General features: G+C 46.8%; 1 pseudogene; it reads left to right on the top strand.

The window, feature by feature from the left end:
* The first annotated feature begins 28,450 nt into the window (after positions 1-28,450).
* On the top strand, positions 28,451-34,894 carry LOC144760218 (presenilin-associated rhomboid-like protein, mitochondrial pseudogene; annotated as a pseudogene).
* Positions 34,895-72,089: the final 37,195 nt, after the last annotated feature.

The following is a 72,089-nucleotide window of genomic DNA, read 5'->3' as shown; positions in this document are numbered from 1 at the left end:
TTTATGCGCACTGTAAATTTAGGTCTCTCCGAGCTGCCTACAAATTTGCAACCTCCTGCACATAAAAAACCAAGGCCCAAGTGACTTAAACCACAAAACTGCACTGCTGATAGTACGTCTGAAACCACAAGGGCACAGCGCGTCCTGCTAGCAACCTGCTGCCAGGGAAGGAAGCAGGATTTCAATGGTGCCGCCACCAGCTTATTGTTCTGGACTTCAAAAATCAGGTAGACATTGTTAAAGAATTCACAAACCTTTTATTGTATACCGTGACTATTTCTGTAAGGAATCAAATGGAGGACGTAAGCCTTAAATTATGTCAGAACCGTGTTACTATGTGTCTTTATTTATGAATAAACCATTTCTACAACAATCGCTTACACGGGAACATGGCTTTATGCCAGAATGATTGCATAGGAAAAAAAAAGGATTCATCTGCAACATTTGAAAATGACTCCTAGAACGATCGGCGTGCTGCATAAAAGGTAAAGAAATACCAATACCCAGTTAAAGAAGCAAGGTTAAAGGGGTCTCTTCCGTGCTCGCCCTCCGGCTCCTCCCTGGGAACCCTCACGTCGGCCCCCCCAGGCCTCCTCTCTGCAGCCCGAGGGAGCCCTGGCTCCCTTGGAAGCCCATGGTGAATTCCTGGAAGGTGATGGCCCCGTCGTGGTCGGTGTCCAGCCGTTGGAAGACGGCCTCTGCCTCCTCCGGGCTGACGCCAAACTCTGCGCACAGCGACTGAAAGTCCTCTCGCTCCAGGCGCCCAGAGTGGTTTGCGTCACAGGGAAGAAAGAGAGCACGGAGCCGGGACACCTTGCTCTGGGTGGCCTATGCCATTGGCCAGGCTCAAAAAACAAAAAGTAAACGAATGAATCAGAAGAAAGCATTTACAAAGGACAAACACACAAGGCAATGAAAAATAAGGGTGGGGTAGTGGGTAAAGCTTCTCTCTCTACTGAACTACCACAGGTCTTCGCAGAGCAGCGCTTGGGCACTGGCTCACGCTTGACCTAAAAAAAGAGGAGAAATAAAAATGAAAAAATCTCCTTGTTATACCTGTTCTGGGGACGCATAAGGGTGTGGCGCTGTCCCATGTTTGCGTGATGAAGGAAATCTAGGGCAGAGTCTAAATCTATTGATGCTGCGTGGGAAAAGTCACTTCAGCGCCCATGGAACGTGTCCTTGATGCAGAATAAGGCAAGGCAGCGCTGCTTTCTCTTACTGCATATGTCTGAGGGCATGCAAAGCCACCTAAAGGGGCCTCATATATAGCTGAGAGATTTGCCTCTCAAGAGCCTCCGAAAATTGGCCCCCTGTCAGCACAAACGCAGCGTTGCATTTCCTATAATTTTGTTTTATACTGTGTGAAACATAATTGCTAGTAAAAACAATATTTAGTCTTTTATACATTAAAGTCTAATAAAAAGAAAGTGTCATTAATAATCCTTTCAGTAGAATAAGGAGTGGCTTCGGAGCGACCAAGATGGCCGCATCCGAATAGAGCTCAGCCGGTCGGGCGATTCCAGCTGCCCTGATCCGCATTGCTAGAGCCCTCACAGCCGCCAATATCCTCCCCCGATGATCTCAGGGCCCTGAGCCCCTGTCTGATGCTGCTGCCGAGGTGAAAGTACACCCGGGGGCGCGTCAGAGCCGGATGCCGCCGGGCCCCGCATTGGGCCTTCCTGTCTGATCCCCGTTCGCTCCGGAGTTTAGGTGAGCCCTCGCCCTATTTACCCCCCCCCGCCCGGCTGCCCCGAAGCCTGCTCCCGCATCCCTCTACAAAGTCTCCTCTTCCCTGCCGGGCCCCCATAGTCAGCGCTGCCCTGCGGGCCTTAGGGCCTACTGCGCTGCAGAAGCCGGGACCTGGATTTGGTGAGCAGGCCGGACTTGGGTGCGGGCGGCGGGCAAGGAGTCCTGGGGCTGGGGTGGGGTCGGGGTTTGGCGGTGGGCCCGGGATGATGGGCGTTTGAGTTCCCCCCCCCTCAGCGCCCGAGGGGACGCTTTATAACCGGATGGACTGGGGGCTCTATTGATCTCCCTTTTCTCCCGGTGCTGGAGCCCCCCCTTGTTTGCGCCAGAGGGGCTCAAATGCACGGTTGGGCCCGGAATGACTGAGCCTGCAGTACAGACGGCAGCCCCTGCTATTTTGCCCACTCTGAGCCTCGGATCCTGCTAGTGAAACAGCTGCATGACGGCCCTTCCTACAGGTGGGTGAGATTTGGGCTGCCATAGAGGACTGTCACGCGACCTTCACTTCGCTGCTATACACCGCGGTGACGGCCCCTCCTGGTGCTGTGCTGACTCTGCCTGCTGCTTTTTCCGGTGGGGCATCTGCCACCGTTGACATGTTGTTGATCCCCTCAGCGGGTCCTGCTCTCCTGTCCGCGTGCGTGTTTTTGCTCCGGACCTAGGGACCAGAGGTTCGCCGCCAATCCTGCCACCTGGCCTGGTGGTAGGCCTTTAGGTCGTTTCCTTTCAACGCAACTTGGCTGTAGAGGACTCGCCACGATGGTCAAGAAGGACCCCAGGCTGTCCAAACTCCAGTTAGACAAACCTCCAGATCCCACCTCGGACTCGGCGGCGGGCGCGACCGCGGAGGCCTCCCTTCAGCAGGCGGAGACGGACTCGTCCCCCCTGGCTGCTGCCATGATAGCGGAAATGAGGGCTGGATTCAAGGCCCTTGACGCTCGCTTTGACGACCTGGCTAAGTAGCTGGCTGATATGAACGCGAAGATCCAAGGCCATGATCGCAGGTTAGACGTGGTGGAGTCCAGAGTTTCGGACATTGAAGACGGGGCCTCCTCTTCCCTGATGCGACTGGAGAGAGTTGAGAAGATCCTAAAGGAAGTGGCTATTAAGAACAAGGACTTGGAGGCCCGGGGGCGTCGCAACAACATACGTATTTTGGGTGTGCCGGAGACGACAGCCATGGGCCGACTAGACACATTCGTAGAGCAGCTTCTATCCAACTTGTTCGGATGAGAATCCTTCACCCTAGGCTTTGTTGTTGAGCGAGCTCATTGATCCTTGGGCCCTCGCCCCAAACCCGGCCTGCCTCCCAGACCAATTGTTGCAAGACTCATGAACTTCTGTGATCGAGACACTGCCCTCCGCGTGGCCCGCGAAAAGGGCGAGATCTAGTGGCATGGATCCAATCTCTCATTCTTCCCGGACTTCACGTTAATGGTGCAGGAGGCCAGGCGAAAGTTCCACAGTGTCAAGTCAATGCTTCGCAACCTGGGGCTCCGATATGGCATGTTGTATCCGGCTCGTCTCAGAGTTGACATCGATGGCAGGCCAAGGATCTTTGACACCCCACATGCTGCACAGGAATTTTTCTGAGACTATAAGAACAATAAAAATGGGGCGTCTGGCTGTCCTCGGTCCCGCTCTCCTCCGTTGCAGTCCTCACAAACCAGCGTGGACCTCTTCTCCCAGACGGGGGACGGCTGAGCTCAGTCTTGCTTTGTTCATCGGCTCGAATAGTACTTTGTATACTTTGGCTCGTTTGCATATTTATCCACTATTGATAGTTCGATAGATCTGATGCTCGGTTGCTGGGTTGCCCGACTGGCGTGGCGTTGCCATGCCCTATGGTGAATGCCTCCATGGTTTGCTTTTTGGGATGTAATGTTAGGGTGTTCCTCTTTCTGGGTAGTGAGAGGGTGAGTGGGGGGTGGTGGGGGTGTTGTGTTTTGTTTTTGATTGAACATTTTAGTTGATTGATTAGGAGGATTGTTTTTCATGATGTGGTACGTTATTGCACTGACGCCTCTTCTTTGGTACTGCATACATGGTACAGTTAGGTAATGTTCCCGGTCCTTCCGGGCTTATGTTATTCACGTGGAATGTTCGTGGTCTAAATAATAATAGGAAATGTCGTCAAGTTTTGAATTATGTAGCTAGACATAAGGCTAATATCCTCTTTATGCAAGAAACCCACTTGGCCGACACCGGCACCAACTCTGCGGCCTCCGGTTGGGGTCCACACAGGTATTTCTCTGCTTTTAGTTCATATTCACGTGTCGTCGCTATTTTTGTACATAAAAGAATTCAGTTTGCACACTATGCCACACAGCGAGACCCCGAGGGCCGTTTTCTGGTTGTCACCGGTCAACTGATGGGTCATAGGGTTTCACTTGTGTGTGTGTATGGCCCGAACACTGATTCTCCCTTGTTCTATCATTCCTTGTTGACCCAACTCCTCGCTGACGACACAGGGCTACTGATAATGGGAGGGGACTTTACCCTTCTCCTGGACTCTTCTAGGTACAGCACTGCCTCCACTCCCGACTCCAAGCCCCATTCTCGCCTGGCCCTTCGTGAGATCTGCACGCAATATTCCTTAGTGGACATTGAATCCCACCTGCATACACAACATCCTGCTTACACTCACTACTAAGGGTTCCACAACACCTGGACCAAGATCGATTACTGGCTGGTCTCCCCTGTAGTTGCTGGCTGGTTGGGATCGTTACAGACTCTCTCCCGTACTCTTTGCGATCACTGCCCGGTTCTTCTTCAACTATTTATTCCCCAGATAGGGGGTTATGAGAGACAGTGGCGCTTCCCCGGGAGGGCTTTGCTGGACCCCGTTTTCAACGAAGAGGTAAGTCGGGCCATAGAAGATTATTTTGAACTTAACACGAGCACTGTCGACACGTGGGCGGTCTTGTGGGAGGGATTTAAGGCGTACATGAGGGGAGTCTACATCTATAAACATACCGGAGTCCTTCGCGATCTGCGCACCACTTTGGATCAGATCAAAAAGAAAATTGGCGCGGCTGACCGTGAGCTACTCGTTTCCCCCTCTGACTCGCTCTCTGCTCTCTGCCTGGAGCTGTGCGTTGAGTTCCGCGATGCGGCTGATAGGGAGCTGTCGTTCCTTAATAAACATTGCGTGGCTCGGCGGTATGGGGAGGGCGAGCGACCCGGTCGCATCTTGGCCAATACGCTACGCCCCCCCAGAGGCCCCAGGTGCATCGTCTCGATGACGGGACTTGACGACTCACCGGTTTATTCTACCCCCACGATCTGCGACTCCCATTATCTCCGACAGTATCGTTGAGGCGATCGATGCCCTTCGTGCGTCTTCTGCCCCCAGTCTGGACGGCTTTTCAGACGATTTTTATAAAACGTACAAGGACCTTCTGGTACCGCGCTTGGTCGAGGTTTATGCAGAGTCCCTAGAGACTGGCATCCTCCCCCTGACATTTCGTGAAGCTGTAATCATTTTATTGCCAAAACCTGGGAAAGACCCCATGCAATGTGGATCGTACAGACCACTGTCACTGTCAAATCTTGATTACAAGATCTTAGCCAAAGTCATTGCCATTAGACTGTCGCTCCTGATGCAATCCATCATCTCCCCGGTGCAATCTGGTTTGTCCCACATAGGTCCACTTCCCTTAATCTCCGTACTTTATTCACGGTGTTGCACCGTATTGATCCTTCTACCCTGGCCGCCTCGATCCTTTTGGATGCGGAAAAAGCCTTCGACTCCCTCGAATGGCCATTTTTTCTTTCAGTCATGCGCCGAATGGGAATGCCGAGTGTTTTGTAGCCACGGTCACTCTGTTATACACTAAGCCCACTGCCCGGTTGCGTCTTAATGGTACGTTATCTGACCCTTTCCCCCTATCAAGAGGCATTAGGCAGGGATTTTTTTTTTTTTGTAAAACAATTTTTATTGCAGAGTTACACACGTCATAAATCAGACCACTTAGAACCAGTTTGTCCAGAGACTTTTCAGGTTCGTTCCCAACTATAGTATTGTACACAGCCAATGAGCCCACATCCCGGAGGTCGGGCGGCGGTACTTGTGGTCATGTTTTTGCTTCTAGGTGTTCCGGCTCGTGTGGGGAGTGATCGGTACTTCCGCCCTCTGCTTTACATCATTTTCTCCCCCCCACCCCAAATATCGAACATCTAGCGATCTTAATGCTCCTGCTGTTCTACCGTCCCCCCTCCACCTCCCCCCCCATGTGTCTACGCCTATTCTTGGTGCTGGAACGTGTAGCTGCGGTGTTGGACTAAGGAGTATTATGTACTTCTGTGTGTGTGTGTGTCCGGTGCTAGTGCTGGGACAACAGTGGGTGTCATTGGGGTTAGTGAGTCCTCATTCTCCTCTCCCTCTAGTTCCTCCATGGCGCTGTCCCTCAGGGCCTGGACCAATATTTCCCATGCCATAGCAGCTTCCTGCGCTTTCTCATCCGCACTTCGGCGAGCTAGTTGGTATCTAATCGTGCTCTCAGCCTTTGCCCACTTCAAAAATTCGTTCAGCCATCTCTTGTGCGTGGGCCCCGATTTCGATTTCCACCCCTTGGTCAGTTCCCGTTTGGCTATGAGCAGGCCCATATCTATGAATCGGCTTGTAAGCTTGTTTTTGCGTGTGTGTGGGAACCAGTGTAGAATCGTGACCGCACTGTCGTACTGTAGGTCCCTGTCCGCCACTGTATTCAACGTGTCTCCTATCTCCCTCCAATATTCCTGTAAGTGGGGGCAATCCCTCAGCATATGGAGTAGGTCCGCCTCTATTAAGTTGCATCTGGGGCATGCTGCGTCTGTCACTCCGAAATATGTTGTTATTTTGCTCGGGGTGAGGTAGGCTCTGTGGAGGATGTACAGGTGGATGAGCTGGAATCGCGCACTCCTGGTGCACTTCCTAGGTCGTCGCACCAATCGGGACCACACTGTGTCAGGGATTTCCTTCTGCAGGTCCGCTTCCCACTTCGGCTTAAGTGATGTGAGGGGTGGTATGTTTTCGGACGACATTCTGGAGTAGAGGCACGTGACCGCCTTGAACGTCCCCGCCGCCATCATCGTATATTGGCAAGCCAGAGACGTCCGAGGTTCGACCAGCCCCTCCCCCCAGTGCGCTTGTATGGCTCTCACCACTGCCGCATGTAGTAAGTAACCGCCCCTTGGGAGGCCGTAGCGTTCCTGAAGGGTCTGGTACGGTACTAGCACTCCGTCCTCGTAGAGGTCTCCTACCATTTGCAGTCCTGCTTCCTCCCAACTCTGTAGCCCCGACCAGTCCCCACCATGTGGTAGAGCTGTCACCATACCCAATGGGATTTCAGGCGTATACGGGTGCGTGGGCCCAGCTCGCTTTTGTGCTCGGTTCCAGCACAATCTAAGCGTCCTTTCTTCCAGTGTTAGCCCTCTGAGTACCAGTTTTTGCTGCAGAGTAATGTATGCCAGGACATGGCGAGGAATGCCACTCTCCCTCTCCTGGTCCGGGCCTCGGTAGGCTCTCGCAACCTCCTGCGTGAAGTACTGTAGCTGGGCAGCCAAGTAGTACAATTCAAAGTCCGGAACCGCTAGTCCCCCCTCGTCTTTCGAGCGGGTTAGCGTCGCCAATGCAATTCTACGCCTGCCCGTTCCCCACAAGAAGGACACCACTAATGACTTCAGCCGTTTAAAGATTGTTACGGGTATCCATACCGGGAGGGTCCGGAAGAAGTACAACAGCCGTGGTAGGGCTATCATTTTCAGCAGCGATACTCGGCCCGTCATGGACAGGGGCAGGGTCGCCCAGAAGGTCATACTGCCCTGCAAGGCGCGGATGCAGCGTCCGACGGCGCCGTCTAGCAGGTCAGCAGGCTCGTGGTATATGTGTACTCCCAGGTAACTTAGGCAGTCAGGTTCCCATCTCATCGTCGAGCGGGTTGGGGGGCGCGCCTCATTCCTCCCCAGAGGGAAGAGACAGGTCTTGGTCCAGTTCACCCGTAAGCCAGAGATGTCGCCAAAGCGTGCCAGCAGTCTCTCAGCTCCTTCTACTGCCTCCTCAGCATTCTCCAGGAAGAGGAGTAGGTTGTCTGCGTACAAGGAGATAAAGTGGCGGGTCCCTCCGGAATCCAGTCCGCTGCAGTGTTCACCCTGCCTAGCCTTTGCAGCTAGGAGTTCCACCGCGAGTGCAAATAGTAGGGGAGAAAGTGCACATCCCTGTCTGGTTCCCCGGGCCACATCATATCGGTCTGACACTAAGGGTCCGACCCGCACTCTGGCCGTCGCTGACGCGTACAGCACCTTTGTCCATCCGATATACCCCTCTCCTAAACCAAAAGTCCTCATTACTCTATAGAGATAATCCCATTCCAGGCTATCGAATGCTTTCTCTATATCAACCGCCAGGACCAGGGGAGTACGTGCCTCAGGCGGAGGGTCGTCTATCAGTCTGAGTAGCCTGCGGATGTTGTGCGTTGTGTTTCTAGTGGGGATAAATCCTGATTGGTCTTTATGGACCAAGCCTGTCATGTGGGTCAACAATCTGGTGGCTAGTATTGTACTCAGGATCTTATAATCCGTTGTCAACATAGACAGCGGCCGGTAGGACGCTGGGTCTGTGCTTTCTCTTCGTGGTTTTAAGAGGGGAATCATTATGGCTTCGCGCATGGAGCAGGAAAGTCTGCCCGTTTCCTTAGCGTCGTTATATATTAGTCGAAGTCGTGGGGCCAGCTGATCAAGGTATTTTATATAGAATTCGATGGGCAGTCCATCCATTCCCGGCGTTTTATTATGCGCCATGCGTTTTATCGCTCCCTTTATTTCAGACAGGTCTATCGGGCTGCCCAGCGAATCCGCGTCTTCCTGTTCCAGTTGGGGCAAATTTAGGTCAGCTAAAAAGGCCTCCGTCGCCGCGCCCCGATCCACTAGCCCGCTCTGATATAGTTTCCCATAATAGGACCTGAAACAGTCCAGTATATCCGGCTGTGTCTGATACATGGCGCCTCCACTGCCCTTGAGGGACATAATCGGCTGACTGTTTCGGCTGGGATTCGCCAGCCAGGCCAGTAGTGTGCCGGTCTTGTCCCCCTCCGCCAGAGTTCTTGCTAGGTATGTTTTATAATCAAAGCTGCGGAGGCGCTCCATTTCCACTGCCATCGCCTCTCGTGCCTCGCAGACCTTGCCCTGAAGCTCTGGGTGGTTGGGGCGCTTTCGCTCCGCTTCTCTTAGACTCTGCTCGGCTTTATCTAAATCATCTAGTAGCGTCTTACGCGCCCCCGCAAATTTTCCTATACAGTGTCCCCTCACCACTACCTTAAACGTATCCCACTCCACAGCTCTAGATGAGGCAGTACCCTCGTTTTCGCCAAAGTACTGTGTGATCCTCTCTCCCAATGCCTCGCGAAATGGTGGGTCGTCTAACGTATCCGGCCGTAGTCGCCATGTCGGGATACGTGCGATTTCGTTCATCCAGTCTAGCGTTAGGAGTAGGGGGTTGTGATCAGAGATCGTTCGCACTAGGTATTCTGTCTGGGCTATCATCGGGAGTACCGTCTGAGAGCATAGGAAGGCGTCGAGGCGAACATGGAGGTCATGGATGCCGGAGTAGAACGAGTAGTCCCGCTCCCTTGGATGTTGTATCCTCCAGACATCCGACAAGTCCCATTTCGCCTGCCAGTCCGCTCTGTGCCTTGCTAGCCTATGCACTGGGGATGCTTGCAGTGGTGGGTGTGATCTGTCTAGGACTGTGTCTACGATTGAGTTGAAATCCCCCCCGATCAGCACGGGACTAGTGAAGTAACTGGCGAGTGTTCTAGAGAGTTTCGCAAAATACGCTGCCTGGTCTACATTCGGCGCATAAATACTGGTGAGCGCTATGTGTCGGCCGCTCAGCAGGCCCTCAACCGCTACATATCTCCCCTCTGGGTCTACAGTGTGCCGCGTGACCGGGAAAGGGATGCCCGCTCTTATCCAGATCAGTACCCCCCTAGCGAAGGCAGAGTATGTGGTGTAATATAGGTGGCCCCTCCACCTACGCTGCAGCGCCACCCCCTCCTTCCGTGTTAAGTGAGTTTCCTGAAGGAATGCTATGTGCACTCCCCTGCGGACTAAATAGGAGTGAATTTTGTGTCTCCTAGTCATCGTATTTAGGCCCCGCACATTCCAGGACACACGTTTCAATGATCCCACATTAGCCATTGTTCCATTGCGTGCGATCCAGTCCAAACATGAGGAGCATCCAAACAGTAGGTTCGACAACATTCCCACCCCCCCAACATTCCCTCCATTCCCTCCCCCTGAACAGTACCCTGGGTTCCCCCAACTACGCCAGGCTCCCACCCCCCCCAGAACAGGACCTAACTGCGGTAGAGTTGTTCCCATCCAAACAAGTGAGCAACCGTGCTCTAACCGTCTACGTAATCCGTGGCTAGTACCACGGAAGCCTTATGGGCTCTGGGAAGCGTGAGCAAGCTACTGGTGCTTTCCAATTCCGTCCCCCTAGTCCCATCCCGCCAAATACAGTGCAACTTACGACATTTCAGTCTGTTAGTGTTCTGCTCAGGTGTTCATGGTTTTAACTTCCAATTATCACGTCCGATGTCTGCGGCGTGATTCTCGGGCCCCCTGCTTTCCCCATTTCCGACAATTCAGTCTCCGATCCAGACCCCCGCTCCTCCGAACCCGAGTCTTTCTCCGATCGGAGCAGTGCTGACCCCGAGACCTCCTTCACTGCTCGCAGTGCTGCTTTCCGCTCGCCATCCGTTTGAGATTGCGTTGGTTTCGCGGTTCTCCGTCTACGCCTTCGGAGCCTTCTCGATTTCCTCACCGGTTGGTTCTGGCGCTCCTCCTCGGCCCTATATCGCGCACCATCCGTGCCTGCCTTGTAGGTGTCCCACCAGGTCCATGCCTCCGCCGCCGTCGTGAAGAATTGAGCTTTGTCATCCACTACTATGCGGAGCTTGGCCGGGAACAGCAGAGAGTATTGTATGCCCTCCGCGCGTAGTTCTTTTTTGATGGAAAGGAAAGAGGCGCGCATTTTGTGTGTTTCAAACGTATAGTCCGGAAACAGGGTCACAGTGCTGTTGTCCACTTGGAAGGGACCCGCATCCCTGGCCCGCTGCAACAACCAGTCTCTGTCTTTGTAGTGCAGCAGCTTGATAACCACCGGGCGAGGCGGGAGTCCCGGTTTCGGGGGTCTGGATGGGACCCGGTGCGCCCTCTCCAGTGTGAAGAAGGGGGAAAGGTCCTCAGGGGCTACTACAGTCCTCAGCCAGTTATCCAGGTAATTCACCATGTCCGTACCTTCTTTTTTCTCCGGAAGGCCTACGAGGCGTACGTTGTTCCTGCGGCTGCGGTTTTCAGCGTCCTCCGCCCGCCTTTCCAAGGCCTGTATGCGGTCCAGTGCGTCCGTGAGTCGACCCTCCATCGATTTCTGCGCCGGCACCATGATCGTTATGGCATCCTCCGTCTCCTTGACTCTATCTGTTAGTTTTGCGTGATCTGCTCGGAGGAGTCCCAGTCCCATTGACACTTGCGCAATGTCGTGGTGCAAGGCATCTTTCGTGGCTGCAATCGCTTGAAGGATCCTATCCTGCATTTGCAGTAGATCTGTTGCTGGTGGAGGGGCATCCTCCGGTGTTTCTGTAGTGGGGCTGGCATCTCCTCGTACTCCTTTTGTTTTCCCCATTGCAGTGACTTCGGTGGATCGAGGTATCGGTGAAGGAACGGGGTGCGAGGTGTTCTCTACTCGGCCGGCTTCACTAGGATATATCAGGCCGGGTCGGGGGTCTCCACGAGGGGTACAACCAAGTCGGGAGTCGTGGGGGCCGGCTGCCCCGCAGGGAACACCTCCCACAGGACGTTTGCGTGCACGAGGTCCAGCACGGGCCACCAGGCCTCCGATCGGGTGTTCCGAGCCACCCCTCAGGGCCCCCAGCAGATGTTGGCCCCAGCGAGGTCGGAGCGTCGGACCCCCAGGCGCAGCCCCCTTAAGTACGTAGGGCCGGAGTCCATCCGCACCCTCTCGGGCTTCGGGACGCCGGACCTAAGGCCTCTCCCCGTCGCCTTGTCTCTTCGGCCCTGCGAGGATGTTCTTCGGGCCCTGCCCACCACTTGGCCGCAGTGGGGGGTTTCAGTACAGTTGGGGCCCCAAGTCCCGTCCCCTAGGTAGGGTAGAGCTGCCCCGGAATGCAGGGCTCGTCGCACAACTCACAGTGGCGCTCCCCCGGGTTAGATCTGGGCCGGGCGGTCTCTCCCTGGGCCACTCACCGGCAAGCGTCGTCACTGCGTGGCCGCAGCGGGTGGAGCGCCGCAGTCCGGCTCCAGGGACGGGGCCGCGGCCGGTCGCCTCAACGGGCAGTAGGGGCACCACCAGCACGTCTCTCCAATTGCTGGGCGTCCGCCCCACAGCGTTGTTCAGCGGGCGCCGTTCCCCCCGTGGATCTGGGGGCCAAGTCCTGCAGCAGGCACACATCCACCGGTCCGATCGCTCCGGAGGCACCCGGTGTAGGATACCAGGCTCGGATGGGCATCCTGGGCCCGCTCTTCCTCACCCTCCGGAGGCAGTAGGCCCCGCCGAAGCCGGGGCCTCGATTTTCACTTCCCGGGAGGGAGGAGTCACACCGGAGCTGGTGGGGCGCCGAGCGCGGCCCTCCCGCGCGACCACAGGAAGTCCGGGGGGTCTCAGGGTTCCGCCGCCGGGGCCGCCACTCCACAGGGCTCTCGGGCAGCGCACTGGCCGTTGCAGGCGGGTCTCGGGGTCCGCGCCGCGGGTCTCAGCGCTGCAGCGTCCCGGCAGCTAATGGGACGCCGCCATCTTGTGCCCCGGGACCGCCAGCCGTCTCCGGCTCAGGACGCCTCACCCGATGCAGGCAACGGCCCCCTCGTGGCACCGGAGCAGAGGCAGTGTGTCGCTTGGGTGCACTCCGGTTTACACGGGGCTCCCAAGCCGTTTAGAGGATGAGTTTTGACGGATTAAGGGCGGTGGGGTCGGGAGCCTCGTTAGGCTGCTACCATCTCCGCTGGCAGCTAGCCACGCCTCCCCAGAGGCATTAGGCAGGGATGCCCCCTCTCCCCTCTATTATTCATTTTGGCCATGGACCCCATGGCTAGGCAGTTTCAAGAGAACCACCTCCAGCGCGGGTTGCAATTTAGCACCGGTCCGCTGTTGATGTCCATGTACGCGGATGACATGGTATTATACGTCCGACAGCCCCAAGATAATTTGGCATCATTGATTCGTGAAATTATACGATTTGGCACGTTTTCTGGGCTCCATATCAATTGGCACAAACCAGTCATTTTCCCGATCACGGCCTGCACTACGCCTTGGTCATTTGAATTTCCGTTAGAATGGTGTGCTGATTCCTCTAAGTACCTGGGTATCCACATCCATTTAGACACTGCATCATTGATCCGTCTCAACTATGGCTCCGCTATTGACACATTGGAATCACAGATCTCCCGATGGCTTTGCTTGCCCATGTCAATGGCGGGTAGAATCGCTATTATTAAGATGATAGTGCTGCCCCGCTTCTTATATTATTTTAATAATATTCCCGTTCCTTTAACCAAAGCATTTTTCACGCAACTTCGCGCTCTGCTGCTTCGCCTGGTATGGGGAGATATGACACCCCGGGTCGGCTGGAAGGTATTGACTCTGCCACCAGACAGAAGAGGGCTAGGTGTGCCAGATTTTTATTTGTATCATTTGGTTGCGCAATGCGCCTACGCTTATGCCTGGTTCCACCCGGATGTACGCATTCCATATTTACGGCCAGAGGCGGATCTGGTCCTCCCGAGAAACCTCCTTACATTGCTCCCCACTGGTTTTCCCTGTGATCCCCGTGACATCCAAACTGTCTCCACTACATGCTGGGCCTGGATTAGTCTGCGTAAATATTTGGGGCTTGATCTGCTATATTCACCGGCCCTCCCCCTTCCCAATGCATCTCTTTTCCCCATTACGGGGGAAGTTTTGGTTGATCGCACCCTGGTGAAATTTAGCATGCACACTCTTGGGGACTTATTCCCAGATGGACATGCATTCTCCGCGTTGGAGAAGGCACGGTTTGGCGGCCACTCCTTCATGGACACATTCATTCTCTCCCGGATCCGCTCTGATTTGAGAGCGGGCTATCCCTCTTTTCCTTTGGCACCTGATGAGATACCTCCCCTCACTTTGGTGATTCAGAGCCCCTCCAACACACACCTGATCTCTAAATTGTACAAACAATCTGGGGCACTCATACCAATCAATGGGGCCGATTCACAGAACTAACTTAAGACAAAATCCTAAACTTACTACTTTTGTTATTCACAGAAGTTAGGATTTTGTCTTAAGACCGACTTAAGACAAATTCCTAACTTAAGTTTGTCTTAAGTCTGCCTTAAGTTTGTCTTAAGAGAAACTTAAGAAAATCCTAACTTCTACCAAAAGTAGTAAGTTTAGGATTTTGTCTTAAGTTAGTTCTGTGAATCGGCCCCTACGACACTAGGCTTAGGGCGGCTTGGGAGGAGGATTTGGGTGTGCCTATCTCTGATGATCAATGGCATATTGCTGTAAAACCACAACAGACGTTTCATTGAATAGCCGCCACAAACTGCTTCAGTTCAAATTCCTTCGCAGGATGTATTTCACCCCAGCCCGAGCCCACAGAATTGACAAAACCCGCCCTCACCATTGCCTGAAATGTCTTGCCCCTTTTGCTGATTTCGCACATTTGTCATGGACCTGCCCCAAAATACACTAATACTGGTTGAACATCCAGTCCACTCTTGGGGATATACTGTCCATGCCACTCCTTCCCACACCTGAGATAGCGCTGTTGGGGTATGTTGAACACTTCCCAAAGTAGGTTCGTAAATTAGCGGCTCTAGGCTTCCTATTAGCCAAAAGGGAGATAGCAATGCTGTGGGGTTCCAAGCGCGCACCTACCCTTTGCGCCTGGCTGAATAGCTTAGCATTCTGCAACGTGAACTGTGAGGAATTCAGCACCTTACTCCCCACTTCCTCCAGGCCTATTGACATCTGGGGCCCATATAGGGACTACGTCTCCCGACTCTGGCTGACCCCGGAATCTCAGTTACAGTCCGGCATTACCCCTTCCAGTGCAGGGTAGCACCCCTTGGAGTTGGGGGTGGTTACAACGGGGTAGAGGTTGCCCCTATTTGATTTTTTGTCTTCGTGTTTAATAGTGCTTATTGTCTGCAGTATGGTATTGTTATTGCTTTTTTCTTTGAGTATTGTATATTTGGTGTGGTCAGTGTTCACGTATCGCATAATATTTTTTTTCATTAATCTCCGGTCCTCAAGATTTGTAATTATGTTTTATGAATATGGTTGTCAGACTTTGGGTAAATGTCATTTAATGTTTTAATATTGCAATTACATTGTATGTTTTCCTTTTTTTATTTTTTTTGTTTCGAAAGTGGAAAATAAAGTTTAAAAAAATAAAATTAATCCTTTCAGTACATCACATAAAAGGGCAGCTTTTAAAAAATTGTGCAAACCGCTACCTGACCTCTAGCGACGAAGAGGAGCCTTACAACTCCCACCGATTTACCTTGAATTACGGGATATGTGGTAAAAAAAATTATCTTCCAAATTGGTGGGTGACTTTTCAAGGAAATAGACTTTAAAATATTAGATACATTTGAGTAATGTAAATTATTCTCGATTTGCACGATTAATCTTTTACCATTTCACACACGGTACCAACACGACAGACTTATTTTTTCCTTACTCATTCAGAGATCCCTACATCAATTCGAGATCTTACAAAAATTACTAGGTTCTACACACATCATCGCCACACGAAGTGCACATTTTTTTTTGTTGTTGTAAAAATATATCTTTATTTATAAAGTTTTTGGAGCATGATACATTTTAACCAATCCCTTGGAGGGTGGTGTACATTTTACCAATCCAAAGAGTGGTGCTCGCAGGCATACACTTTGGTGGTTTCCATCTAGATATTTTACTATATTAAGACATACCCCATATTGGGGTGTCTTTTATGATGCTTTTATTAGCCATTTGGCCCAGTTTTTATGTTTCCATATTTGGCTGGCTTCTTCTTGGCCTAACCTTTTAATGTCATACATTACATATATCATTGCTTTACACAGTTTTAGGCAATCATTCGTGGTCAGCTGTTTGTGTGAAAAGAGGAGGAGGTTCCTGGAGATCCACAGAGTTTCTTTTCCTGCATTGATTATTTTCCATGCAATCTCCTTGTCTGCAGGAGGCAGATCTAGGCCGTAGAGAATGTTCTCATGTTGTATGTTTGTCATGGATGTGATGTGCTTCAGTAGTTTGCCCAATTTTTTCCAAAGTTTTTGGGCATATGGGCAGTTCCACATTAGGTGAGTTGTTGTTTCCTCGTGTAGGCAGCCTTCTCTGGGGCATTTTGGTGTTCTCGCCATCCCTCTGCGGTGTTGAAATTTTCTGGTGGGGAGGCATTCATGAACCACCATCCAGGCTAAGTCTTTTTGCTCGTTGGTCAGGTGCTTCCAGCTTGCTTGTTTCCATGTTTCAGCAGTCTTTTTTTCCGACCAGTTGGAGATAGTGTTCATGGTTGTCTGATTTTCCAAGTTGTTGGTCAGTTGTCTTGCCGTGGTTTTCTCCCCGATGTCTTGCAGCAGTGCTTTGTTTCTCACCATGAAGGGTTCCAGGCAAATGTACATTGGGGGGGTGATGAGGTCAAAGGCTTTATTTATCACCGAGTAGAGTTTGAAGCGGTGGAAAAGGAAGCCTGCATGGAATTTGACATATGCTGCGCTTTTGGTGTTCTTGTTGTGCAGGCTTCTATAGCATAGCATGAGGTATTTTGTGAGTAGGAAGTCACCCACATTTGGCATCTTCTTTCCCCCTTTGTCATGGGGTTTGCAGATAAGTTCTCTTTTCAGTTTTTCTGCTGTAGAGTTCCATAGAAATGTGAAAGGCAACCTGTTCAGTTTCTGTAGCATGGCCTTTGTGGGGGGAAAGACCACGGCTATGTATAGGAGAATTGGTAGGATCACCGCCTTTGTGACCAAGATTTTCCCCTCTAGGGTTAGCTTTCTTGTGCGCCAGAGGTCTAGTTTGTTTGTCACTTTTTTGGTGGCATCATGCCAGTTTCTGTCTCCCTTTGTGTCTTGGGAGAAGTAGATGCCCAGAATTTTCGTGGGTTCTGTGGTGGTCTTGACTGGTAATTTAGTCAGGTTGTCCCATTGGCCCATGAAGTGCACATAAACCAGCGAAGAAGCCCACATAAACTTCGAAAGGTACTTTTCAAGAGGCCTGCCTATTTCACTTATATAATATTACACGCATATGGTAGGGCAACTTTATAATACGATACGTTGCCTCTGTTTTATCAACATTGTGTACACACAACCTTACTTATTCTTTCTAGTGCTAGATACATTATTGTAATTACCTCGTATCGCGGACAACTTTTTTATTGAATTGCAGTGGCTTCTGGGTATTCAGATTGCCAGACACTATGGGCCCGATTCACAGAATGAATTTAAGACTCAATCCTAAACTTACTACTATTTTGGTATTCACAGAATGCACTTACTACTTTTGGCATTCACAGAATGAATTTACTACGTTTGGTATTCACAGAATTTAGGATTTTGTCTTAAGTCTGTCTTAAGTCAAAATCCTAACTTCTGTAAATACCAAAAGTAGTAAGTTCATGCTGTGAATGCCAAAAGTAGTAAATGCATTCTGTGAATACCTAAATAGTAGTAAGTTTAGGATTGAGTCTTAGGGGCACATGCATCATTGATAGCATTTGCGATTCTTAATTTGCGAAAATTACCAAATCGCAAATTAAGAATTGCAAAATGCTATGCATCAATTTTTGCACTATTTATTTGGGAATCGGTAAAAATCGCAATTTTTACTGATTCGCAAATAAATAGCGAATTCCAAAGTGCATTTTCGCAATTCCCATTGATTCCTATGGGCCGAAAGGCCCATAGGAGTCAATGGGAAGGCAGTTAAGAATTTGCAATTTGTTGATGCATTCCACGGGTGCAGGGGGGGTCCAAAGAACCCCCCCTGCACCCCTGAAATGTATTTTTAAGTGGATGTTTCACACACACATGTCCTATGGACATGTGTGTCTGTAACATGCAAGTTTTAAAAATGCATTTTTTTTCTTTTTTATCAATTTTCGCAAATTAACACGAGGGTCAACCTCGTGTTAATTTGCACTTCCAATTTTTGAATTCGCAATTTTAGAAAAAATGATGCATTGCATTTAAGGAATCGCACAAATGCGATTCCTTAAATGCATTCGCATTTTTTAGAAATTCTAAAAAATGCGAATTGTGCACAAAAGTTTGATGCATCCCAATAACGGTTTTTGCATTCGCAAACGGCCGATTTTTCCGATTCGCACCGTTTGCGAATGCAAAAAACATTGATGCATGTGCCCCTTAAATTCATTCTGTGAATCGGGCCCGAACTGTTTGTATCCAGACAGCCTGCCCTTTAGTGACAAGCACCGGTAATGCATCGGGCTCCCCGAGAGGTGAATATTAAGCTGTTTAGGTCGAGCCTAGAGCAGCGCGCGGAGGCCCCGTGTATCCAGGTTATGAGATTCAACACGCCCATCGCTTTTTTTGTTGTTGAAAACAATCTTTATTGCGTCATCAATCATCAAATATTATGCAGGGCCCTGTAACCCAGAGACCAACTGCTACATTTTTACAGTGCAGAAGGTGAGTCGACGTTTTCCAAGCAACGATATATGACTTACAAAGGAGCATAGGAAAATAAAACAACCCCTCCCCATTCACCGTCCTTGCTCTACATCTTATGCTACCCTCCATTCCCACAGCATCTTCAACAATCCCTGGGCACCAGTGAGTTCCTACCCCGGGTTCCAGCACCCCGATCTCCCGAGCGCCTCATCGTCGGTTGTGGGGGGTTCCAGAGGGAGACCTCTATAGTCCGCCCACCTTTTCCATATCTTTGCATGCTTTTGTGGACATCACCGTGCCTTAAAGATAGGGGGCCTCATTTATGAGGCGTGCGTCACTTTTCATAAATGAGGCCCAGGGAGCTCTAAACCCATATTAAAATACAGTTGGTCTTCCATGCTGTTAAAGAAAGCGACGCCTCCGCCTTCCAATGCCGTGCAATGTCACGCTTGGCTATAATAATTTATTTATTTATTAAAGTTTTAAATAGCGCTAGTTTAACCCGTAGGTATCAGAGTGCTTTTCATACATACAGTAAAAAACAGAAAGACTTTACATTACATAGTAGGCCGGCAGTAAGGAAGCAAACCACAGAGCAAAAAATACAGCAGGGGAAATACATGTGCAGTGCAGCCGAGGGGGAGAGAACAATAAAAAGAGAAAGGTGAGAATGACATAGTCCTGTCACCCATTGTCCTTGAATGTCCAAGAGAGAGAAGGCAACTCAAATATAGAAGACTTGGGGCTATATTATCAAGCCTGGGCGATAAAATTGCCGCTTTATCGGCAGGAATCTGCCGCTACAGTTGCATTAATGGGCTTGATAATAGGCTCTATGGAATTCCAGTTGAAGCTCATGTTAGATGTCCTTCACATCTAACATGGGCTTCGATTGGAAATCCATAGAGCCTATTATCAAGCCCATTATCGTCACTTTATGTATATTTTTATTGATTATAACACAAGAGTAAAAATTTACATAACGGGTGTCACTTGGTGGGACATATTACAGCGGTGGACGGGCGAAGGAATTGTGGAAATACATTACAATTATAGGCATTTGAAGAATATCAATACCAGCTTAGAGCTGAGGCAAAACAATACGATACAGATAACCATAAGCAAACCTTATCAGAACCCGCCCACCAGGAATACAGGATATGCAAATTGAACACTCGACACCCAGATATGAGGGACAAAAAGATCAGGAGCATATGCCACATCTCTTGTGAAGAAGGGAAAAGGGAATAGAAAGGTCATAGAACAAAATAAAGGAAAAAAAAAAAAAACCTCATCCCCCACCCTGCACCCCTGCAGATGGCTACGACCTAACCCCACTAGCAGCGTGCCTGTCGCCCCCTAAACTACACCCCAAGGAAGGGAAAAGATGGAGGAGGAGATGTATTACTAGACGATACGGGCTCCCGGACTCCCCTCCCCCCCGCCAAAAGCAGACATCCCCTAACGTGGTATTAAGCAAGTTGTAACAGACTAGTAAGCAAACCAATAGGGGAGCCACCGACAGAGAAAAGACCATCCCGCCCAGCCCCCGGTACCACTGAGGCAACAAATCCCTTTTCGATCGCAGCAGTCACTCCAACCCCAGACAATAAGAATTCCATCTGGCCCGCACTCCCACAGATACAACCCAGCAGAGTCAAAAGAAAGTCACTGTACCAAATTCAAGTCAAATTCAGCCCTGGTCCTTACGATCAATTGCACAAACCCCATCCAGGAGAACCAATATAGTAGCAAAAGAGTCAAAGCGTTGCTGAAAAAGGAGATCAATATAGCCTGAAAGAGTCACAAAGGTTAAGTCTCGAAGTCTATCGGACACACGAAAGTCAATCCAAAAAATATTAGTGGAGGTCTCCAGAAGAGAAGGAAGAAGTGAGTCCTGTGCGGGCGATGACTTCGCAGATCTTGCTAGGTGTTCGGGGGCTCCAGTAACATATCCCTGTAATCGGGCGGTTACAACTGGCACCAGTTTCAGAACATAGTCGGGGTTCTCCTCTCGAGGTAGATCAAGCTTCGCGGGGGTAACCGTATGTTGCAGGTCTGACACAAGGCTGGAGTCCGGTCTCAAGCTAACAGTCTCGAGGCGCGCAGTCAAATTGTGGAGAGCAGCCTCCATTTGCAGGTGAAGAGCCCCTAAGGCGGCCAGCACGGTCCCCAGGGTCGGTCCACACACCGTCCGACCCATCTCCGCGTGAACGACAACAAAGCAGATCTTCAACCCTGGAGGCCGGCTACTCCGGGGGAACCAACAGGCGCGGAGTGGAAGGAGGCGACTGGCGACTCACAGGCTTGGCAACCGTTACACAACTGCCGAGAGCGGGGGCCCCACCCGCGGACCCCGAGGGCTGCAGCAGGGTCCCGGGACCTGGCCCCCCACCCACCATGGCAACCACGTCTCGTCGCCGTTCGTCCAGTATTCGCAGGGACCAAGGATGGAGAATATGTTCCACTCCGATGAGACCGGACTCTGCCGGGCACCCGCGGCCGATGTTGTTCAACTGAAACCCGGCTGGGTCAGTACTCGAGGCCCCGGCTTACCCACTGGAGGAGGCCCAAAAATGAAAGACGGTGTAACTTCGTCAATAAAGGCGAGAAAAACTCCGGGATTGCCCCCCTGGGATCAGCAACGATTCAGACACACGGGAGTCTGGCGGGAGGTTAGAATGAAGTTCAGGATAAGTCCGCCAGCGACGGAGGTCGACGGAGCCGGGAGCTTATGCAGCCATCTTGGTTAGATGTCCTTCACATCTAACATAGGCTTCGATTAGAAATCCATAGAGCCTATTATCAAGCCCATTATTGTCACTTTAGCGGCAGTTTCCTGCCGATAAAGCGGCGATAAGTTTATTGCCCAGGCTTGATAATATGGCCCCAGCTTAGTTCATGTTGGTCGGGAAATTATTTGTTTAGGAGATGGAGTTTCAGGTCCCTTTTGAAACAGGAGAAGGAGGGGTTGCATCTGAGGACTCCCGGGATAGTGTTCCATATCCGGGGAGCGTTGCCAGAAAACGATCGGTGTTGGGTGGCTTTCTTTTTTAGTTTCGGGGGAATAACAAGGAGTGAGCTGGAGCTTCTCAGCATTCTAGATTGACCTGCCTGTTCTGCTCTTTAGTACCGCTGGGGCCACCAGGAACCACCCAAAGTAATGACACAGGGGACCCACGGGGAAGCGTGCAGTGTGTGAAAACAGCCGCGAAACACCATTAACTTCTATGGGGAAAGTTGTGGTTGGAATTTTAAAAATAAAGGAAACTTAGAAGAGGACTTGGAACAAACCCCTTTAGATCTAGGAGTTTCTAGTGTCAACACCCACAGCAGCACCGGAGCACTAGAGTTACCTCACCCAGGGAAGCCGGGTGCATAGGTGTCTTTTTGTGTCGGGTTTCGTCGTCGTTTTCAATGGCGATCTGCTGCAAAGTGCTGCTGGCGTCCATGTGGAAAGTGTCCAGAGTGATCCAAGCCTGGATCAGAGATGTGAGGACCCTGAAAGCAGAGGGGACAGAGGGTGGGTCACTTGCCAGTGACCAGTAGCACGATAGGCGGATGCCCACCAATGTCGGGTGATTTCTAAGTATGGGCGAAAAATCCGTTCCACTTGCGAAACTTGTGGATTTTTGGCAATTTTGCGGATTTTTTCCCCTTGTTCGCGCTTCTAAAATACAATCTCTCGCACGCGACTTTGACTTACCATGGTTCTGCGTTCGCTGATGAGTTTTCCACCCTGTTCGCGTGCGCTGCGAGATTTTGGTAGCAGGGCGAGCGACGCCATGATCGGGAACACGTTAATTGTGAACGCGAACACGTCATTGCGACCCGAAACAGGAAAAAGGCATCGCGAGCAGGCTGATTAAGTGGAAACAACATGTTTGCAACTGTTGCGACCGCATGCGCAAGTTCACGTTCCCAAACAAGTAAAAAAATCACGTGAACTCGCAAAAAAACAAAAAATACGCAAGCTCGTGGATTTTGCAAATTGCGATTACGAAGTCGCACGAATTCACGAATTCCCAAAATTCGCTCATACTTAGTGATTTCAGGTGAAGAATGCGAAGCTTGACTCTTCAGCCACGAGGACCAGGAGGTGTTGACGACAACCAAGATCTGGATTCGAGCTGTCCCTTATAGGATGTCGAGTGCTGCAGTGTCGGTTTTCAGATTAGACCCAACAAGCCTTGGTAACAGCAACCCATGCAGAAAGAGATAGGCTTCGGAGCAGACCAGCAAGATCTGAGGGACTCACCACGTGGTGGAGAGTCAGGGCACGTCTGGAAAAACCTTGGATGCCCAAGGAAAAGTAGAGTTACCTTCGAGGGGGCCCACCAGTCAACGAACCAGGGATCGCAATGGAGCCTCAAGCAGAAATACAAGAAGCAGGCTCACGGAACACTCGTGGAGCGTCAGCCCACAATCTTCAGTGCAGATAATGCTCGGGGTTTGGGCTACAAGTAACCCAAAGCACAACTTCGGAACACATCGGGAAGTCAATGCACATGCAAATGTGCACGGTTACCAGGAGTTCCGGTTCCACGTCACTCATGAGGGCTGCGGGTCTCAACTTTGCTGGGGACTCAGGTCGGCCCTTGAGAAGGCCGGAAATTCTCTTCCTGCACTGCAAGTACTTTGGAGTCTGGCAGGAGCTTTGGAGATGCAGACCGGCAAATGCTTTGTTGGTGCCTGTTTGAACAGGGGAGTCACTCCTTGACCCCAAGGGAGATTCTTCTGTCCTCTAATCGTTAGTAGAGCATCGAAGTTCCAGGATTCAATTTCAGAGTTTCGTCCAGGTGTAATCTAAAGTCCTGTTGCCAAGGGTCCCTTACTCATACCAAGAAAATGGGTTGGACATACTCTGGGGAGCCACCTATGGGAGGGTTTGGAAAGAGGGGTAGCTGCACCCATTTCCTTTGTCCAGTTTTGCACCAGTGCAGGGGCTAGTAGCCCTTGCAACCGGTTTGAACCGGGCTATGCACAGGGCCACCAAAAATGTACCAGTGCTTACTTCAAAGCACTCTCAGAGTGCACCCACCCAGCCCCAATACACAAAAGCCTGTGATAGGAAACCTATTGTCCAGGCCTCCCCTGCCGGAGTTTTATCCAGCAGCAGGAGGCCAGACTCACGTTTGTGGCTGCAGCATCCATTTTGTGATGCCAGGGCTCTTTTAAACTATTACTGGTTAGACCAGTGTGTACATGTCTCTCCCTCTAGAAGGGTGGAATTCTACCCCCACCGCCAGGACTGGCGTGGCGGGGGGTGGGGTAGGGTAGGATTCCAAAGTGTTTGACACCAAACACGACTTGTTTCCATGCATCCATTCCAAAGTTAGCATTTACCGCAAGGTTATAATGCACTTAAGAGTATATGGTCTGGCTGCATCACAGAACAGCCTCAGTGAATAGGCTCTGAAAGCTGCAGAGGGGTCCTGCTCGTTCATGGGCACCCTCTCACACAAAACCAAGCACTCTGCCTTCAGGATTGATAAGGCCTGCCATAGGAGAGTCTGATAGGTTTATATGTGTCAGTGATTAAAGGTAGATAAAGGTAACCTATATCTTAGTAAGGGGTGCTCGCCCCACTTTACCCAGGCTGAAGCAGCAGTCTTGTGGTGTCATTTTGGAAGGCTTCCCAGGGGTGGCATAATACATGCAGCAGCCCAAGGTAGGCCTCTGGGGTACCTATGCCCTTGGTTCCTAAGGTACTATATACTAGGGACTTACAAGTAGGCTGGGGTCCTGGATAGCAGGCCCCAGCCAGTCTAAAGTAAAAAAAACTGTGAAACAACAGTGGGGGTAACCATAGTAAGCAGATCCTACTCTCTTACACAACCCCCCCAAACCAGGGACATTAAACTAACCAGTTGAGTCTTCATGTTCTTAGTGGAAATATCTGGAGAGTCCATCTGCATTGGCATGTTTTTTATTTATTTATAATTTTTATTAAAGGCATACAATGCACAAAAACAAAGAAACTTACAAGCTTCCATTTAAATAATGTAGACATATACTACAGTTCCAATTATCCGTTGTAGCAGTGACCAAACATTTACAACGTATAGATCATCTCCCCGCTATACAGTTGGGTGTGCTTGGAGATAAGTGACCAGATACATCCAATAATGCCTGGGTTCGGATCCGCCCTGTGTTGGTTACCGGTTGCCAGAAGATCCACGTTCAAGCTGCTTTGTATCACCCACAAAGCAATACATGGAATGGGACCACTCCATCAGGAATAAAATCACCAAACGCATTCAACAAAGGAACCACCGCTCTAAAGGAGCATCTCGCCTCAAAATCTCACCATACAAGAAAAAAACCATGGGTGGGCACATCCTTCTCTGTTCAAGCAGCCAAACTATGGAACTCTTTACCCCCCAACATAAGGTCCACCAACAACCACCTTATCTTCAGAAAACTACTCAAGATTTGGCTCTTCCCCACATAAGCATCATACGCAAACAGAAATTTACAGCATATCCCTCTGTATATAGGCATTTGTTTTCACTATAGATATGTACCTATCTTTGTGTATTATTTTGTATAAACATGTAAAATAATTATGTTGTTGAGAAAAAAAATTATAATAATAAATTAAATCATCTGTGGTCTACATGTACATACTTCCATTGTGCATCTATGTACCTTCCATTTACCTGAATCTGTGGGTCTGCTACTTTTCTCCTGAAAAAGCATATCCTCTGCACTACCCTATTTCTCATCCTGTGCCTCCTATCAGTATCTTTAATCTACATATACTTACCTCCTTTATGTATCTGTATACTTTAAATGTACTTATGGATCTATGTTTTTAACACTTTCTTCTAATTTAGCATTTCCAATGCATTACCCTATTTCTCAGCCTATACTTCGCTCCATATATCTTATAGCCCAACCTTCTGACTAATCTCAAACTTCTTTCTACTACTCTTTCCTATCTCTCATCCTATACATCTATCAATATATCCTCTACATCCACTCTCTCATTTATCCCAAACCCCGTACCACTACTATGATCGCCGAAATCACCCTTTCTAGACTCTCTCCTACTCTACCCCTCCTTGCATCATCTGACACCTCTTTTTACTATACCGATCCCCTAAAACAAACCTTTCTAAACTCTTCCCTCTGACTCCTCCCCTCCAAAACTCCTTTTAACTCATCCAAAAGCCTCCTCCTACTGCTAAAACCTAAAAAAAAAATCCTTCTCTCTTTTATCCCTCCACTATCCTTTTCAATCAAGATTAACGGATTAACAGGTTCACTTCTCAAATTCCATATTCAACTATACTAATTCACCACTAATCCTTTATTGGGTTCCAGAGTAGCGTGCTACTCACCAATAAAGAGTCTCAATACCCTTTCAGGGTTACAATTGCTATATAAATGCAAACGTTTTTCCTTTTCTTCCCCTCCCCAACCCTTCTCAATCCAAATAACTGACTAACATATCCACCACTAAAATTACTTTCATGTTTCACCATACTAATTCAACACTAATCCTGATGGGTTCCAGAGTAGCGTGCTACTTGCGCTTCAAAGTGTGTGTGTGTGTGTTGTGTGGATGGTATGGGGTGGCTGTGTACGTCCTGGCACTGGCAGGGGAAGGGCGGGGCGGCGTTTGTCTTTGTTGCTATCCTATCGCTCGTGGGTGGGAGGGGGGAATTTGTTTTTGCGACTGTTTGGGGTGTTGGGGTTGCTGGAGGGTGGGTTGGGGTTTGTTCTGAAGTTATTGTTGGCATGTATATGTTGAATCCGATTTGTGGAGAGTTCCCTTGTGGAGCTCCTCCTGTACTTCTGACTACTGTGGGGTCCGGATGGGGGCGGGTCATGTTGTGCTTCTACTGTAGCCCGTGTGGGCGTGATAGTTGGACATGGGATTTAAATTTTTAACATGGAACGTGCGTGGGTTGGGTACTTGCACTAAGAGACACAGAGTCCTCACCTTTCTTAAACGGCATGGGATTTCAGTGGCTTGTTTGCAGGAGACCCACTTAGATGATGAGGGAGCGCAGCGCCTGTCTAAGAAGTGGAGGGGTCAGATCTTCCACTCCTCCTTCTCTACATATGCTAGGGGGGTTCTCATCTGGGTGGCGCCGGGGATTCCTTGTGCTGTCCAGTATGTTGACGCGGATGTGGAGGGTAGATACCTATTGTTGAGACTTAGGTTGGATGATAAGGAACTCCTGCTGCTTAACACCTATGCCCCCAACATCGATGATCCGGCATTCTTCTCTCGTATCCAAGATATTGTGGCCCCTAGTCTGGATGCTCCCCTTTTTTGGTTTGGGGACTTCAACTGCATATTGCACCCCGAGTTGGACCGCCATCTGCCCCGGTCGGGCACTAAGCCTCGTATGTCGGCGTGTTTGCAGGATGTGATGCACAACCTTGGGGCGCTAGATGTGTGGCGGGCTTGTCATCCAGCTCAGAAGCTCTATACATGCTACACCCCGACACACGGCACCCATAGCAGATTGGACCGCGTACTTGCAGCTAACCTCACTCCATCTCTCACCTTGACGGTTACCCATGAGGCCCGGTATTTATCGGACCATGCTCCTGTGACGTGCGTGGCGCAGTGGCCGGATCGAGTTACACACCCTCACACGTGGAGAATGCCTGCTGACCTACTTCAGGACCAGGTGGGCAAGGACCATGTGGCGACTTCACTGTCGGACTATGTGGACCTGAACTGGGGGAGTGACGAGCTGCCCTATTCTGCTAAGTGGGATGCACTGAAGGCGGTTGTGCGCGGAGCTTGTATGGGCCTCACGTATGGGGTCAGGAAACAATTACTGTCCGAATTGCGAGATGCGGAAGCTGAGCTTAGGCGCACCCAGTCCCGCTCTGATCCGGAGATGTTGGATATACGGGCGGAGGAGGACGCCCTGGTGTCAATCCACGACATCCTTTCCCGGCTTGACAAATTTACTCTGGGCCAGTACCGGCAGCGTCTCCACCGTGAGGGCGATAAATCTGGCCGCCTGCTAGCTTGGATACTTCGCCGTGAGTTTGCACCGGAGAGAATAGTTGCCTTGCGCGACTCGTCTGGTGCTATGGTCCACGCGGAATCCGATATCCTCGAGGTCCTCCGCAGCCATCTTCAGACGGTATATGCGGTAGACCCGCTGGTTGCGGAGGATACCCATCACTCGTATCTTGAGGACCTGGACCTCCGGGCCTTGTCGGAAGTGGCGGCAAAAGAACTAGACGCGACACTAACACTGGGTGAGGTTACAGCGGCGATAGCCACCCCCCCCGTGCCAAGGCCCCCGGTGGTGACGGTTACCCGGCGGAGTTCTACCATTCCTTCGGACATGTCCTAGCTCCCCTTTTGTTGCAGGTCTATAGTGAGGCTCTGCTAAAGGGCGCTCTTCCGCCCACTATGAATCAGGGAGAAGTGTGCATGATTTTGAAGCCGGGAGGGGATAGTGCTGATCCCGCGGCGTACCGCCCTATTACCTTGATTAATACGGACGCGAAAATCCTCACCAAGTTATTGGCCACCCGCCTGGGTCCACATATGACCCGACTGATCCATTCCGACCAGTGCGGTTTCATCCCGGGTCGTAATACGGCGATGAATTTGCGCCGACTGAACCATATCCTGCACGAGGTCAGGGGACGTGAGGGCCCTCATGTGTTGGTGTCGATCGATTTAGCTAAGGCTTTTGACACAGTGCACTGGGGATACTTGCTGCAGGTGCTCCAGCGGACTGGGTTTGGCCCTGTATTTTGTGCCTGGATCCGAGTGCTTTACAGCGCGCCCCGCGCGGGGGTGCGGTTGGGATCGGCCCGTTCGGAGGAATGGCTACTGGGGAGGGGTACCCGGCAGGGCTGTCCCCTCTCCCCGCTCCTCTTCGCACTTGCGATTGAGCCCCTTGCCGTCTCTGCCTGCGCCGAATTACTGCGATGGGGGATAGCCGTGGGTGACACTTCTAATGTGATATCTCTGTACGCAGATGATGCACTCTTTTATCTTACCTCCCCCTCTGAGGCCCTCCCCGACTTGATGCGGATCCTGGATCGCTTTGGGGCGGCCTCTGGGTTGCGGATTAATCTTAAAAAATCCCTGGTCTTCCCGTTGACGGGCTGCGTCCCAGATCCGGGTTTGGATAGGCCTTACATGGGCTTCCGTTGTGAGCGGGAGGCGTTCCGCTATCTTGGTATACAAGTGGCCACATCCGATGAAGATCTGCTGCGTCATAACGTTGATAGGGTGCTTGTAGCCCTCCGTAAATCTGTCACCTTCTGGAACACGCTTCCTCTCTCTCTCATGGGACGACTGGCGGTTGCCAAGATGGTGATGCTTCCTAGGATTCTATATGTCTTACAGAACACCCTATGTCCTTTGCCTCCCCGAGTGTTTCGCACTTTGGACTCGCTCCTCACCTCCCTGCTCTGGGCGGGTGGGCGCAGCAGAGTGGCTCTACGTACGGTAGTGCGCTGCTGGGAGGAGGGAGGCCTTGAGGCCCCGAGATTCGAACTATATTACTTCGCGGCGCAACTCCTGCCAGCGGCGAGGTGGTTTGCGGAGGAGAGCAACTGGGAGTTGCAATTGTTGGCTGGTACGGTCACCGAGAGGGTCCTACGCGAGGCCTTGATGCAGGGCCGCGGCGCGGATGACACCCTTCCATATGTGGTGCGCCACACGGCTGCCGTTTGGCAGCGGTTTGTTGAAAGAGTGTTGAGGCGAGCGCCGTTTCATAGAGACCTTCCGATATGGATCTTGGCCCCGGTACTCCGGTTGGAAGAGATTATGTCCTACCGGGGGTGGCGTTCTGGTGGATGTGAGACGCTGGCGGATCTCTACCCAGACAACTCCTTCTTATTCTTTGAGTGAGCCAGGGAGTCCTTCGAATTGGGAAGGGGGCAATACCTCCACTATCGGAGCCTTCAAGACGTGGCCAAGGCTACATGGCCCCAGTATCCGGAGGCCCCTCCGCTCACGCACACTCTTGACGTCATATTGTCATGCGGACGTGGCAGACGTTTGATTTACCTTCTCTATTCGGCCATGCGCCGTGACTCGACCCCCCCGTCGGTGCCGGCGTGGGCGGCTTGGGAGACAGACCTGGGGGTGGCAATAGAGCCGGACCAGCGGAAGCGGGTCGGGCTCTTGACCCGCAGGGTCTCCTGTAATGCGCGCTTTAAACTCATACATTTTAACTTTACCCACCGCACCTATATGACTCCAGTCTCTTTGCATCGCATCTCGGCGGATAGACGTCACAATTGCCCGAGGTGTGGCGCACAGAGAGCGGGCTTTCTGCACTTGGCATGGGTCTGCCCTCCGGTTCAGGACTTTTGGAGGGAGGTGGTGCCCCGTATTGCTCGGGCCACACATATCAAGCTCCTTTTGGACCCGCTCCATTGTCTCCTGGCGCTGGTGCCTAAGCCCAGGAAGAAGAAGCTGTCCTATAAATTTCTGCAACTCTTGTTGGTCCTGGCAAGGAGGCGCGTGGCCATCACTTGGATGGGGCAGAGGGCACCCGAACTTTCCCTTTGGCTGAGAGATGCGAGAGAGTGGGCCCTGGCTGAGGAGACGCACATGCAGCGTACTCGCCGGGATGAGAAACTGCAGGATGATCTGCTGGCCTGGAGGGTGTTGTGCATGGAGGGGCTGGCAGAGGATGAGTCGGACGTCACCAGCGCTGAATTGTTTACTTCCACTGAGTCGGAGTCTGATTGTGCTGAGGGGGGCCCCGAAATAGGGAGTCTAGATTTGGTGTAGGAGCCCATTGTACCCACGCCGGGTTTCCTTGAATTCTCTGTTTGTATGTTAGCTGCGATCCCCATAGGTCCGGTTTGCTCTATAATGTCCATGCCGTAGATGGGCCCCACATGCATGTCTCACTTTCTTGACATTGTACTGTTGATGCCTTTTTGTTGTTCTTTTTTTTTGGTTTTCTGGGGGTTTCTGAGTATTGTTGTAATGCTATACGCGATGACCGTACATCTGTGAAAATTGGCGAATGTATTGATAATGCTGGATTCTGATAGCGCGAATGCTTCTTTTTTATCCTCCTTAACTGCTTGATTCTACGCAGCCCAGCCTCCGGGATGTGGGCCCTCTTTGGCTGTGTGATTTCCTAGCAATTGCAGGATGTTATTTTATTCGCATATGCGATCTGGATATTACTGCATTCTGTGCCTACTTTATATTTTCGCAATAAAAATACATTTAACCAAAAAAAAAAGATCAAAATCAAAGTGTAACTATGCAAAAGATATAATAAATCAAATTCAATCATCTAGTAAAAAGGAAGGGTAGAGAGAAGAGAACATGAAATACAATCAAAATGATTTCAGGCATTTAACAAGGGGGGGTAAGAAAAAGGAACATATGCAATTAAAACATGTAGCGATTAGGAAGGGGACGAGAAGGAAATAATTCAATGAAGAACCCTCAGGGATTTTTCATATTTACCTCGAATGGTGTGACGAACTAACCCTGGCCACAGGTCAGTTGAAGGTCAGAACCCCGAAAGTTGCAGTCGCCGGTAGGCTAGCAGGTGGAGGTCAGAATTCAGGACAGGTAAAACCGAATTGGATCAGGACAGGACCATCAAAGGTTAAGATTGGCACCCGCAGTTAAGTTGCAATGCCTGCGCTACTCCCTCTCTGCAGCATAAACAGCCAAACCCCGATTGGGTTTTCTATTTCCCCGACAAAGTGCTCCGCCAACACTTCAGCTCCCAGTACTCCGATTGGGTTATCGAATCTTCCGACAGAGGTCTCCGCAGCCCTCTGCTCTTGATCACCTATTGAGTGCATTGGGTCAGTGACAGGTCAGCTATTCGGACAAGTCGGACACATTTTTTAACTAGACCTACCCTAGTTATACTATTTTTCAGGTCAGTGTACCACCCACCAATGTTGCAAGTATAAGGATCCCCAATTTTGATTGGTCAAGAGACAGGGAGAGGTCATCACACCATACTAAAATGAAACTTTTCTGTATTAAATATTCAAACTTTCGTTCCTGCCCATCAGTTTATTTTCCCATTACGTCTTTATTCCACCCAGCAGTGAATGTATCACAGTTTGTTACAGAGTAGTCCATTCCTTCCTCTATAGAGTTCAAGGGGTAAAGTTCTCAGGCGCATCTTGGTCAAAGATGTCCTTGGCACTAGTTCAATGCTATGACTCGATGGGTTTCAGACACTTGTGCGCAGACTCAAGGAATTCAATATGGAGTGCAGAAAGTTTCAAAATGGAGTATTGGGTACATTTCAGACTCGGACATGAAAGAGTAGAAAAAGACAATTTTTTTACAATAATAAATGAATGCACTATATACCACTTATCATTTTTCTATTCCCATTACTTTAAAATTATCTATAGCGTTAGGATTAAGCAGAACGAACAGCTTAGCATAAGCAGCAGTGCAAGCTTCATGCATGCGACAACACAGAACAGCCATCTTAGTTCTAGTGCGCAGAAGCAAAAGATTCCCTCCAAAGCAGAGAGTACGTCATGTCACATGAGTATGACTGACGCATGTGCAATACAAAAATCCCGCGTAAGCCGCCATTTTTAATGGAAGCGGGTTAAGATTAGTGAAACACATATGCAAGCTTCCCCTAGATGTTGGAAACTTTATAAAATGCAAATATTAATACACGAAACATGTTTATTATTACGTTATGAGTTAAATAGAGAGGCTTGAGTACAAGCAAGTAGCTCTATGTGCGAATCCTTGCTCCATCAATCCCCTCTTTGATGATATTTTATATCATCACCAAATATTGAAACAGATGCCAACTTTTCACATTTCGCCCAACTCAATCGCTTCAAACTTCTTTTTAGGATTTTTCTCATTGTTCAAATGATAAGTTTTCATCTTTTTATACATTTTACCATTCAGCTCTTCAAGTTTCATTTCATCGTAATTTCTCTTTTTTCCTTTTTCTTTTACTGTATATTTCTTTTTATATTTACGACATTTGCAACAAACTATTATTCCTAAAATTAATAGGGCTATTCCCACCATTGGCATCAGTATTCTACCTACAAAACTTTTTCCTACATTAGATATCCAACTACCTATAAAGGAGAGACCATCAACAAGTCTCTTCCAGGCACTATCAACCTCCAGTGGTTTAAGCTCTTTTTCCAAATGTGTGATGTTTCTTACATATCCCTTAATTTCAACACTTTTGTCAGGTATGTAAGTGCAACAATGTTGCGCTTTCAAAATTCTACAGACTCTGCCCTTTTTTGCTAATAATGTATCAAGAGCAAGTTGATTTTGTAAACCCATTGACCTGATGGCAACCATTTCGGTATTGATCATCAGAAATCCTCCAGCAGTGTCAGACGATAAACGATCCACTACTGTTGACAATTTGCAAATCCTCTGCGTATTTAGATCCACTCCCACTGTAGGTATCAATGCACTAAATATATCAACTATTATTACTCCAGAACTAGCTCTTTTACTACGTATTAATCCATTAGTTCCTTCATTGCTTCCAGTGATTTCGTTTACCTGATATATTTTGGGAAATACTATTCCAAAATAGCAACTCCCATACCAATGATCTGATAATTTATAATAAGCCTTGTCTCCACATATCAAATAAATTTGAGGGAATACAGGCTCAGTTCCATCTTTGAAACCCCAACCCCCAATGACTTTATAATTATGTTCACATTCACTGGAACCAATGAATATATTGTTATAATAACTCATTCTTTCTCTATGTAGACAGAGTCTCCCCTTCTTTTCAAAATCCAGCAACTTAGCAGCATGACTTTTACCATTTGGGGTGAACCCTATATTTTCAGCCCACTTAGGTACCTTATGATTTTCATCATTTGCATTTTTTGGAAATTCTCTCTCCTTTTCTCACCATATTTTGAAATATCTTTTCTTTTTCATGTAATGAGCATGCTAAATATTTCTTGTGTGCTTCAGCTATATCTATTGTGCCTATAGTTAGAAAATATTCTCCCATATAATGTGTTACATCACTCTTAGTATGAACAGGATTCAGGTTACTACGTATAGGAAGTTCAGAAAATATCACGTCAGAGTTAGAATAATAATATTGCAAAGGTCCTTTCTTGTAAAATAAACTAGCTAAAATACTACAGGAAATACCATAGGTTAGAGATATGTGATGGTAAGTCACTCCCTCGGCTACCAAGGTAGGCAACTTCATACAAACATAGCAATTTTCTACTTCCATAGCTTCTACATAATGTTCTAATAGATTAGCAAAGACATTTAAATGTGTTCTATTCTTAATTTTACTATAATTTAATTCATCCTCATCTGATGCTTCTAAGTGTACTTTCTGTTGCTTAATTCTAAGTGCCTTTTCTTGTATATCTGTTTTTCTAGGATTTTCTAAAATCTCGTGCGTACTAGTGTCATTTTTCATATCTCTACTCATTATATAAGGAATTGCTATAGTTAATCCTAGCCATACTACAAGCACTATTATTATGCTACACATGCATATTCTACAACATGTTTTCAAACAGTTTCTTTTCGGTCTTCCATTAACAGTATGATCAGCCATTTTTGTCTAAGGAGTTTCAACCCCTCCTTGTAACTTTTCACAGTCTTCTAACCTGTGTAATCTTCAAGTGGGTCTCACTCAGTGCTTAATTTGTAAAATATGAAGTGCAGGCGCTCAAATGTTTGTCGGAGGCCACACCTACTTTTCTCTGGCTCCACCCACTTACTATATTAGCTCCACCCACATCTTCAACTGGCACTGCTAAAAGTTAGAGGTAATATCCGAATTTCAGCAAGGGAGCTTTCCTCATAGTAAGGTTTTGATAGGAGGTTCCCTTGCCCTGTGAACAATTTGAAAAAAGATTAACTCAAAAGTGCATTTAAACCTGAGAAGCCATTTGAGGTTTTTAGAAGTAAAATTACTCCACCATTGCAGGAGACTGTCTTTCAGACCCCCTCCAATTCAGTGAAGTGCCTATTTAAACCTTTTGTTTTTAATGTTGGGTTTACGGGTTGTGCATTTGCTTCTGCTTCTATTTGGCAGTATGAAGCTCTGACATTCAGAGGCCAGAGCTACTTTGATGAGGTACAGGCAGATTGTCTGGATACCAGGAGACCAAAAAAAGAATCGGATTTCAGAAAACAGGTGAACAAGTGGTGGAACAGCCTGACTGAAGGGCAACAGACGGTGGTAGGCATTATAGCAGCAAATGTCTTAATATTCTGTCTCTGGAAAGTGTCGTCCATGCAGCGCACAATGATTAAATACTTCACTTCTAACCCGGCCTCCAAAACTCTTTGCCTATCGATGATTCTGTCACCGCAGGTTTAATTCTTGGTTGGAGGATATTTGATCATGCAGCACATCTCGGTGGAGCTATTTTTGGAATATGGTACGTGATCTATGGACATGAGCTGATCTGGTACAACAGAGAACCACTTGGAAACCCCAGGAAAATGATACTTTTAGCGTTGTCATTGTAATTTGCCACATTTTTCTTGTATTTTGAAGGGTTTTATCTGCTGCACAGAACAAATTGGACTTCCTGCTTTTACGTATGTGTAAATTAATTTAATAAACTCTTGGACTCAAGATTTTACCATTGCCAAATCCTTAAAACCGAATGTACTTTTTAATATTTGACAGTGGTGGCTTTGGTGTGTGTTATCATTATGCAGTATTACTTGACTAATGACTGCACTTTCAAATTTACATCACGCAGCAATCCGCATTGATATTGTGCACTAGGCTAGCCCGGACCATGTGATCATACTGTGCACAAGTCACAAAAATCAATCATCGCCCGATCTGATCATCGCTACTTTGATCGGCGGCTGGCTGGCTAGCTGGCCACTGGGCCACGATGACTCAGACGGTGGTGGTGGTGGTGGTGAACGGGCCTCAGAGCCAGTGCGGGTATGCTGGGGTGTGGCGGGCACCGTGGCAAGCAGTGAATGTGCGCGCATTACAATGTGCAAAAATATGCGCACGCTGCTTGCCACGCGCAGCCCCAACCCCCACAGATTTGAGGAGCCTGCCCTGAACCGAAACTGAATCTATCAGGGCAAGTACTGATCTATCCAGGCAGCCCGGGCCGGCCCACGCTGCAACAATAGCCTGCATGCACACTACTGGCAACATGATCATCGTGATGATCATCATCAAACACAAACCTCATCCTTATTATCAGAGTGACCCGGCATCAACATAATGATAAAAAAACTGCAGTTTAGGAAAACCAGTAGGCCTCACCTGCGCAACTCTATTTATTTTGTAATAAATCATGATTTGGCTGCTTCCGGTCTACGCCGCCTACCCGAGGCCATCATGATTAAACCAGTCACCCACCACCAGTCAGCAATCAACATCATCATGATAAAAAAAACAGTAATCCTGCCCTGTCTCACCTGCGCAGCTTATTTAAATAATGATTTGGCCGCCGGCGCACGCCTACCCCAGGCCATCATGACGCGTCCAGACCAGACGGTAGACCAATGCCAATCAACATAATAATAAAAATTAAAAAAACAGTAATCACCGTCATGGCGCCCTCTGCAGCCTGCCAGGCCCTGCCCTGCCCTGCCTCACCTGCGCAGCTTTAATTATAGGCCGCCGTAATACCCCAGGCCATGCCTCGCTCGCCCTCACAGCAGAGCTATGTACTGTCTACTCTGCAGCAGTAGTCTAGCCAATGGTACCTCACTGAGGCTCAACGTCGTCCAAGGAGCAGGTCCCGACCGACTTTGAAAAGCGGTGTTGAACACCACCAGCAGTGGATACTCGGTGGTGAGGTGTGGTGCGGGTATCCTGGGGCGGGTGTGCTGAGGCAAAATTAAAGCAGCAAATGCGCGCGCACTCCAATCTGCGCACGTGTCGCTGCCTCTGCCGCGCACAGCTCCAACCCCCACAGAGGAAGACCCAGCCCAGGCAAAGCCCTGCCCTGCCCAACCAACAACTACTACAGTGTCCCGCACACTCCACTGGGCCTGCAACACTGATCCGCGGCCGGCCGCCGGAACTCTGAAGAGTGAGGAGGAGAAATTGAGTCACGTCACCATTTAGACAGTAAGTGTTTAGTCAACAACCAGTACGACGGGGTAACTAAAACTAAGTTACTACAGCAGCAGCACAGCACACGCTCTCTCTGCCAGTGCCATACACGAGTAATTATACATAAATCAATTACTGATGGGACGGCAGATGCACTTAATGCAGCGTGACTGTGTAGACCCAGCCCTGATAATTAGGTGCCGGTGCTAAGCACCGGCAAGCTCCGGCTCAAATTAAGCCCTGGTCTCACTTTTTCTTCGTCAACTTGATCAGCACTTATGTCGTCGTCACTTTCATCACTTATTTCTAAATTTTCTAAATCTTCAAGGATAACATAAGTCCATTCAGGGCCTTTGAATTTGTTATTCAATCTTTTTACTCGTGGACTTCTTCTTCTGGTTGTACTGCAGATTGTTCAGTGTGACTTGTTATTTCATTTCCTTGTTATGGTTCTTCATTTATTGTTTTTAAACGTAATTTTAATCTTTTGACATTTCTAGGCCATTTGTCTCCTTTTATGAGCCTTTTAGCTGGCACTGTGCTTGGCCCTTTTTCAAGTGGTAGTTTGTTTTCTTTCAGTTGTGGCACATCTTTGTCAATGTCGTCTTCTGTTTTCCTCTCTATCTGACTACATCCAGGTCTTATCTCTATTTCTTCTGCCTGGTCCCTGTTCTGGCCTTGTTTAGGTGTCTGCTGTGTTTGACTTTGATTATGATTTGTTTCGCCTTCTTCTTCCTGAACACCTTTTTTTACACCTATCTGGTCCTGCTCAAGCTCTTCGAACTCTTGATTTTCTTCTGCTGGAGCTCTCGCCCTATTTCATGACTGTCCCTCCTCAGTCTCTAAAGTTCTTGGTGAAGTATTGTTTGTTTGTGTGCTCTGATCTTCCCCTATCTGGTCCTCCTCAGAATTACTACTGACTTGGATTTCTGTAATCTGAGTACGTTCTTCTAAACCTATCTCATCCTCACTATCACTCTGACTATCTGAATAAATTTGACTTCTGGTTCTCACATGTTCTACAGGTATGTCAACTACTGGAATCCAATCATCCTGACTGGTGCTCGGTTGTTCCTCTTCTGCTACTTCAGGATCGATATTTTGAGACCCCTCAGCTGTACAACCTTCAGCGTCAGTTTCATCAGGTTCAGTCACCCTTTTTGTGTGTCTGGCATGTATCCAGTGTGGTACTCCTTCGTGCTTTACAGCTGTGGTGGTAACCAAAATTACTTGACGTGGTTTTCCCCACCTCGGTGCAAGGCAAGACTTTTGAGTGTGTTTCTTTAACACTACCCAATCATTTGGGTTCAGGTCATGCACTGGAGTTGCTTGTCTGGCGACAGCGTCTTCCCCAACCTGGTGAGAGATAGAACGCACTTGGTCAGCCAGTTGTTTTCAGTACTCCAGTACTAAGTCATCAGATATATTTATCAACTTGTGTCCTGGCACCCATGCCTCCCTCATTGTTCTTCCATCAGTATTTCATGAGAACTCAAGCCCGTGTTCCGATCTGGAATACTTCTGAGTCCCATCAAGACAAGAGGCAAAGCATCTGGCCACTCTAATCTGGTAGATTAGTACATTTTCCCCAATCTTGACTTGATTGTGTCATTCATTTGTTCTACCACTCCAGAAGCCTCTGGGCGATATGCACAGTGTAGTCTTTGCTTAATGTTGAATGCTTCACAGATTAGGCTAATTATCTCACTATTAAAGTGTTTTCCTCGGTCTGATTCAATTGTTACTGGAAAACCGAACCTTGGTATAAGTTCTCTAAGTAGGAGCGTGGCTACATTGATGCTATCATTCCTACGTGTAGGGTAAGCTTCCACCCACTTAGAAAATAGGCAAACAATGACAATGATGTTTTTTAATCCTCTACAAGGGGGTAACTGGATGAACTCAATTTGCAATCATATGAAGGGACCCTCTGCTTTCCCAATCCTTCCTGGCAACACTACAGTTTTCTTCCCAGAATTCATTTGTTGAAAGATCAAAAATCTCTGGCAAAGTGCTTCTGCTATGTTCCTGAATTGTGCATTAAACCACGTCTGGCTGAACAAACGTATCATGGCATCTCTCCCCAAATGAGAGTCTCCGTGGAACATCCTAGCCATAGGAGCAAGCATGCAGTCTGGTAACACAGGCCTACCATCAAGGTAAACAATAACGCCATCTTCGTCCCTTCTCTGACAACCTATCTTTCTCCAGTCTTCCCTTTCCTTTGGTTCTGCTTCATTTTGCAAATCTCTCACTTCCTCCCACGTTCTCACACCTTCAAGCAACATAAGTTGGCAGCTGTTTCCGTCTATTTCAATTTTCTTATTCACAGCCATTTTGAATTTTGCACAATGCTGGGCTTACTGGTCAGTATATAGGTTACCAGCTGTCACTTTGTCATTTCCAGATTGGTGAGCAGCACACTTTACCACAGCCACTTCTTTTGACAACTGTATTGCTTCAAGCAAATTTTGTACATAGTGACCATTTTTTATAGGAGTGCCTGAAGAAGTCAGAAACTTCCTTGGCATCCAAAGCTGGCCAAAGTCGTGCACAACCCCGTAACCATACTGGCTATCAGTGTAAATGGTTACTTTCCAATCTTTCCCAAATTTGCAAGCCTTTGTCTATGCCACTAATTCAGTTACCTGTGCAGACTTGACACCAGGTAAATGGGATGCTTCAATTGGACCACCCAAAGTACAGACTGCATAAGCAGCACTTAAACCTCCTTCCTCATGTCTCATGCACGAGCCATCCACAAATAGCTCATTTTGAGAATCTATCAGTGGCTCTTCTTTTATGTCTGGACGTGGCTTTGTACTGTATTCAGTCAAGTCGATACAATCATGTTCGACTTCTCCCATATTCACTCCCCTACCCACGTTAAAGGACACACCTTAGACCAGATCTGGTCCTTGAATTGCCCTGTAAAGTCCTTATCCATCTCACCTTGCACGTGGTCAGACCATCACCTGATCTCATTTACCCTCCCCATCCATCCCCCGGTCAAGCCCCCACTTCCTAAAAATGTTTGGGTCCAGGCTTGGGGGCGAATAGACCCCGACAACTTATCTACCCTACTCACTGCTTCTTACCCTCTTCTACAAGGTCTGTCTACTCTCTCCCAGGTCACTTCCATTGACCAGTGGCTCACTTCAGGATGCGATTCCATCGCTCCCCTGAAGCGGGTCACTTCAAAGCGGGAGAAGGATGCAAACGGTGGTTTAATGAGGACCTTAAGACCATTAAATTAGCGGTGCGCAGAGCGGAGCGTGCCTGGAGGAGAAACTACTGCCCCTTACTTCGATTGGAGTTCACTAACATCTTGACCCAATATAAACAGGCCATCTTGGCGGCGAAAACAACCTATTTCTCCACCAAAGTCCTCGCTGCGGAGAACCAATCGAGGGAAATTTTCTCGATTGTGCACAACCTGGCATTCTCCGACAGAATCACGCTGAAGCCTACCCCCTCTCCGGAACTCTGTCACTCCCTTAACAACTTTTTTATTCAGAAAATTGCTTCCATCAAAGCTAATATTCCTCCTCCTTCCCCTACCTTTGTGGATCCTCAGTGCCCCCCCCCCCAAGGGACAACTAGGTGTCCTTCCCCTCTTGACCAAGGAATCCCTGACTTCAATAATCCCATTAGTTAAATCCGGTTCCCCCCTAGACCCTTGCCCTTCCCACATTCTCCGTCACATTTTTTCCTCTTGCCCTGACCCCCCCTCCATCTTCTCAACAGCTCTCTTTCTCAGGGCGTTGTACCCGCCCCATTGAAAACAGCAATCATTGTCCCTATCCTAAAGAAACTGGGCGCAGATCCCTCGGTCCCCGCCAACTATCGCCCCATCTCCCTCTTGCCATTCTTGGCAAAAGTACTCGAGCGCCATGTCACCTGCACTTTGAGCTCTTTTGTGGAGATGCATGGGGTCTTAGCCCCCCGTCAAGCCGGTTTCCGCCCCACACACTCTACGGAGTCCGTAGTACTTTCGGTCCTTGACAACCTCAGGGAGGGAATGGATACCAACCAGACCCAGGCCCTGGTCCTCCTCGATCTCTCAGCCGCCTTTGACACGGTTGATCACACCATCTTACTTTCCCGTGTCAAGGCGGCGGGGATCGGGGGTACCGCCCTGGTATGGTTGTCCTCCTTCCTGAGGGACCACACCCAGGCGGTTCGCCTGGGTGACTTTTCTGCGGACTTCCGGAAAGTTCAGTGCGGGGTCCCCCAAGGTTCCTCCCTTTCCCCCCTTCTGTTTAATCTTTACATCGCCCCTCTTATTTTCTCTTTGCAGCAGATGGAGGTCTCCGTGTACAATTATGCGGATGACCTCCAACTTGTCTTTAATCTGTCTTCTTCCCCGTCCTCTGTCTCTAACTTTCAATCTATTATGATTCACATCCGAGACTGGATGAACCACAACCATCTGAAACTCAACCCAGACAAGACTGAGCTGGTGTTGACGGGTGGTTCATCCAGTCCCTGGTCTTCTTTGTTTTGGCCCCACTCCCTAGGTTCTCCACCTGTCCCCTCTACCTCAGTAAAAACATTAGGCATCAAACTCAATTCCCAGCTCACCCTTCACTCCCAGGTCAGTTCTGTGGTGTCCTCTTCCTTTCTTTCACTGCGCACTATACGCAAGGTGTCCCGTTTTTTTTCTTTTGACGCTCTGAAACTGATTACCTTGGCAATGGTCATCTCCCGCCTGGATTACGGCAACGCCCTATATGCTAGTATACCCGCATATAGTTTAAGGCGGTTGCAGCAGATTCAGAACCAGGCGGCACGTTTGGTGTTTAAATAGTTCCACCATGTAACCCCCCTCCTCAAATCTCTGCATTGGCTCCCAGTCCGTGAACGTGTCCAGTTCAAGCTTGCTTCCATCACCTTCCAAGCTCGACTGGGCACGGCACCGGCTTTTATCTCATCCGAGATCACTCCCTACGTCCCTACCAGGGAACTACGTTCATCCACCAAATCCCTCCTTACAGTCCCGCGGGTCCGGAGGAAGAAATGGGGAGGATCGAAATTCGCTACCCTTGCTCCACTTTTTTGGAACTCCCTGCCTCCAGAGCTTAGAGCCTTGACTCTTTATCCGCAGTTCAGGAAACAGCTTAAAGCTCATTTGTTCACCAAAGTTTTTAATTAGTTCTCCTGCAGTTCTAATTCCCTTGGTTTAGTTTTCTATCATTCCTGCCCTGTCACCTGCTAGTTGCAGCGCCATGAAACCGCTGGTGAACGTGCGCTTAATAAATAATTTTAAATTCAAATTCAAATTCTTTTACCTCTGCAAAATGTGAATCTGGTAGCATGGTTGCTAGGTTCAAAATATTACACCTAGCAATAGTTACATTCCCTGCACCTACAAGGATGCGTTCATATCTAGTCAGCCGACTAGGAGTCAAATACTGGGTCTTTGTCCTGGTCAGTAATATTACAACTGCATGTGGAACATACACAGTTACTGGATGTCCCATAATGATGGACTCACTTTGTTCAAGACTCATACAAGTTGCAGCTACTGCTTTTAGACATCCTGGCAAGGCAGATGCCACTGGGTCCAGTGTGGAAGAAAAATATGCCACAGGACGCCTCATCAAACCATGAATTTGGGTTAGAACTGAAAGTGCACAATTATCTTGTGTGTCACAGAACAGTGCAAAATCTTTTGAATAGTCAGGCATCCCTAATGCTGGAGCTGTACACAGGCATTCTCGTAATTTTAAGAAAGCAGGCATGCTTTCGTCATCCCACTCTACTGGATCTTTTGCTCTTTTCTTTGTCATTTGTATCAATGGTTTTGCTAGGACTGCAAATCCCACAATCCACTGCCTGCAATATCCTACAACTCCTAGAAACATTCTGATTTCCTTCTGAGTTTGAGGTAGGTTCATGTTTTTGATTTTTTTGATCCTTTCTGAAGTGACTCTTCTGACCCCTCTTTCTATCTGGTGACCCAGATATTTTACTGATGTGGTACAGAATTGTAATTTATCAGTTGATACTTTATGTCCTCCTTTACCCAAATGATTCAGCAAAGTAATGGTATCACTGACACACTCGTTTCGAGTTTTGGATGCCACCAATAGGTCATCTGACTGTCCAGGCAGCACCAAAGATTCAAGACATTTTTTCAAGGTCCGATTAAAAATCGATGGACTCTCTGTATACCCCTGAGGCACGTGATTCCAAACATATACATGACTGTCGAATTCAAAAGAAAATAGAAACTTGCTATCTGGATGTAATGGAATCGAAAAAAATGCGTGACACAGGTCTATCACAGTGAACCATCCAGCCTCCCACGGTATCTGATACAGAATCACTGTAGGATTTGGCACAATTGGACAACATGGGACAACAATCTTATTTATTTTTCGAAGGTCTTGTACGACCCTATATTTCCCACTTGGTTTCTTTATAACAATTATGGGCGAATTACATGGGCTAGTCAATATTTCTTGTAGGATACCTGTTTCAACTAGACGCTTTATTTCTGCTGCAACTCCTGCTTTTATTTCTGGGTTCATTTTGTATTGTCGAGTATTTGGGTAAACTGCACCTTCTTTCACTGTTACTTTTATTGGGTCAACATTTTCAATTAGTCCTACATCCTTTCCTGTGAAATCCCATACAATAGAATTCACAGTATGCTGTAATTCTTCCGGTAAGTCTTCTCCAGTAAACTTTTTATTTTCTTTCTCTTGTTTGGCTAACATTAGTTTATAAATTCTGTCTTCATCTGGGGTTTGTATTTCAACGCCATTTGGTGTACAGAAAATGGTGCAATTCATTTTGCACAGCAAATCTCCGCCTAATAGGTTTACTGGACTCGAATCGCATACAACAAACCTGTGCATCTCTTTAAAATTACCTATTCTAACTTCCATTGGCTCTGTAACTGGGGTACTAATTTGCTTATCAGAAACTGCCACCGCTTCTTTGGATCGCTTCTCCCGAGAGGGGTAGGTTTGGAACGTCTGCTGTTCTTACAGTAGAACGGGTAGCACCAGTGTCCAACAGAAAGGTGACATCATTTCTTTCAACCTTTCCTTCAATATATGGGCCTGATTGATCGACCGGCAAGGATGCGCCAAGTACGCACCCCTTGTCCTCCCCTCTCAGGCACCGTCAATATGGGTCTTCACCAAAGACTGTGTCACTCAAAAGGAATTGTGATGTTGCAGTGTCTCTTCTATCACTTCCCTCCAATTTGTGGTCTCCACTTTCTGCTGTGCTTTGCTCCAATAATTTGGCATAGGTGCAGAAGGTAACTGGTTTTGTATTACCCGCGGCTGTTGCTTCTGCGTCTGTGGATTTAAATCATTAGTTTGGACATTACCACTTTGTATGGCCTTACACTCATTTTTCCAGTGCCCTAACTTACCGCACCCGTGACAAGGGAATTTCTTTCTTGCCTCTTCTTTACTGTATTTTCCCCTGGGCTTTCCCCCATTTCCATCATTCTGTGCCTGATTATTACTTGCTTGATTTAACTGTTGTTCCTTATGCTCTGCCAATTTTACCTGAGCCCACATTACCTTTTCTTTTCATTCTTTTCGTTTATTGTCAATCTCATCTTCACAATATTTTTGCATATTTCAGGATTTCATTGATCGGTTTAGCCCGCCAACAAATTTTATGGTCTTTGATCCATTGTGAAATTTCTGGCCTTAATCCTAACACAAACCGATAGATGAAATGCGTCATGTCTTTAATGTCAATGTTATCCAATCCACTGTACTGTTTGAATACTTGCAACAAGCGTTCATAATATGCATGTACAGATTCATCTTTACTCTGAATAGTTCTGTCTATTTTAGTCCAATCAGTTTCCTTTGCAGGTACTTTCCCTTTGAGGTACAATATTACTTGATTATATTTCCTCATCAAATCTTCTGAGGGAGCTCCTGTCTTTGGGTCTCTAAGGTAATCATCACTAGGCCAATCAACAGCAACTTTACATTCTGTCCACAGATCCACAGGAACAACAAATGTCAAACAATCCATCTAAATCTTTTAAAAGATATTTCTCGACTAGTCTATACCATTCTACAGGTTTTTCTCGCAATTTTGGAAAATCATTTGTAAATGATAAAATGTCTTGTCGGGACCATAGAACATGCACATAACCTCCACCTGGTACCTCTCTCATGGGACATAACCTTTCCACTTCTTCTGTTTCTTTTAACACATATTCTGATGCCATTTGTTTTGATCGAGCCTCTTCCTTTTTCTTTGCCCATCTAGTTTTCCATTTTTCTATGTCACCCCATTTTTTAAATGAGTTCTTTAATTTGGACTTTTCTACCTGATACATTCATAGAATGCCAGAGAATTCAGCTCTATATGGTTTCTGTAACACTTTATATTTTCCAATGTCTATCCCCATATTGGCTGCCATGTCTGTTAGTTTGTCATGAACCACTCTTGTATTTCTAGTAATACTTTTACATATGAAAAATAATTCGTCCTCACTGAATGTATTTAATCTGTCCAATCCCACATTTCCAGCCATCATTTTTTCTAATTCAACTCTTAATTTGACTATATCCAATACTTTTGCTGAGGTCTTTGGTTTATCTATTTCTCGAGACCATCCCTCTATCTCTTCTGGGGTAACAACCGTTGCATTTACTGTACCGGATGCTGTCTCCATACGTACCCCTCTAGAGCTCCCAGGAGTTCCTTTTTTAGCCGAGCTCCTTTCCAGTTCCCTTATAGGTAAGTCCATCAGGGAGATTTCTGATTCACACTCACTTGCTTGATCATCCACAATCAAGGTCTCTTTTCTTGGCTGCACTACAGGTGTAGCTTGGACAGGTGGATTTGGATTTGACTGCTTATCCCCATATAGAGGAACTACAGGACCAATAGTTACTGGAATAGTTAGGGCCTCAGGACTTGTATTTAATTGAGATATTTTCTGAATTAATTCACTCCTTTGTTTATTTAATGCTTCTCGTTCCCTGTCTTGTAACACTTTTTCTAATGAAGTCTCATGCACTACTTGTGGTACTAGAGGTAACTTTGCAAACGGTGCACTTGGGTTAACTGTGCTTGGTTCCTCATGGTAAGGTGGGGGATTTTTCATTAACAAGTCTTCCAAATAATCGTCATCCGACTTACCACTAACCATTACATTTTTCGTCTTCTCTGTACATTTACCTCCTAGCATTTCATCTAGCGTCCTAACTGGATACAATCCTTCTACTAACATTGTCTCCATTACTCATTTGTTTGTCTCTTGTTTCTTTTGGAAATCTTGGGTAAAACTTACTCCAATTACCGTTACTTCGGGGTCTGCCTCGCTCAAAAGTCTCAGTTTCCCATTCCTCCAATGCTTCATACAGAGTTAATCTAGGTCTAGGATTTAATTCATTCATGCGAGTTCGTAGATTGTACAAGACTCTGCCATTAAACGTACCATTTTCTGGAAATGCTAAAACACCATAATCTTTTGTGTACTCTATCCAATTCTCTAACCACACACATGTGTGATAGCCCCTTTCGACCATCATGTATGATGCGGGCGTATTCGGTGGTGGAATAATAATTCCGTCTCTAGTTTTAATTGCTTTATCTTTCTTGAAATTGTTTTTTATTTTTTTAATGAACAACATTTTCATCTTTCCTCCGTACATGATATAAGGTCTTCCTCGTACAAACTGTTCTTGTGCAAACCCTAAATATCTTCTATCGGGTCTATTTCCTACAATCGAACCTATGTGCCACATATATTTTTAACTTCCGATCTTTGTAATATTTCTCAATTTGTTTGTATAAACCTCTTCCAATACTAACACGTCTTTAATTCTTCAGTGACCAATCAAATTTCAAGATTTAAATGCTGCTAACCAATAGTTGCGCGGCTTTTCCCGTGAGACTTTTTCTCACGCTCCTGTACTCACCCCTCCTTCACAAAATACCTCAGTTACACACCCTCTGTCTCAACCAATACTAGCGCGGCTTCGAGTGACGACAGCGCAGTTCCGCGACTGACTCCCTCCTTTGCAAGGTAATCTTAACTTCTTTCACTTTTAATGTAAAATGTTATTATTTAACAATGTAAAAACATTCGCCACTGTACCTGAGTGACTAAATAAAGGAAAGATAAATTTCATTTACTACGAGTAAGTACCTTTAGCTTACTCTTCATTTATTACAAGTAGATCCCTTCCGCCTAATTTTCATGCAAACATTAGAGAACCTGCTACTTCTTTAGACTTATCCCTTCTGAGATATACTAAGACTAAAGTTTCACCAGCGAACTCCTCTGCTATCAATCAAGCTTAGTCGAACCTGCTACTCCTTCCGTGTGACCCTTTCTAGGTGATATCACACAAAAAAGTTTTGACAGCAAACTCTTTGCTATCATTTATTCATACAATCACACAGAATGTCCCTAAACAGTGCTTCCGGTTTTACCTAACCATAAACTTATTTCCTACAGGTAAGTGACCTCACTGCAGTGTGGCTTCCACTTACCACCCGCTATTCTGCCCCCGGGGATTCCAGACAAAACATATAACAGGTGGGAAACATCCTTTACAACGCAACTTTTACCACGCAGTGCCTTTACGACGCATTGCGCTGGGGGCGCTCTAGGAAAGGGATACGTTTAATTTACTGTCCAACACCTTCCCTAGTGTCCACGGGGACTGGAGTTGGATTAGTAAATTAAACTATTCACTATCCAGCGCCCCAAAGCACTATGCGTTGTAATGGTATTCGTTGTAAATACCGCGTTGTAAAGGCATGGGATGTAAAAGTATGCATTGTAACGTCATACATCCATAACAGGTACAAACAAAATTTTGGTTTATACATACATTCAATACAAATCAATTTCATCAATACAGTCAATAATCAAAACTTAACTATCTACCTATCTTAACTAAACCCTAACCATCATCTTGCTACCAGAAAATATACTGATAGAGCGCGCAGGTCACCAGACACTAAACTACCAATACTCACCTGGGCCCATAAACATATCTGGTGAGTCTTAATCCGGTAACCTGTGCGTTTACTCTAATCAGCAATTGTGAATTTCATTTAGGACCTATACCACCGACTTACCAATCCTTACTCTCGGTACCTAAAGTCCTAAAGGATCAAAGGAGTTAGAATAATAGGTAGGATAATAATCTTTGCACTCATAGAATAACCACAAACTTGGGAAAGGTTTAAACTCTTTATCTAAGTTTCTTAATTGGTTATGATCCAAAGATTTAACACCAAAAGACTTTCGTTTATAAAGATCAAAATCAAAGTCTAACTATGCAAAAGATATAATAAATTAAATTTAATCATCTAGTAAAAAGGAAGGGTAGAGAGAAGAGAACATGAAATACAATGAAAATGATTTCAGGCATTTAACAAGGGAGGGTAAGAAAACGGAACATATGCAATTAAAACATGTAGCAATTAGGAAGGGGAAGAGAAGGAAATAATTCAATGAAGAACCCTCAGGGATTTTTTATATTTACCTAGAATGGTGTGACGAACTAACCCTTGCCACAGGTCAGTTGAGGGTCAGAACCCCGAAAGTTGCAGTCGCCGGTAGGCTAGCAGGTGGAGGTCAGAATTCAGGACAGGTAAAACCGAATTGGATCAGGACAGGACCATCAAAGGTTAAGATTGGCACCCGCAGTTAAGTTGCAACGCCTGCGCTACTCCCTCTCTGCAGCATAAACAGCCAAACCCCGATTGTGTTTTCGATTTCCCCGACAAAGTGCTCCGCCAACACTTCAGCTCCCAGAACCCCGATTGGGTTATTGAATCTTCTGACAGAGTGCTCCGCGGCCCTCTGCTCTTGATCACCTATTGAGTGCGTTGGGTCAGTGACAGGTCAGCTATTCGGACAAGTCGGACACATTTTCTAACTAGACCTACCCTAGTTATACTATTTTTCAGGTCAGTGTACACCCCCCAATGTTGCAAGTATAAGGATCCCCACTTTTGATTGGTCAAGAGACGGGGAGAGGTCATCGCACCATACCAAAATGAAACTTTTCTGGATTAAATATTCAATCTTTCATTCCCGCCCATCAATTTATTTTCCCATTACGTCCTTATTCCACCCAGCAGTGAATGTATAACAGTTTGTTACAGAGTAGTCCATTCCTTCCTCTATAGAGATCAAGAGGTAAAGTTCTCAGGCGCATCTTGGTCAAAGCTGTCCTTGGCATTGGTTCAATGCCGTGACTCGATGGGTTGGCACCCGCAGTTAAGTTGCAACGCCTGCGCTACTCGCTCTCTGCAGCATAAACAGCCAAACCCCGATTGGGTTTTCGATTTCCCCGACAAAGTGCTCCGCCAACACTTCAGCTCCCAGAACCCCGATTGGGTTATTGAATCTTCTGACAGAGTGCTCCGCAGCCCTCTGCTCTTGATCACCTATTGAGTGCGTTGGGTCAGTGACAGGTCAGCTATTCGGACAAGTCGGACACATTTTCTAACTAGACCTACCCTAGTTATACTATTTTTCAGGTCAGTGTACACCCCCCAATGTTGCAAGTATAAGGATCCCCACTTTTGATTGGTCAAGAGACGGGGAGAAGTCATCGCACCATACCAAAATGAAACTTTTCTGGATTAAATATTCAAACTTTCGTTCCCGCCCATCAATTTATTTTCCCATTACGTCCTTATTCCACCCAGCAGTGAATGTATCACAGTTTGTTACAGAGTAGTCCATTCCTTCTTCTATAGAGATCAAGAGGTAAAGTTCTCAGGCGCATCTTGGTCAAAGCTGTCCTTGGCATTGGTTCAATGCCGTGACTCGATGGGTTTCAGACACTTGTGCGCAGACTCAAGGAATTCAATATGAGTGCAGAAAGTTTCAAAATGGAGTATCGGGTACATTTCAGGCTCGGACAAGAAAGAGTAGAAAAAGACAATTTTAGAACAAGAATAAATGAACGCACTATATACCACTTATCATTTTTCTATTCCCATTACTTTAACATTATCTATAGCGTTAGGATTAAGCAGAACAAACAGCTTAGCATAAGCAGCAGTGCAAGCTTCATGCATGCGGTAACACAGAACAGCCATCTTAGTTCTAGTGCGCAGAAGCAAAAGATTCCCTCCAAAGCAGAGAGTACGTCATGTCACATGAGTATGACTGACACATGCGCAATACGAAAATCCCGCGTAAGTGGCCATTTTTACTGCAAGCGGATTAAGATTAGTAAAACACATATGCAAGCTTCCCCTAGATGTTGGAAACTTTATAAAATGCAAATATTAATACACAAAACATGTTTATTATTACGTTATGAATTAAATAGAGAGGGTTGAGTACAATCAAGTCGCTCTACGTGCAAATCCTTGCTCCATCAAGTCCTAGTGACTGCATTGAGACCCCTGTAGTCAACACAAAACCTCATCTCTCTCTCTTACAACCCTGGGTGTGAGGTTTTGGTACCAAGACCACTGGACTAGCCCAAGGGTTGTCCCACATCCAACATTTTCTATACTTCTGTCCTGATACAGTCCCTGACATGGTCAGGTTGCCTGTAAATCTTATTTTTAACAGTTAGACTGTCCCCAGTGTCCACTTCATGAGTGCACCAGGTAGTCTGACTTGCAGTCAGTGAGAACATGTTCCTATACTGATTGAGCACCTGTCTACAATCAGCTTGTTGCTGAGCAGTGAGGCTGCCTGCCAAGGCTACACCATCAACTGACTAATCATCAGTGTTCAGTGAGAGCAGGTCAGGGAGTGGATCACTCTCTTCCTCCTGTCCCTCATCAGTAGCCATGAGCAAGCCCATGTCTGCCCTGTCAACATAAGGTTTCAGTCTGTTGACATGAAGCACCCTATGGGGGCTCCTGGGAGTTCCAAGGTCTACCAGATAGGTTACCTCTCCCTTCTGTTCAATAATAGTGTGGGGTCCACTCCACTTGTCTTGGAAGCTGCTGGGGCCACAGGCTCCAACACCCATACTTTCTGTCCTGGCTGGTAAACAGTCAGTACAGCCTTTTGGTCATTCCAGGCCTTTTGCAATTCCTGGCTAGCCTCAAGGCTTTTGGTTGCCTTTTTCATATACTCAGCCATCCTGGAATGGAGACCAAGTACGTAGTCCACTATGTTTGATTTAGGAGGCTTGAGAGGTAACTCCCTTCCCTCCTTCACCAAACACAAGGGACCGGTTACAGGATGCCCAAACAGAAGTTTAAAAGGGCTGTAACCAATCCCCTTGTGAGGAACCTCCCTGTATGCAAATAAAAAGCAGGGTAGTAGGATGTCCCATGTCCGCCTACGTTTTTCTAGGAGACCCTTGATCAGACCCTTTCAGATTTGGTTGAAACTTTCAACTAATCCATTGCATTGTGGGTAATAGGGTGTGGTGAACTTGCTGTTCACCCTATGTGGAAACGGTATGCCCAGACGTGGGTCCCGTGCTCACTACGCCAATGGAGTCAAGCAATCCTGGCTGAAGACGGCTGATAGCCAGAAACCAGTCCTATGATGCTTGATTCCGGTCTAGGGTAAGTAAGTAAGCAAGTAAGGACAGAAGTAGATCCATACTGGAGTGGAGCAGGGTTACCAGGACAATAAACACCAAAACTGGAAGACCGTGACATTCTAAGTATAATGTACCCCCACAAAAGACCTTATTAAAAATCTGTTCCTGGAACATCATTGGGCTGGGAGACAAGACCTCGGACCCGGAACTGCTAACTTATCTGCAGAAATTTGATATAATTTCACTCCAGGAAACATGGAGCGTACTACTAACGGCACTGCATGACTTTAACATGCTCTACCTACCGGCAATCAGAAACGCTAAATACGGCCACAACAAGGGAGGTCTAGTCACATACACCTCCATAAGCAGCATTTATGCAACAGAACTCTTACCATACAACTTAGCTCACCAAACGAAATGCAAGTAAGTCGAATCACCCTACAGGGGAAGACAAGCAAGGAATACATAATACTGGTAAACCTCTATCTGCACCCACGCGATAAAAATAAGGGGAGTCAACAACTAAAGGAGGAGTTGGTGAAAATAATAACAGATGAGGAAACAAATAATTGGATAATCACAAGAGACTTCAACTTAAACATGCTGAGGAGACGTACTGACAATATCAACTCAGAGGAGGATCCATTTGCTTGGGAGGAGACGCCCCAAGACATAAACACAGACCGAAGACTCACAAACACCGCGAAAAGTCTATTGTCGTTTTTAGAGCAACTGGGTGCACGTGCATTAAACGTCAGATTCCCGGGAGATCGCCCGCAAACAACTACATTCAATAATGCGGGAAACATCCTTTACACCGAAACTTTTACAACGCACTACCATTACGACGCAACTTTTACAACGCAAACCATTACAACGCATAGCGCTGGGGGGCGCTCTAGGATAGGGAATGTATTTAATATACTATCCAACACCTTCCCTACTATCCACGGGGATTGGAGTTGGAATAGTAAATTAAATAAATCACTATCCAGCGCCTAAAAGCACTATGCGTTGTAATGGTATGCGATGTAAAAACCACGTTGTAAAGGTAGGAGTTGTAAAAGTATGCGTTGTAACGTCATACATCCAATAATGCAGTAATGAGTTCAACAATTGACTACACTTTCTGCTCTCGCTGCATGTTCACAAAAGTAAAAAACTATTGCATTGGGAGCGAAGAATGTAGCGACCACTTACTCCGGGAAATCACAGTAGATGAGCCATCATTATATAAATTGCCCCCAGCAAACATAATCTGCTCAGAATACACCAACAACAAGAGAAGAGTAAAATGTAGCACCAACGATCCCGAAGGACTACTCGCTCGAGCAAAACAACTCTGGGAAGAAGGGAAAGCAGTTAGTCCCGACATAATTGGAGACTGGGAGGCATTTCCAAATGCCCTACGTAAAAGCTACGGAGATACAAAGGGCCACTCCGGAAACGGGAGAATAAAGTGCCAGCAAAATCCACGGCCTGGCTCCAATTTAAGGAATAGTGCCAAATTAAAAAAGCTAAAAATACGGATAAACTTCACATTGAGGAGGCTGAAGAAAGATCCCTCGGCATTACAAGAGCTGAAGCAGCTAAAAGCCACTCGCAAAAAACGTATTTGGCAAAATAAAAAGGAAACTGAAGAATCTCTCTGGGCCAGACTCCTGTATGATATCAAGAACAACAATAGTGCACAATTTTGGAAGAAGATAAATGCCCTATCAAACCCGCAAGGTCAATGCATCAGCTCCAATGTCACAGAAGACGCATGGATAACCCACATTGAACCCCATTTTAGCAAAGTTCAGACCCTCCAAATCGGTGTAAATACCCGTGCGCCTAGTATGGAACTTCAACCGATCCAGGCAAATCTCAATGCAGAACATGGACAGAACTTCACAATCACAAACACCCAAGTTCACAAAGAAATCTTGAAAGGTAGACGAGAAGGAGCTCCTGGCCCCAATGGGATTCCGCCCATATTATTTAAACAAGACCCTGCATTTTGGGCTACAGTTCTAAAACCGATCTTTGAAAGAATCCTGCAGACATCAACATTGCCATCATCATGGAGAGGTTCAATATTCTCTCCCATTTACAAAAAAGGCAACAGGAACGATCCAAAGAGCTGGTAGCTCTTTTGGACAACGAAGCCAAATTTTATGCCGGGGTACTGCTTCAAGAATTAACAACATGGGCCACAGAAATTAAAGCAATACCCTGCAATCAAACCGGCTTCTGTAGAGACATGGGCACTGCCACTAACATCTCCGCCCTCTCACTAATGATAGACGCTGCACTTATAATAAAACAGCCTCTGTACATTTGCTTTATCGACTACATTAACAGTAATATTCTTTGGCAAAAACTAAAAATGTTAGGTATTCCATCACTGCTCCTAAGACAACTAATCCTTCTGCACAGTAACACCTGGGTACAAGTAAAGTTGGGGGCAGGTGACTATCTATTGAAAAAGAAGAACAGAACCTCAGGACTAAAACAAGGTTGTGTATTAGCCCCAACACTATTCAATCTATTTATGGCCGAACTTTCAGTTCAAGTTAATGGAAGCAACGCGCATGCCCCAAAGCTGGGAGGTCACCAGCTATCTAACCTCCTATACGCAGAGGATTTAGTACTCATCAGTCGGACACCTATAGGATTACAACGCCTGCTGGACATTACACCTCAATACTCAGACACCAACATATTAAGCATCAACCAAGACAAAGCAAAAGTCATGTGTATAAATTACCGGAAATTAAAAACAAAATACAACTGGCACTTGGCAAAATGCAAGCTCAAAGTTGTACAAGACTACAAATATCTCGGGGTTATGATCAGGGGCGCAACTAGAACCAAATTTCGGGGGGGGCTAACACTTCAAATGCTGAAGGCGGAGCCAAATTCAGAGTCAGACTAGAAATTGCTGATGGGTCATCCTGTCATTGTAGTGGCATAATGCATAGGGGTTATTTTGTTGCCGATACATCACAGCTCAATTCAAAGCACGTTGGGCTCTAACATTAATGTATTCATAATAGTATTTACCAAGTTTTGGACTTTCCTTCAAAGAATTCTAGTAGAACAAATATTAAATGTTGTATTTTAGTAAACATTTAATGAGTTTACCTACCCTCACATGACATTTATTTTTATAATTACAGTTTTACCAACAATTAGTGACATATGATGCACTGTAAAACACCTGAGGTGAATTGTGTTGGCTTCAACCCATTAGCCGTTCAAAATACTTTTAGAAGATATTTGGGTACCTCCATCGTCCCACCTCCCAGAGTGGTTAAAACATGGTGGCAAATAGTGCAGTTTAAGCACACTTCTATAGTTATTGTTCTACTGAATGAAATGAATGATTAAAAATAATATGTAAAGTGCACTTTTACCCTAACCAAGCAGCCTGGTGCTGAGCAGTAAATGAAGGAGAGGTGGAGACTGCACTACTATGGAAAAGGCACGTTTTTTTTTGTGAAGGACTGGAGTCCTTGGAGCTCGGGAGCCAGAGAGTTTCAGTGTTTTGATGCCAGAAATGAGCAGCATCAGCATTCATTAGGTACTTGCCTAATGTAAGGAATGTAGGCAGTTGACTACTGCAAAGCATAGGATTTTGGAAAGAATATAAAGAGTGATACAATGGTGAAGAAGCAGAGAATCTGTTTTATGGAGAGTGCCAAGATCTAGGAACAACACTTTGAAGTCACATTGTTTCACATTCAAAGGCAATAGACAGTACAGCAGTGAGTAAGAAAAGATTGTGAAGCAAGGGGGCAGTCCTCAGATGAGGCATGCAAGAGGGTTTTGAATGATTTGAAAGCAGGAAGCCCAAGATAGACTTCCATTATCTAGTTGTGAGAAAATAGTTTAATTTATAGCAGTCCTGTGATCGCGAGAAGAGATGGTTTTGCCTAACATGAGGATGCTGTTAATGCAAGGAGAAAATGTGACTGATCTGCTGAAAGAATGAGAACATTAATCCAGGATTTTTTGCTGAGTCAACCTCGAGTGGACGATGGGTCCAACTCCACCACCACCACCACCACCAAATTGAAGACCATATCTATTCATTGAAGGTTCCCTAAAGATGAAGCCCTCTGTGTTGTCATAATTGAGTTTTGAATTGACTTAATCCAGGAGGCAACTGTGAAAAAGCAAGATCATAATTTCTCTTGGGCAGACCCCAGATCATTGCAGAAGAAAATGATCCTATGATATCATCTGTGTAGGACATCACAGAGAAACTAAAGGGTTGTATAAATAAAGCAAACTTAATAAGATAAACAGTAAACAATGTAGGGCTCAGAGAAAAGCCCTGTGGGATCCTGCAAGTGAGAGGTCTCAAACATGACTAAAATACGGGATGTGAACTGTTTATGCCCTCCCAGATAGAAAAAAGGTCAGACACTCCAGGGCCGTATCTTCAATGCTACATTGGACCAAATAATTGGTATTTTAATAAACATTTTATAAAGTTTAAAACAATCATGTTATTACAGTGCATATGAATATCACCTTAAAGCACATACATTGTTATTTTAAAATGTACTCTTTATGTGTTGGGGGTCAGCTTTAACCTGTTTTTAATGAGTGATCACAACTATGCAATACCATAGGATATGATTTGGACCCCGAGTAAACTGGGTCTCTCACTGATCGTGAGCCTATTAAACTTTACGGTGTATCTGCTCTTCCGGTGAGCAGTGTGTTGTCATCCCTTGTTTATCTTCTGACTCTTATACAGTATATATTTATTTGTTAACCACACACCAGTGTCTACATTGAATTGGTAATCACACACCAATATAGTGTTTTATGCAGTTGGGAGGACCAGTTATTGAGGGTGGCCTATAATCTGAAAACTTTTCAGTTTACAACATTATTGTTTCCACTAGCTGCTTCATGTATGTGTATAACTGAGTTTCTCACTGTTGTACATTCTGCCTCCACCTATTTCTTTGTCTGCCTCAAACTGTTTTGTTAAGTGCTATTGATGCTCTTCATGACAAAGCTATGTATAACTTGGATGGGTGGAGTGGTATCCCCTTGAGAAATAGGTATGATTGCCTGGATATGGTCGATGGACCAGCAGGGTACCCTTTAAGGGTGAACAATGAGTGTAGCACCCTGTCCACTATTACAATGTTAGATAATAAATCTGAGTTGTATAATTTAAAACAGCTCTGTAATAGTTCAATTTTGACTATTACAAACTTTGACCCTGTTAGTACATCATTCCTTGAACCACCTGATACTGTAACACAAGATAAAACTAACACATGTCCGTTAGACCCAATAGATCTAATATGTCATAACGAAAATAATAAAAATACCACTGTGAGTCCACAATATTGTGAATTAGCATCTCCACCAACACTGGAGAAAGCTAACTTGGCCCTATCCTCATGGAATGTTGCAGGCCTTCACAAGAAATTGAATGATCAGTTATTTCTATCCTTTGTAAGGAAACATGACATCATCTGTTTTCAAGAGTGTTGGGACCCGCAGGAATCACACATAGAGGGCTATTCTACCATATTTACACCAGCTATTCAGGGCAATAGAGGTAGGGGTTCTGGCGGGCTCTGTACCTACGTCTCTAACTTGATAAAAGTTACAGTGAAGAGAATAGATGGGGAAGGGGTAAATGATAGAATGTCTAGATCTCTGCAAGGCCTTTCCGTTGTTACTGAGGGAATGAATCTCCTCCTCATTAACTTTTATAATAACATGGGAAAAGAAGAACCAAAAGCTATTATAGAGGACCTTACTAACATTTTGAATTTGGGATCAGGAAGGGCGGATTGCATCCTCATTGTGGGTGATTTTAATTGCCACCTCTGTCCCCATAATGATGTGGACATCTGTGGTATAACTGACCTCTAGGGTGAACCGACCACCCATTTTGCCCATTCCACCTTTGGTATTATGCTAAATCATCTATGCATGCATGGGATCTAGGATTTGCGAATGAACTCTGTGACCCTGTGATCGATTTTCAGACAACCTTTCATGGGCATGGTTCCGGGACCATTATTGATTTTATGTTGATATCAAATAATAGACAGGGTTATGTCCGGGGCTTTGATATCGAAAACCTAGCAATTAGTGATCATTTCCCAATTAGTATTAGCCTGCTTAAAGCCTATCATGATGGTCATGTCCCGAGTCTTCCGGATAAACTATATGATCATTCCATCTCACTATCCAAAAGAAATGGCTACGCTCTGAAGTGGGCGAAAGTTGACCCTAGTAAGTTTCTAAAAGAAGTAATCACAAAAGACCAGGAGCACTTCATGATGTGCTTGGAACAAGATGCTTCCCCTGAGAAGATCAAATTGGCTTATAGTAAGATAGCGGTTACCATAAAGGATGAACTGACTAGAAAACATAAAGAGAGGGAAATGACCAAATTGAACCGTTGGTTCAATTCAGCCTGCACTAAAGCTCATACCTCTTTATTACAGGCTGTAAAGACACTCCCGAGGGATGTTAAACTAGTCAAAGAAGCGAGGACAGTATACAAACAGGCTTTAGCTGACAGGAAAAATGAACTCAAGCAGCAGGCATGGGCAGCACTGATTAGAGCTAGTGCCCTCCGTGATAACATTTCCTTCTGGAGAGAAGTTAATGCCCCATTCTTCATTGAAAGCAGGACCGACTCTCTTGAAATCGCGATACCCGAAGACGATTGGGTCAACTATTTCACGGGTTTATATAAAAAAGATGATTTATTGGAGAGTATTTACTGTGAAAACCCTGCAATCAACTTTATTGATCCTTATCCAGAGCCAACTCGCCAACCACACATGTTTCCTTTGAACATAATTTTTACGTCTGCAGAAGTCGAGCAGGCAATTTGTGAAGCGCAAATTCAAAAGCCCCGGGCCCAGACGGTATTCCCGTTGATATATTTAAAGACAGTCTGGACCTCTGGGCTCCGCTTCTCACAAATGTCTTGAATACCTACACTCAAGTAGGTTTCCCCGACACGTGGCAAGAAGCGATAGTGATCCCAATCTTCAAGAAAGGCGATAGACAGGATCCTAAATGTTATAGGCCTATCTCCCTGCTTGACTCTCTGATGAAAGTGGCAGGAAGAGTACTATTGATTAGATTACAAGCCTGGGTCGATGAAGAGAGCGTATTATCAAAATTCCAGTATGGTTTTAGGAGAGGTTTGGGCACTGTCGAGCAGGGACTGAACTTGGCCTTAATAATCAGCAAATACACGGCAGCAAAAAATGGCAACTTGTTCATAACATTTGTCGACCTAAGCTCGGCATTTGACTGCCTAGATCACAAATTGTTATGGTTAACTCTCACGAAATTAGGTTTAGATTCCCCTATTTTGAATTTTATTAAAGAATTATGTAGAGGCGCAGGAGCCAGGGTTCGTTATGGCAGAAATGGTGAATGCACTAGGAAATTCCCTATAGATAAGGGGGTTAGGCAAGGATGCATCCTTGCACCCCTCCTTTTTAATCTCTACATCAATGAAGTAGCAGACTTTTTAACTAATCTAAAAGTTGATTACCCCAAAATAAATGGCACATCGGTTCCAATTCTTTTATATGCCGACGATGCTGCAATAGTATCGCGAACCCAGAGGGGCCTTCAAACGGCACTAAACGGCTTCTCAACTTTTATGGGGTCTAGAGGATTAAAAATTAACGTAGGCAAAACTTTTACTATGTGCTGTACTGCTAAAAAAAAACCTAAGATAGAGTGCAGGACCTACGTTAATCAGTCTAAGATAAGCTTAACCAAAACTTTTACATACTTAGGCATCACATTCAATAACAGAGGAACCTGGACAACAGTGATTGCTACACGTAATCTGGCCTTCTCCCGCACCATTGGAGCGGTCAAACAATTTGCCAAACGACTGGGAGGGAAACTGATTGATACCTTGATTAAAATCTATGCAGCTAAATGTGTATCAACGGCAACCTGCCTTTCTCAGACATTTGTTAGCTGTCCCAAGATCTGTTTCCACCACTATTTGTCATAAAGAGTTAAATCGCGTGCACATAACAGATCAGATAAAGGTCACACCAGTGATGCTGTGGCATAAGATCTGGACCGCGGAAGAGACGACCTTCAGCAGGGACGTGATTGAGGACTGCATGAGACAATCAGCGGCCAAGGAGATTACCTGGCTGCAATATATTAAAAACTTTATGAATTCCATTGCGCATCCCGAATTCTTCACAACTCCGAGTACATGTTCCTCAATTACGAAAAAACTCTTAAGAGATTCTTGTCTCGAACTACTGGAAGAGAGAAGGTGGCACTTAGATGGCAATAAGCCAACGGTTGTCTCCCATCGTCGCATCTTACATGGTCCAGGCCTACACCCGTACTTGGCGCCTGAAATTTCTATTTATACAAGAATGCTTCTAACCAGAATGAGAACGGACTGTTTTTTTAGGATGGTAACATTTCCTGTCCCAAATGACTGGTCGGTGCTGTTGACAAAATGCCCATGTGACGACGTCTCGACCCAATCAAATATTCATACTATTCTTTTTTGTAAATATTATGACTGGGGGAGAAAGAGACTTTTGATTCCACTTTTAAGACTGTGGGGTCTGCGTCAATGCAGACCAGCCCTAACCAGACTGTATATGTTACACGATGAACTTACTGTTAATATAACTGGTAAATATCTGAAATATGTGGTTAGAACAAGAGGCTCCATGAACTAATACTAAGTGGGAATCTTTATACAAACAGCTAAAGAGCATTTTAAATTATTTGAGTTCCTCGGACTGCCTTTTTTATAAACTTTTTATAAAATGTTTCTTACATTTTTAATGTTTTTTTCCTGTTGGTACATAGATAGACTAAACTGTCTTTATGATATGAATTTGATTTTTTTACTGTGCTTTTATGGTCTTTTAATAATTCCGAATAAAGCTATCTTGACTTGACTTGACAAAGCTATGCTACATGTTGCTGCCACTATGGTCAAATCTGCACACCTGAAAAGTCTTCCTTCCTTTGGCTCTAGGCATCAAGACCATCATGCTCACCCTCTGAGTGGTCTATTCTTTCACCTACTACTTTTGCTGTTGTTTGAGTCATGTTTCCAGTAGTCTAATAGATACCAGCACACCTAAAGACAGACAGATGATGATCAAATCTATCTTTAAACCCTCATGTCTGAAAGATTAATCTTTAATGTCCATATCTTTCTGAGCTTCCTTGGGGTGAGATAGTTTTGATGAAGAAACTTACATTGTATTAATTTGAAAAGGGCAATGATGCCACTGCTGGTAATTGTAAAACATCTAAGAGGGCTGCCATTGAGTAGACCACTCTCTTAGAGTTCCAGGAATTTTAACTATCCAAAATGAAGCCATTTTGATCATGAGACAGAGAGCAAGGGCAACAATCTATTTACTAGCACCTTCCCCAGCATTTTATACTGTATAGTCATCATAGAGAATGGTTGCTTGAAAGTCCTATCAAAACTATCACAGCCAAATTGTAGAATCACTACTAGAATCTATGTCATTTGCAGAAGCATGAGTACATTTTCAGTCTAGTTATAGACATCCAAGAGCTGAAGAGCCATCAGTCTTTTGTATGTTGATTAAAATTTGTTTGGCAGGCTATCCGACCCTGGATTCTGGCCATTAGTTATCACTTCTAGGGCTTAAATAGTTTCAGCCAGGGGTGCCTCCAGAGCAAGTCTATGATCTTTTGATGAAATGTGAAGAGCCTGATGTCCTTAAATCTTCAGTAAATGCACCCTATATCTCACATGGCAGCACATCCAATCAGATGAAGCAATTAAGAAAGTTTGCTAACAACCAGCCTGATCTATCACCCTCTCAGAGTGGTTTGGCTGTGAATTCCTTGAAAGCAAATGGGGTTCAATCTATGTTTGATCATCTTGTACCTTTCTCTACATGCTAGTAATCTATCATTACTCTTAATGTCAACCCCAGTATCCCTCAGAGGAGTATGCATGGCAGTCTCTCTCTTGCATACTTCCCTCTCTAGCAGCACTTGAGCCCCAATTACTATGCTGATACACACTACCGAAACATTAGCTTTAACACTTATTATTCAGTCAGCACTCTCCCTAATGTACCTCCACTTTCCCTACAATAGTCCACATTGGCATTGCTCAAAGCCACCCAAAAAGTTGCATTTCAGAGCGCTGTCACCTAAGGTTTCCATGAGTGAATGCTAACAGGCAATATACCCCAGCCCAGGTTAACTAAAAGCAGCAAGTGGGCCTTATTATTGCGCATACGTACTGAGCATCAGCCACGAGTCCCATATTCAGGAAAGTTTCCGGGTCACCTGTGGTGCCACTAATCACCAATGTGCTGTCTCCTAAGCCACAGGTGATAATCAAGTCCAGCGATTCATGGAGTGCCTCCACTGATGCAGCAGCCCTCTCAGCTTGTGTAGAGTAGCGGATGGTCTGTCAACCTTTTGTGTTTATCTCCTACGTTGTGGTCTGGATTTCAATCTGTTCTGGGATGACGAATAAATAGGGCTTCCCGAGTTTGTCAGAGCTTCAGCCAATTTCCATACTGCTGATGTATCAGTATAGATGTGTGATTTCTCAGTGTACAAGACTTTCAGGTTCGCTGGGGAATGAAAACATGTACTTGAGGTGTAATTCAGGGAGTTGTTTCTTAACTTCCAGATATGCTCTCCTCTGTTTTTGCACCATTAGAGTGTAATCTGGAAAATCAGTACTTGTGTATCATCAATTGTGGATAGTCCATCCAGGCCAGCCTGGAGCTTTTGTGGTGCCCTGTCCCAAAGAACCTGTCTGTCTATAATGCTCAAACTGTGTGACCCTGGGCAATTGCTTTCCTTCACTGCGACTCCTTTTTCAAGATCACTATATTTTAAGGCACCTTGAAATAATTGTTCAGGATGCAAACTGTGCAGAAACCTCTCTTGTATATTGTTTAATGCACCACGATGTTGCTCAATTTATAACAATAAAGGCCTTATATAGGAGGCTCTAAACACCTGCCTAGGCATGCTTGCCTACCACAAACTGTCAACTGGAAGCCAGACTTTTGTCACTGCATGGGCATGGTCTGTTTCACAGCATGGCTGATTACAGTTAACCCTTCACCCTGTGAAAAATGCTGCACATCATGCTGACAGTCTCACTTATAGAGCATTGCATGGCCTCTTCAAGGAGCAGAACCTGAAGAAAATTGTCCTGCCTGCCCACTTTTTGGCAGTGCTGGGGTCATCTCACCTAGCACACTGCCCGATTATGCCGCTTTGTGTCAATCTTTGATACCAGAGCTTCATGAGTATGCTTTATAGTGAGCAATATAGGTTAAATATGTCAGCAGTGTCCGCAGTGCAGTTCACCCCTTACCTCCATGCCCTAATCTTCAACTGTCAGCTCTCCCCTGTCTCGTACCTTCTTCCATGCATGCCTACCCTTCCTCTTTCTTGCGGAGCATTACTATTTCTGACTGATTAGTTCCCTCATACACTCACCTTTCCCCCTGCTCCCTCCCTCTTTCCTATAGCCTCTTACTTTCGCTCACTGGTTCTGCCCCACTTTCATCCATTTTTCCCTCCATACTGTAATTTCCCATCGGATTGCACCTGGCCAATCTGTTACCTAAATAGCGGATATTTTTAAGTAACAGCTTGTAACAAAAAACCTTGGAACTCGGCAAAAGCTCATAGTTAGTCTTGTTTGAAATACAAGGTCCAAGCAGTTAATACAGGTATATATCCATAGACACTGGAGGTATGCAACTGTATGGCTGTGTTTTTCTTCTCACATAGTTGAATATTTGCTGCATTTGCCACATAAACTGCCTCACAATCTCCAGATGTTAACAGAAAAAAAAATGTTTTTAGCTTAAATGTTCAAAAGTTACTAAAAATGCAGGAACAGGTTGCCACGCAGTGGAAGGACTTTTGAAAATGGTGACTGGTCACCTTTTTGTTGCTTATTTCTATATTTGAGTTTTAAACTAGTATTAATGAGATGCAACCAATGTCTAGACAGTGTTAAAAAGTTTCAAATTTACAAATTCATATAGTAATGCTATCACAAAATGTGCAGCATTATGCCACATAATTTACTCAACCTTGCTGCATGATTTGGCTCTCCCCTGCTGCAGAATTTCAGTGGCCCTGCATAAATCACATCAAAATTATTACCAAGCAACATACACAATTCCTACATTATTATTAAAGCTAACAGAGTCTTACTCTTCGCTGTTCAATAATTGTCTCTAAACATTTTTGATGACCTGACTTTATGACTTCGATTCCTCGTGTATTATATCTAATAATTGCAGCTTCACATTCACTGTGCTCCAGATGACGTTTTATTTTTGTCTATTATATCTGAGTGCGCATTGCAAACTCCTCAAGACTACTATACTTTATGTAACACTCTGTACTGTGTTCATTTTAAACCCCACTGTCATTTTAGTTTGGTGACATTATAAATTAAAATAAATTGCCTGAGCAAAAAAGTTAAGAGTTGTGAGTGAATAATTGTATTAAAAAAAAAAAGGCTAACAGCAGATTTAGTTGATATTCACTTACCAGCCTCCTCCCCATTTGCATCTGAAAATGTGGCAACCCTATGTTTATCATGAATGATATGCCCACTTTACAATCATCACTCCGCTACATTCTTTGCAAAAGTCTGTCGTGATGTGGCTGTATTCCGTTTTGTTTGCAGGATACTCTGTTCATTCCCGGACGGGGAGGGGAAGGTTAACTTTACTTCACTCCTTTGAACACTTTTAACTTTGCCAGTCTCGCCGCTGTTGTCATGCAGATACAGCCATTAAGGAATGAAAGGGTCATTCGTGCAGGGGAGTGTACTAAAAGAAATAAATGGGTAAATAGGATAAACAAGAGGATAGCTGTAACCGCCAGGGCTTCAGGACGGATCGAGTAATATCCTGGATGAACCTTGACTACTGCCTGGCAGCCTCAGCCCGGCCCTCGGAACCTGACGGGGGGGGGGGGGGGGGGGCTGAAGCCCTTTCAGCCCAATGGTTGTTGCGCGCCTGGTTATGATCGATAGCAAAGGCAATTACAAAGCACAATTTGAGGCAATAAAAAAGAGGGGATTAATGACAGCAGTAGCACTAAGAACCCTGAAGAACATAACCGCAGACCCTAGCTTTCTCCCTCTGACCAAGGTGATACAGGCCAAACTTATACCATCAATCACCTATGGAAGTGAAGCCATGAGAGGGAGGGACGCAGAAACATTAAATGACACCATCGCGAGAGCGCTGAGAATTATATACGGGTTGCCTGGAAATACATCTCCAGTGCAAATGAGGCTGATATTCAGTACAGCCCTTGTTAGAACCTGGTTCAAGTTAAAAAAGGGCAGCCAGAAACGTTAAATTTCTACTCGAGGAGAGAAATAGAAATGAAAGAAACTTGCCCAGCCAGATATTTCTTGGACACTGCACTAGACCAGTTGGGGTTACGGCAACTCTGGGCAACGTCTGGGACCATGGCAAGCTTCAAGAAAATTGTAAATAATATTGTTAAAAAAGAGTCTATCTTACAAGACAAAGCGGCCTTGACTGAACGTTCGCATGGCTGGCTCACTATACAATCTTACAGTAAAGCGACTCCTCAAGTTTACCTCCTTTCTAACTTCTCCAGAACCACCAAAGAGAAGTTTCTGAAATTTCGGTTAGGTCTATTACAGACAGTATACCATCTGCCTCCTTGGCTGCGCCCTCCAAAGCCAGCAATGTGCCGTCTTTGCAGGGAAGGAGAGGAGGACATAATCCTCATTATAACTATTTGCCGTGAACTGATGCAGGAGCGCCGGCTACTACTCAGACCCATTTTTAACAAAAACCAAATACGGTCGTACAGATAAGCGGTGCTTGCAAGCTTCTCTGGCCAAGACACTCAACTAAGCTATTGTCTGGTAAAGTTTTTAACTGCAGCTGACCTACGGTTAAAAAAAGTGCATACAACCGTAATAGTGTTTTAAGCACATAATGTCAAGCTTTTTTGCAGACCTAAGCCTCAAAGAATATCATCGAAAGGCTAACTATATGACATTCTTTGCACAAACCAACGGAAGTTGAGGCGGCACTATTCACTTTAAATTGGCGCCTCTCGGCCTGTCATCATTCTGCAGCCAAGACTCTGATAAGGGGGGTAACACTATCACACGGACTGCTACTATTATTTGCCGACCGAAATGAAGAAATAAGATTGTGGATCACCAAGGCTGGGGGTGTGGATTTTCTTCGCAATCTTAACGTGTGTTTTTAACTATGGCCATTAGCCTTTTTTTAAACCTGAGGTTTTACTGTTTATAAGAGAGGGTCAATTATTGTAATGGTTTTAATTAACTGCACAATAAACTTATTTACTTACTTACTTACAGTCTAGGGAAGACATGGGTTGGCAGTTCCATCTGGACTGTTCCCATGAGGCACAGGGTCAAGACTGATTTGCATATGGCCATGTCTGAACTGGGGTGGCTTGGTGAGCAAAATAATGATGGATAAAACCCAGATCTGTGACTGGGGGTGAATGTTTTGCCATTGTGCAACATTCCATCCATCATCTTGTGTGTTTTGCTGTTCACCCTATGTGGGAAGGGTATGCCCAGACGTGGGTCCCGTTCTCACTACGCCACTGGAGTCAAGCTATCCTGGCTGAAGACGGCTGATAGCTAGAAACTGGTTCTAGGATGCTTGATTCCGGTTCAGGGGAGACATGACTTGGAAGTTGGGTCTGGACTGTTCCCATGAGGCACAGGGTCAAGACTGATTTGCATATGGCCATGTCTGAACTGGGGTGGCTTGGTGAGCAAAATAACGATGGATTAGACCCAGATCTGTGACTGGGGGTGAATGTTTTACCATTGTGCAACATTCCGTCCATCACCTTGTGTGTTTTGCTGTTCACCCTATGTGGGAAGGGTATGCCCAGACTTGGGTCCCGTGCTCACTACGCACTTGAGTCAAGCTATCCTGGCTGAAGATATCTGATAGGTAGAAACCGGTCCTAGGATGCTTGATTCCGGTCCAGGGAAGACATGTCTTGGCAGTTTGGTCTGGACTGTTCCCATGAGGCACAAGGTCAAGACTGATTTGCATATGGCCATGTCTGAACTGGGGTGGCTTGGTGAGCAAAATAACGATGGATTAAAGCCAGATCTGTGACTGGGGTTGAATGTTTTGCCATTCTGCAACATTCCGTCCATCATCTTGTGTGTTTTGCTGTTCACCCTATGTGGGAAGGGTATGCCCAGACGTGGGTCACATGTTCACTACGCAACTGGAGTCGAGCTGTCCTGGCTGAAGATGGCTGATAGCCAGAAACCGGTCCTAGGAGGCTTGATTCTGGTCCAGGGAAGACATGGCTTGGCAGTTCCATCTGGACTGTTCCCATGAGACACAGGCTCAAGACTGATTTGCATATGGCCATGTCTGAACTGGGGTGGCTTGGTGAGCAAAATAACGATGGATTAAACCCAGATCTGTGACTGTGGGTGAATTTTTTGCCATTGTGCAATATTCCGTCCATCATCTTGTGCGTTTTGCTGAACTTGTAAATCACTCCACACTCCTTCCACATTGCAGTCAAGTAAGTAGACATAAAGGTGCAAATTTACAAGTTCCTTACGCCAGTTTTGCGCCGCTGTTGCGTCACTTTTGGGACGCAGCGCAAAGCCAGCGCCATGTTGCGGGCTATTTACAACGTGACGCATTTAGTGAGATGCGTCACGTTGTAAAGCCCTGTGCCACATGTGGGTGTTCCTGCAAAGGGGGGGGGGGCGTTCCGGCGCAGGAACACCTCAGAAAAGTGGCTGTGTGAAATCTACAAGATTTCACTCAGTCACTTTTCCGGCCATGCTGCGTCAAAACCCTGCGCCTGCTTGAAGCAGGTGTAAGGATTGATGCAGCATGTTAGGGATAGAGGCACCCCGAGCCTTGCTGGAGCTGCGTCGCGCTTCGGACCCAACTCCAGCAATGCGCCTCCTTTCCACGGGGGGATGCGACCCGCATCTGCCCATCCGTGCGCCACGGCACACCGCATTGTTAATCTGGCGCATCAGAGGTGGCGCACGGGTGGCAGATGCGTCTCAACTTTTCTGGAGCATCCCTGCTGATTAGCAGAGATTCACCAGAAGTAATAAATCTGCCCCAAAGTTTGTATCTCTGTCAGATACTACCTCCTTAGGGAAACCCACTCTTGAAAACACTCCCAAGAGGGCTCTTGCCACCACAGGTGCTGTAGTGGTCCTAAGGGGAATTGCCTCTGGGTACCTAGTGGCATGGTCCACCACCACCAGGAACATCTTTGCCCAGATGCTGTTTGAGGGTCCATGGGACCAACAATGCCAATCCCTACCCTCAAAAGGGAACCCCCACCACAGGTAGTGGTATCAGGGGGGCCTTTGTAGTACCACCTTCCTTACCACTGGCTTGACAGGTGACAATGAAAGTGAGTCAAGTCAAGTCAAGTCATAGAATTTGTATAGCGCACTACATACCCAGAGGGTCTCAAGGCGCTTGAGGGGGGTGGGGAATTACTTGTCGAATATCCACGTTTTAAGTTGCTTTCTGAATGCTAGGTGGTTCTGGGTAAGGCGAAGGTAAGTGGGAAGTGAGTTCCAGGTTTTAGCTGCCAGGTAGGAGAAGGATCTACCTCCCATGGTGGTTTTGTTGATGCGAGGTACAGTGGCAAGGGCTTGGTTGGATGATCGTAGCTGGCGGGAGGGGGTGTAGAAGGACAGTCGTGTGCTGAGGCATTCTGGTCCGATTTCGTAGAGTGCTTTGTGTGCGTGGGTTAGGAGCCGGAAAGTGATCCTCTTATTGACGGGAAGCCAGTGGAGGTTTTTCAGGTGACCAGAGATATGTTCTTTACGCGGGATGTCTAATATGAGCCTGGCTGAGGCGTTTTGGATTCGTTGGAGTTTTTTTCTGGAGTTTAGCGGTAGTCCCGGCGTAGAGGGTGTTTCCATAGTCCAGTCGGCTCGTGACCAGAGCGTGGGTGACCGTTTTCCTAGTTTCGGTGGGGATCCAACGAAATGTTTTTTTGAGCATGCGAAGAATGTTGAAGCAGGATGAGGAGACGGCGTTGACTTGTCTGTTCATTGAAAGTGAGGAATCCAGGATGACGCCCAGGTTCCGTGCGTGGTCTGTCGGGATGGGTGCTTTTCCAAGGGCTTCTGGCCACCAAGAGTCGTCCCATGCGGAGGGGGAGGTACCTAAGATGAGGACTTCTGTTTTATCTGAGTTCAGTTTCAGACGGCTGTGTTTCATCCATTCGGCTACTTCTTTCATTCCTTCGTATAGGTTAGTTTTGGCGGTGCTAGGGTCATTGGTGAGTGATAGGATCAGTTGAGTGTCATCCGCGTAGGAGATGATGTTGAGGTTGTGTTGGCGTGCGATGACCGCGAGGGGGCTCATGTACACGTTGAAGAGGGTGGGGCTGAGTGAAGATCCTTGTGGTACGCCGCAGATGACTTCAGTGGCCTCTGACTTGAATGGTGGAAGGCGGACTCTCTGGGTTCTTCCGGTGAGGAACGAGGTGATCCATTCAGGTGCTTTTCCTTGGATTCCGATGTTTCTGAGGCGCTGTAGAAGGGTGCTATGGCAGACTGTGTCGAAGGCTGCGGAGAGGTCGAGGAGGATGAGGGCGACTGTGTCTCCATTGTCCAGTAGAGTTCGAATGTCGTCTGTTGCTGCGATGAGGGCGGTCTCAGTGCTGTGTTTTGCTCGGAAACCGGACTGTGAGGAGTCGAGGGATTTGTTGGCTTCGAGGAAGGCGGCGAGCTGGTTGTTGACAGCTTTTTCGATGACTTTGGCCGGGAATGGAAGGAGCGAGATGGGGCGGTAATTTTTGAGTTCAGTGGGGTCCGCTGTGGGTTTTTTCAGAAGGGCGCTGAGTTCAGCGTGTTTCCAGCTTTCCGGGAAGGTGGCGGAGTTGAAGGAGCAGTTGATGACGTCTCGGAGGTGCGGTGCTATGATGGAGTCTGCTTTGTTGAAGATGTGGTGAGGGCAAGGGTCTGTGGGGGATCCTGAGTGGATGGAGTTCATCAGGCGGATGGTGTCCTCAGTGGAGATTGGGTTCCAGTCATTAAGGATGTTCGAGGGGGGTGAAGGTCCAGCAGATGGTTGGGTGGGTTGGTCTCCGGGTTGGTTGTCGAAGCTGTTGTGGATGTCTGCAATTTTGTTGTGGAAGAATGAAGCTAGGGAGTCGCAGAGGGCTTGAGAGGGGGTGATGTCGTTAGAGTTGGCCGAGGGATTGGTAAAATCCTTGACGATGTTGAAAAGTTCCTTGCTGTTGTGGGCGTTGTTATCTAGTCGGTCCTTGAAGGCGGTTTTCTTGGCCTTTCGGATCAGTTGGTGGTGTATGCGGGTGGCGTTTTTGAAGGCGTCCTTGGTGCTGGTGGTTGGGTCTTTTTTCCAGGCCTTCTCAAGGGAGCGGCAGAGTTTCTTGGATTTCTTAAGATCATCGTTGAACCATGAGGCCTTCTTGCTGCCAAGTTTGCTTTGTCGTTTTTTCAGTGGTGCTAGGATGTCGGCGCTGTTGGATAACCATAGGGTGAGGTTGGTGGCGGCTTGGTCGGGGTTTGAGGAGTGAGCTGGGGGGTTTAGAAGAAGCGATGAGGAGATCTGGTCGATGGTGATTTTGTTCCAGTTTCTTTGCAGAGTTGGTAGGGGGTGGTTGTTGGGTTTGGGCTTGTTGTAGGTAAAGTGAACGCAGCTGTGGTCAGTCCAGAGGAGAGCCGTAGTGTGGCTGAAGGAGACATGATTGCTGGAGGTGAAGATAGGGTCGAGGGTGTGACCTGCGATATGGGTGGGGGAAGTGACCAGTTGTTTAAGTCCGAGGTTGGCGAGGTTGTCCAAAAGGGTGGTGGAGTTGCAGTCGTTGTTCTTTTCAAGGTGAAAATTGAGGTCTCCCAGAAGGATGTAGTCCTCGGAGGGGAGCGCGTGTGGAGTGATGAAGTCCGTGATGTCTTCACTAAATTGTGCGCGGGGTCCTGGTGGCCTGTAAAGGAGGGTGCCTCTGAGTGTGGTCTTGGGGTCGATGTGGATCTGGAAGTGAAGGTGTTCAGAGTTGGCGAGATTGACGTCTGAGCTGGTTGAGATGTGGATGGATTTCTTATGGACGATAGCGATTCCTCCTCCTGTGTGGCCGGTACGGTCCTTGCGTATGATCTTATAATCTTCTGGGATGGCAATGGTGATGTCTGGGGCGGAGGAGGCGTTCATCCATGTTTCTGTTAGGAAGGCGACGTCCGGAGAGATGGTGTCAAGTAGATTCCAGAGGTCAATGGCGTGCCTGTGGACCGATCAGGTGTTGAGCAAGATGCATTGTAGGTGGTTGGGGTCGGGAATCTGTGGTGTGGTCGTAGCGGAGTTGTTGTCGGTGCCGATGAATTTGCAGGAGTAGCATGAGAAAGGTCCATGGGTGTGTCCAGGAGCGGCTTGGACGCAGTTGGGAGAGCGGCCGGGGTTAAGGGCTAGGAGGGTGGTGGCATCGTAGGTAATGCGGGAGGGCTGGGCAATGCGGGGGCCAGGGGGTCTGGCGCTGGGCGCGGTCCAGGCGCGGACGGGCGTAGACGGGCTTACCTTTGGCGCACCTTCGGCGTGTCCGTAGCGCGTGGACGCTGCGCGTGGGTGCATCTGTCCATAAATGGATAGTGGGGGGGCGGAGCGTGGGAGGGTCAGCTTGGGAGGCGGGAGCGGGGAGGAGACACTGGGGCAGGTAAACAAACAACAACAGCAAAATGGCGGTGGGGTAGCGCGATTTCAGCAGTCCCCGCGCTAAAGTTGCCAGATATCAGGAGCACTGATCAGAACAACAATATAAATTATAGCGCAGGAAAAACGCTATTAGTTAAAAGTTAATTACAATTCTTAACAGGAAGAAAAACGAAAAACGATACCAAGCGCTATACAGGAGCGCTATGCAGGGGAGAAGGCAGGCGCTGTGCAGCAGTACACTATTAGTTAAAAGTTAATTACAATTCTTAACAGACAGAAAAACGAAAAACGATACCAAGCGCTATGCAGGAGCGCTATGCAGGGGAGAAGGCAGGCGCTGTGCAGCAGTATACTCTCTGTGGGGTAGGGCTCGAGGAGGAGCGAGTGGGAGCGACCTCTGAGAGCGAGAGTCAGACGGTCACAGGGCAGAGGGGGACGGGGTCTGCAGGTCGATACTAGTGTGTGGGAGGGTCAGTTTGGGAGGCGGGAGCGGGGAGGAGACACTGGGGCAGGTAAACAAACAACAACAGCAAAATGGCGGTGGGGTAGCGCGATTTCAGCAGTCCCCGCGCTAAAGTTGCCAGATATCAGGAGCACTGATCAGAACAACAATATAAATTATAGCGCAGGAAAAACGCTATTAGTTAAAAGTTAATTACAATTCTTAACAGGAAGAAAAACGAAAAACGATACCAAGCGCTATACAGGAGCGCTATGCAGGGGAGAAGGCAGGCGCTGTGCAGCAGTACACTATTAGTTAAAAGTTAATTACAATTCTTAACAGACAGAAAAACGAAAAACGATACCAAGCGCTATGCAGGAGCGCTATGCAGGGGAGAAGGCAGGCGCTGTGCAGCAGTATACTCTCTGTGGGGTAGGGCTCGAGGAGGAGCGAGTGGGAGCGACCTCTGAGAGCGAGAGTCAGACGGTCACAGGGCAGAGGGGGACGGGGTCTGCAGGTCGATACTAGTGTGTGGGAGGGTCAGCTTGGGAGGCGGGAGCGGGGAGGAGACACTGGGGCAGGTAAACAAACAACAACAGCAAAATGGCGGTGGGGTAGCGCGATTTCAGCAGTCCCCGCGCTAAAGTTGCCAGATATCAGGAGCACTGATCAGAACAACAATATAAATTATAGCGCAGGAAAAACGCTATTAGTTAAAAGTTAATTACAATTCTTAACAGGAAGAAAAACGAAAAACGATACCAAGCGCTATACAGGAGCGCTATGCAGGGGAGAAGGCAGGCGCTGTGCAGCAGTACACTATTAGTTAAAAGTTAATTACAATTCTTAACAGACAGAAAAACGAAAAACGATACCAAGCGCTATGCAGGAGCGCTATGCAGGGGAGAAGGCAGGCGCTGTGCAGCAGTATACTCTCTGTGGGGTAGGG

This window comes from Lissotriton helveticus, chromosome 1_1 (genome assembly GCF_964261635.1).
Source record: "Lissotriton helveticus chromosome 1_1, aLisHel1.1, whole genome shotgun sequence".
Classification (NCBI taxonomy): domain Eukaryota; kingdom Metazoa; phylum Chordata; class Amphibia; order Caudata; family Salamandridae; genus Lissotriton; species Lissotriton helveticus.
The sequence above is the reverse complement of the archived record's forward strand: the minus strand, read 5'-3'. Positions and strand labels throughout refer to the sequence as shown.